This window comes from Miscanthus floridulus, chromosome 17 (assembly GCF_019320115.1).
Source record: "Miscanthus floridulus cultivar M001 chromosome 17, ASM1932011v1, whole genome shotgun sequence".
Classification (NCBI taxonomy): Eukaryota; Viridiplantae; Streptophyta; class Magnoliopsida; order Poales; family Poaceae; genus Miscanthus; species Miscanthus floridulus.
In genome coordinates, this window is record NC_089596.1 from 13759924 (window position 1) to 13832012 (window position 72089).

At 46.4% G+C, this 72089-nt stretch overlaps 1 protein-coding gene, 1 long non-coding RNA gene and 1 pseudogene across 9 annotated transcripts; 1 reads left to right on the forward strand and 2 right to left on the reverse strand.

Annotated features, from left to right (window-relative positions):
• Positions 1-4845: 4845 nt before the first annotated feature.
• LOC136518517 (peroxidase 5-like) lies at positions 4846-6428 on the reverse strand. The gene is made up of 2 exons (XM_066512181.1): positions 6076-6428; positions 4846-5981 (listed from the first exon to the last, which is right to left on the reverse strand). The coding sequence occupies exons 1-2, from the start codon at positions 6313-6315 to the stop codon at positions 5214-5216; spliced, it is 1008 nt and encodes a 335-aa protein (XP_066368278.1). The 5' UTR covers positions 6316-6428; the 3' UTR covers positions 4846-5213.
• Positions 6429-27423: 20995 nt separating this feature from the next.
• Positions 27424-29487, reverse strand: LOC136516744 (uncharacterized). 8 transcript variants are annotated; one of them, XR_010774118.1, is made up of 5 exons: positions 29072-29487; positions 28873-29005; positions 28705-28768; positions 27934-28599; positions 27424-27860 (listed from the first exon to the last, which is right to left on the reverse strand). It is a non-coding gene; the product is annotated as an uncharacterized lncRNA (long non-coding RNA). The 8 variants fall into 8 exon arrangements; XR_010774120.1 differs by having other exon boundaries at positions 28675-28768; XR_010774119.1 differs by having other exon boundaries at positions 27934-28473; positions 28584-28768.
• A 570-nt stretch (positions 29488-30057) lies between these two features.
• LOC136515272 (peroxidase 5-like) lies at positions 30058-34460 on the forward strand (annotated as a pseudogene).
• Positions 34461-72089: the final 37629 nt, after the last annotated feature.

Here is a 72089-nt window from a genome sequence, read left to right on the forward strand (position 1 = left end):
GTTGAAATGGCTTGAAATTTTTTTGGCAATCATTTACACCCAAAATATGGCCCCACACAAGATCTTAGATTTTTCTGATAATTATTTTTATTATTACATTTTTCTTTGTGCCGCATGAGACGAAATACGGCGAATTACATATTCAAAACAATATAATTTTGCATCAACCTCCACAAATATTTGTCTCCTAGGGCACAAGAGACCATTTGGAAAAGTTTGGCACCATTCCAGATCATTTAGGGGGTGGACCCAGTTCAACGTATAATTAATTGGTGAATTCGCGCGGAAATTCAATTAAAGTGCAAAAAGCACCAAACCAGCTCAGAAAAATCTCGAACTTGGTGGTGGCTATACATAAGGCATTTGACGTCTTGAGAAAAAGTTTCAGCCCAATCCGACACTAGAAAGCACATGGACCTTAGAATCCCAGAGAACCTAGGTGTATAGATAGGGTTCAACAAAAGGTTCTATATACCTCTGTGAAGTACGTTGACTCCGCCTATGTCAAAATGGCTTGAAATTTTTTTGGCAGTCATTTACACCCAAAATATGGCCCCACACAAGATCTTAGATTTTTCTGATAATTATTTTTATTATTACATTTTTCTTTGTGCCGCGTGAGACGAAATACGGCGAATTACATATTCAAAACAATATAATTTTGCATCAACCTCCACAAATATTTGTCTCCTAGGGCACAAGAGACCATTTGGCAAAGTTTGGCACCATTCCGGATCATTTACGGGGTGGACCCAGTTCAACGTATAATTAATTGGTGAATTCGCGTGGAAATTCAATTAAAGTGCAAAAAGCACCAAACCAGCTCAGAAAAATCTTGAACTTGGTGGTGGCTATACAAAAGGCATTTGAAGTCTTGAGAAAAAGTTTCAGCCCAATCCGGCATTAGAAAGCACATGGACCTCAGAATCCCAGAGAACCTAGGTGTATAGATAGGGTTCGACGAAAGGTTCTATATACCTCTGTGAAGCACGTCGACTCCGCCTATGTCGAAATGGCTTGAAATTTTTTTGGCAGTCATTTACACCCAAAATATGGCCCCACACAAGATCTTAGGTTTTTCTGATAATTATTTTTTATTATTACATTTTTCTTTGTGCCGCGTGAGACGAAATACGACGAATTACATATTCAAAACAATATAATTTTGCATAAACCTCCACAAACATTTGTCTCCTAGGGCACAAGAGACCATTTGGCAAAGTTTGGCACTATTCTGGATCATTTAGGGGGTGGACTCAGTTCAACGTATAATTAATCAATGAATTCGCGCGGAAATTCAATTAAAGTGCAAAAAGCACCAAACCAGCTCAGAAAAATCTCGAACTTGGTGGTGGCTTCACATAGGGCATTTGCAGTCTTGAGAAAAAGTTTGAGACCAATCCGGCACTAGAAAGCACATGGACCTCAGAATCCCAGAGAACTTAGATGTATAGATAGGGTTCGACGAAATGTTCTATATATCTCTGTGAAGCACGTCGACTCCGCCTATGTCGAAATGGCTTGAAATTTTTTTGGCAGTCATTTATCCTCAAAATATGGGCCCACACAAGATGTTAGGTTTTTCTGATAATTATTTTTATTATTACATTTTTCTTTGTGCCGCGTGAGACGAAATACGGTGAATTATAGATTGAAAACACTAGAATTTTGCGTCGAAATACGGTAAAATAAAACTTAAAAACTTATGTGTGAAAATTATATTTTTCCCCTAAAATCTAAAACTATTTTTTCAACAAAAGACTCTAAAAATCAAAGTATACTTAAGAAAAGAATATAAATGAAACTAATAAACTAAAACTATTTGTTTTTTTAATGACTACTGGCGGAAGCTTTATTCCCGGTTAGAGGTTATAACCAGGAACAAAGAGCAATATTTATTCCCGTCTAAAGCCTCCAGCCGGGACTAAACATTTTGTCCCGGTTAGTGGCTCTAGCCGGGACTAAATGCCGATCTTTAGTCCCGGTTATAGTCTCTAACCGGGACTAAAGGTTTGCCTATCGAGCCAGCAGTATTGGGTAGCGACCTTTACTCCCGGCTCGAGGGTATAGCCGGGATTAAATCTCCTTCACTCCCGGGTTCAAAAAATACCGGGAGTAACTCCGAAAATGGTGCCGAGACAAAAGGTCTGTTTTCTAGTAGTGATATAGAGCCGTCCCTATAAAGAAAGGGAGGCGTTGCCACAAATCGTTTTTATAGTAGTGCTTGTAGCCTAGCGACAGATCGTCTTCAACCTTGGACGGTTGGACCCTTCAGCCTCCTGCTCACCGCTCAGGTCTCGAGAAGCCAGGAGGTCACTGGCCACGGGTACGGTAGGATAGATGGTACTCGCGGAGGGGAGGTTGGTCGGCCGCTCTACCTCGTCCTATAGGTGGGTACACCTCTTTCATGAGACTGATATACCATGTCCAACAACTAGTACTTTTGCAATGCCATGACTTTACCAGGATCTATCTATAAATATACACCACCAATAACGAGAACAGTGATCTCAAAGCCATGTTTGGAAAAGAGTGCCATTATCCAAAAATGTCAAGTCCCAATACAAGCAACAGTGGGTGAATTATTTTGGCCACTGAAGGTTGTATATAATCATAACCATCCATCTGAAGAAGTATGCATGTACTCCAAAGCTAGAGAGATATGATTACTCAGTGGGGGAAAGAAGAAGAATAAGAAGAAAAGAAAAGAGAAAGGGAAGCATCTGTGTAGTAGTACAGTTAGTAGCAAGTGCATGATTGTGTCAATCATGTGTGCGTGCCATGTCGGGCCACAAGGATCCAAAATGCACCGCATTATTCTCGGTCCAGAAAGAAGGCCACACCACGAGGCTCAGAAGGCCACAAGGATCCAAGAAGAGCACTGCGCCTCTGACGGAGCAGAAGATTCGTGTGCCCATCCGGCCAGCCCAGGCCACCTTTTCTAGCCTCCCTGGTCCCTTCTGCCCGTGGTGAATTTGGAACGGCTGCGTGCCATTGCCACTTTGCCACAGGAGAGAAAGTTAACCTTCGCCCCATGTCCGTGCGGCCTCTTCTTGCAGATTCTATATCAGTTTAATTAATCAACTAAGAACGTGGATCAAGTGACGACTGACGATGATTAAAGATACATATACACAGAGATGAGAGATCTGTCAACGTGGAGCCAAAATAAAAAAGATTGCAGTTGCAGTAGAGAAATGTATGCAGGGCTGGTTGGTAGGTAGGTCGTGGAAGTATTCTGTCCAACAAGTCAACCGCTGGCGCAGTGAGCATTAGTGCTGAATAGTGACTGACTGACAGTTTTACTCCATTCCCCCGGCGCCGATCCCGAGGCCGGCTAACCACCTCACTTTCAGTCTTGTCATTGGTGCCATGTAGTACTATGGCAATAGTAAACGCAGCACAGGGGAAGCTTCTCGCCGTTCAAAGGTAGCCACTTGAGTTAAACCCGGCTTGATCCGTTTATTTTTTTATTCGGAACAGTATTTTTCTCTCACAAATTCATCCAGCGTTCCTCCAAACCATCCAGATTCCTCCAGAATTCAGACAAGCGAACAGGCCCATACTGTTTTCAACAAGGAACCCATATGGACATCCAACCCTAAAATTGGTAGCAAGAAATCCAAAATCAGCCTCCAACAGAGTAGCTATACGGGAGACCTATTTTGGGTTGCCTGAGAGGCACAACCCAAATATGGACATCCTCTTTGCTGAAAACTCATTTGCAGAAAGAATTCTCTTTTGAGTCTTGTTGTTGGAGAAGATACCGAATAAGTATTGAACATTTTGCCTGTAGTGCTATCCAGAGAACGAATGGGTCTTGTATTTTGGACGTTGTTGTTAGACATAGCCTTAAAGGGCCAGCCAATAATCTGCAGGGGGCAGTCAGGGATCAGGGTCGTCTCGATCGATCGTTTCCAAGCTGTAGCCCTGTAGGTAGTTCATGCCGAACAGGCAGGTAGAAGGTGTAGCCATGGCGGTCCCTCCGTGTAAATGTACTTGATAATAATTGACGCCATGCATAAGTAGAGGCCAAACAGGACAGAAGAGCAGGTGCTGACACTCTCTCTGACTGCAGATCAGCATCATATCGAGGCCCATATGACCTGCACATGCACGCACGTTCGGGTTCGTTCCTTCCTGGCCGGCTCCTGATGTGTAAAGACCATCAGCCTCTTCGCTTGCTCGTATACAATCATAGATTATAAATTGGAATAGTATTTTACTCTCACACCAAATCAGCCAACAGTAAATAATCTACGATCATTTACTACATGTAGCTGCTAGAGAGGCAAAAGAGTGTGGGGGACCGCGAGAGGTGCACTGCAGCGACAAGCGAGACAATTAGACAAGCAACATGCATGCGTGCTACACGCCGGTTAGGTGCTTGCCAGGAGAATGCATGCTCTTTGCAGCCAAATTGCATTGTTGCTCTCCCTCTCCCTCATGTGCATGTGCTTGTATCTCCAGCCGAGCTGAGAGCGATTCTGCTTGCTTGCTACCTACTCCCCGTCCCAGAATATCTGTCGTTCTCGCTTTCCGAAAAACAACTTTAACAAAATATATATTAAAAATATTATTATTTATGATACATAATTAGCATCATTGGAAAGATCTTTGAATCTAGTTTTTTAACATAATTTATTTGTATAAATTGAGTCAAAGTCGTGGCACGGACACCGAAAACGACAGATAAATTAGGACGGAGGGAGTAGCTAGCTTTCACACACGCAATGCAATGCAAGTGGGATGTGGATCTCAGTGCTTGATGATGCATGATTGGACCGATCGTAGTTAAGCGAATGTAAATGAAGCTTGGATAAATTATTAATTGTGAATGCTAATATATTAATGTAACCGACAGATACATGCATGCATGGCCATGAATTGTATATTCAACAACATTTCTGAACTTCATCCTTAGTTTGTACTATGCCGAATAGTGTAATTCTAACATCTCTGTCGTCTGTCTCGTATGTTACAGTTTACAGTCATTCGCGCATGATATGCAATTGGTAAGTAGAGTAACGTGATCATGTACAATTAAGTACACACATGGAATGAATAATGCAGAGCAGACTGATGGATGATGCTGCCTCTGGCTAACTTGAGCTGTCCTGAAAATTGATCGAGCGAGTCCTCCTGATCGAGCGAGTCCTCTGACGCGACGCGCGATTCCCTCTGCATGCTAGCTGATACTGAATCCGATCTGATCAGTTGACCTTGTTGCACTTGAGCCTGACCTCGCCGGGCGGCCCGGTGAGCACCTCGATGCTGCCCATCTTCACCATGGCCGCCGCGAACCTCTGCGACCAGAGGGTGCGGTTAGCGGCGTAGAGCGCGACGAGCGAGGCGGTGTCGTTACGGTCTCCGAGCGCCTGGTCCGACCCGAACACCACCTCGTGCGTCACCACGTTGCGGTAGTACTGGTTGTCCAGCTGCAGCGGCGTCTTGAAATCGAGGTCGACGACGCGGTCCTTCCCGCCGGCAGCGGCGGGGCACTTGGCGCGCAGCCGCGACCCCAGCGTGGCGTTCAGCGTCGGGTCCAGCTGCGGGTACAGGCGGTTGGACGCGAAGGAGGAGCAGTGGGAGCGGCCGATGGAGTGGGCACCCGACAGCGTGACGAGGTCATCGGCGGTGAGGTTCTTGGACGCGAAGCGCGCCAGGAGCTGCGTCAGGTTGAACGACGGCGGGGGAAGGTTCGCCGTCGCCTCGGAGGCGTTGGAGACGCGGCCGTCGAGGCGGCCCGACGGCATCGCGAAGCGGATCCCGCCCATGATCCGCGCCGCGTCGCGCGCCGCGAAGGCCACGATGTCGGCGCAGGAGACCGTTCCCGGGCACCGGCGCTCCACCACGCGCTTCGCGCGGTTGATGACGCTGAACCCGCGTAGGCTCGGGAAGTTGGGCGGGGACGTCTTCTCCACCGTCCTGTTGCCTGGAGTGCCCGTCGGGTCGTCCAGCAGCACCGACGCGTCGCATCCCTGAAATGGAGTGCGTGCATGCTGCATTTGTTTAGTTTGTTTGCCTTTCCGGCAATGGCAATGGCATTGGCAGCACAGAAGCAGAATTGCGTACCCTGACGAAGCAGTCGTGGAAGAAGAGGCGGATGAGGCCGGGCCCGTTGCCAGCGTACTTGCGGACGGCGGCGTGGACGATGGTCTCGATGAGGCTCTCGGCGGCCGGGCAGGTGGCGTTGTAGTACCCCACCTGCAGCTGCGCCTCCGAGGAGTAGAAGCATGTCACCATCACGGCGACAGCCACTACGACGAGCTGCCGTACATGGACGACGACCTCAGCTCTGGTGCTGGGGCTCATCCTCCCTGCTACCACTGCACTGTCTACGCTGCGGATAGAGGCGAGAGCACCGGCGGCCCACAGCTAGCTCAGCTGGGTAGCTTGTGAGCGGACTACTACACTGTATACTGACAGATGGAAGCAGTAGCTAGCTAGGTGGAGTAGCAAGGAAGTAGATCGAGAACCTTTTATATATACAAGATCGATGGAACGAACGATTGTGTATTCATGTGCAGAGATACTATACACACTCAGTCAGTGGTGAGGTGAAGAACGTAGCTAGGACTAGGTACTGTCTATACGTAGCTAGGGAGGAGAGGAATAACATGGCCACCAGCCACACCAGCCACGCGCAGCCAGTGTGTCATCTGGAACATGGCAATTAATCCAAGCGGCGAGGCCTGTAGTTTTGACCAACTAATTAAACGAGCGGACGACGATGAGAATCTTGTCTTGTCTAATTACAACCCTGCAGAGCACACGCAGTGTCCTGCAGATCTGAGTGCCGTGCTTCGCGCCTTCGCCTTCGCGCGCTTCCGATCCATCGGCAGTAGTAAGCGGCGGGCGGGTTGTGGGCAAAGGAAATTAAAAGAAACACACATGGTGGCAGAGTTACATCAGAACTGAGACACGACCAGAAGAGGACGGCGACGTCCGTCAGGCAATTTGGCGCCAAGAATGGAGAGGCCGGGAAGGCGGCCGGGAAGGTGCTGCTGCGGTAGCGCCGTAGTGCTGTCTGCGCCTGATAGATCAAAGCCTGGATCCTTGGATTCAGGGCGTAAATTCATTAATCCATCCATTCCAGCGTCATGTTCAGTTCGTCAGTAGTAGCTGCGTTTGGCTTCGATCAGATCCAAATCCAACGACCCTATAGCTGCCGTAAGAGTACAGACTGAAAAAACCATGCGTATGATCGAGCGCCCGCGGAGCTTATTGCTCTGGTCTGGTTGGTGGCTTTCCCCCGTGGGTCCCGCGCTGCATGTCGACTTTTCCGCGCTGGAGCACCCGTGCATGCAAGACTCACGGCTCCGCTCCGTCGGCTCCGTTTAGTCTGGCTCCTCAGCCTCCACTAGGCTCGTTTCGTCTGGCTCATATTTCATCCTATCCTCTCTGTCAAGGGCTGTTCCTCTCTGTCTCTCCGTGAGCTCCTCTCCTTCGCTGCTCCCCTCTCTCTGACGCTGATCCTCTCTCTCCGGCACTGATGCTGCGTGTGCTCCTTTCCCCGCCCCTCCCCCTCCTTCCTCTGTCTCCATGGGAAGTGCCACATTCTTTGCCGGGGATTTCATATCTAGGTTTTCAGATCCGGGATTTGTTCTTCATGAAGGTACCTTTTTTGATTCATTGATTTGCTCTCTCCTATTCCACTTTTTCTCTCTCCGATTCCACCCTCTCGGCTTCTCCTCTCACCATGATTTAATTTCTCTTTCTCCATTCACGACCTCTGAAGATTCAATCCCCTGCTGCCGCTTCCCCTTCATCTCCATGATTCTCTCTCTCTATACATCCACGAGCTAACACTGCTCTGCTCCCTATGTTTTTGGTTCTTCTTCTTGAATCCGACAGATATGCAAACTCGATGGTTCTCTGATTTTTTGCTCCATTCTTTCTCTCTCTATTCTCTCTCTTTCTCCATCCACGAGCTCTGAAAGATTAGGTCAAGTACACACTGCTGCCGTTTCCTTGTCTCCCCTCGATTTGATCCTCTCGATCCTCATCTCCAGATGATTTTAGCTTTTATTTGTCAAAGATTTCAGATTCGTTCTGTACTCTATCGCTGTTCTTCACTGCAATATATTTTGCTCTCTCGGATCTTACCTATTTCTTTCTTTTACGGTGACAGATCCTTTCATTTTTGGCTTTTATTTGCCAAAAATTTCAGATCCGTTCTGTACTATATGGTTGTTCCTCACTGCGTTTTTGCTTGGTCCATCAGATTAGACGGTTTCTTTCTTTTAAGGCGACAGATCTGTGCTTTCATCCAATTGCTCATTTTGTTCACCTAGTATTTTTTTGGTGTCTTTAAATATATATTTGTTGATAATTTAGCTTTTACTTGTCAAAAATTTCAGATTCGCTCTGTACTATATCGCTGTTCTTCAATGCGTTTAATTTTGCTCCCTCAGATTTTAACTGTTTCTTTCTTTTAGGCTGACAGATCCCTGCTTTTATCCAATTGCTCAATTCGACCAGTTTGATTTCTAGCACTACACAAGATTAGATCAGTTCTCTCCTCTGTTCAATTCGACTAGCTTGATTTTTAGTTTGACGTCTAGGAGTACTCAACTTTGGTTTCCATATTTAACTAGCGGTTAGCAGCTACACTTCTAATTATTCATTCCTAATAATTTCTTCGGTGCTTCGTAATTTTTAATTTTACCTACAGCATAGTTATTTCTGGTGTGCTCATATATCTAGATTTTAATTTTAAATTTTACCTACAGCATAGTTTGTGAACTTGTACTTGTAGTCATTCTTATGAAGAGTAGCTGATAGTTTGCACCTCATTCTGGATTGCTTGTATATTTTGATTCTTGCATCTGTGGCACATGAGTGACTGCTTTGTCCACGGTTAAACATACATGTACTGTTGTACACATAACAAAGATTTCAAACATAGAAGAATTTATATTTACAGTGGTAAAAGAATTTATCACACAACATTTTATTTGTTAAATGCCTAGCACAGTGTTGCTGAGTATTTATTTACTTTCAATAAAAAATCTTTTGTACCAAACAAGAACAGATTCAGGTGGTGGTACAATTGTTATCATGTTTTAGTAATATACTTCTTCTAGACTATTTGCCTAATACTTGTATTTATTTACTTGTTCAATGGATGTACCTCTCCCTGACAATTCTTTGACTACACCATGAACATCAACTAGCAGATTTGGTACAAATTGTTATCATGTTTTAGTAATATACCTCTTCTCAACTAATGGCCTATTACTTGTATTTATGTACTTGTTCAATGGATGTACCTCTTCTCAACAATTCTCTGACTACACTGTGAACATCAACTAGGAGCTTTGGTACAATTGTTATCATGTTTTAGTAATGCACCTCTTCTAGACTATTGGCCTATTACTTGTATTTATGTGCTCAATGGATGTAACTCTTCTCGACAATTCTTTGACTACACCATGAGCATCAACTAGCAGCTTTCCAAAAAATCTCTTTTTAGTTTGGTGGATTTATTAATATGTTCTTTGCTGATGAATTTATTTGCTCTATCAACTGTAATGTACCCCCTTTAAAATCATTAAGTCAAGCTGGTACTAGTGTACTACTATTTAGCCCCAATGCCATTTGTTTAGCACTGGTGCCAAGAACTAACGGGAAATAAAAGACTAAAAAGGTCTTATTCAGCTTCCATGCTTTTTTATTATTTTAGAAATATTCACCAGGCAGATTGCATATTTTTCGTGGGTGGTAGGATTTTTTAAAACAATATAATCTGGCCGACATAGGTGTTGAAATGTTGGCTCAGCATATTTTCTGACAGCCAGCTAAAGAAAAATACTAGAGTGATTTGCCACCATAATGTATCTCTAGTTTGAATGTAAATTTTGCTATGTTTTTAGCAGTGCTTGTGAAAACAGTCATGGGTATGTTGCTTCAGTAGTATTGGTTGTACATGGAGTGAGGACTATTCCACAATAGGTCACTGTTTTTTGTTAGGACAGCCTTACTTTAGAGTCCTATTAGGATTCCATGTGGTATCAGGTTCGTTTGACTATCAAACAGTGCCTTGTGGGTAGCCCTCTAATTCTCTATTCGTTTCATAGTTAGAAATTGGTTGCTTTCCTTAACGAGCATGAGGCAATGTGGTTTGGAGACATTGTAGCTCTACAGGCCTCTCATACAATCATGTCATCTTGCACGCACTAACAAATTAACAAGAAAATGGAAACATGTAAAGTTTTTGTATATATAAGAAAATCATATAGGAGTTTGTCCTTGCAGAATTGTATATATAATAAATTGGGCTCTTGCCTATTTGATCCATTTTAGGCTTACTTGATATGCTATTCAGCCATATAGGCCATTTAATGTTTATCTCTTTTTTCTATTTTCTTAGATTTGTGTGACATCATAAGGATTCGTGTGGATGTCTTTTATGATCATCCAGATAAAGAGGGAAATAAAGATACTTCAGAACTTATATGGATGGCCTAATATTGTTTAACTACTGGATGGTGTCAGAGAATATGAATCAAAGACGCCTACTATGGTCTTTCAATATGTCAACAACATGACTTCAAAGTGCTATACCCTGTGTTATCTAGTTATGATTTCAGATATTATATTTTTGAATTATTAAAGGCAAGAATCTAAACCTTAAAAAGTGCCCATATCTGTTGCTTCCTGTTGTCTTGTTCATGGTTCAGCTATTTCATTTTTACTTCTTTTTCATGATATATATACCTGTTTGATTATGGGAACCTTTGCAAACAATGTAAAATTAAATGTCCATTTTTTATTGCACATCACTGACCTTAGAGCCTTAGAAGTTTTAAGAGTTGCATTAGTTTGATAAGTGTGCTCTGATTCATCTTATTTTACTACTTGGTTTGGTGGTTCCACCTGCTGGAACAATTTAATTTCAAAAATGATTTCAGTCACTCATGCGGTACCTTGTATGAATTTCTTTGGAAAGTTATCTAGAATTATTTTTCACTTTACATATTCTGTATGTTTCGATTCACTTTGCATCCTCTCTAGGATTTGATTCGGTTCCTCTGTATGTACCTTTTAAGAATTGTTTTGGCCCTCTGATGTTTTCATCTATTCTAACCATTTAGCTGTTAATGGCTAATTTAGTTCACTGCCCAATGGATAGTGGCGTCCAAACCTTCACTGTCTAGTGGTTGGGGGCTGGAGGCTGGATTTGATCTTTCTGTTTGAAAATTATGTTTCTTCATCAGTCAGGTAATATGGGACCAGTGATGAAAAGTTCCCAATTTAGTGATGAAAAACTGATCTTGTTCTTGTGAGGGACTGGGTACTTCCTGTTTTCTGGTGTTGTTCTTCTTGCTACCAAACAGACCCTAATGTTTTCTTGTTACCAAACAAACCCTAATGTTTTCTTGTGTTGTTCTTCTTTTTCACCTTGATGCCTTTTCATGCTATTGCAGTTTCTGTCTATGGCCCTAAAGCTCCAAGAACAAGATCATATGAACATGGAGGACTAGTTCTGAGGCCACTATTTGTCACAATTATTAGCGTGTGTAGGATCTAAGAAACTTCCATTGTGCTTAACTTTGCTAAATAATGATGTGCATGTAGTACACATGCTCTCTGTACTATAATAGGCCCATTTAAAATATCAAACGCCATTGTTTGTGCAGCTACTAATTCTTTAAGTCACTATACTTCCATTTTTTGTGTTTCTTTTTTTTGGCTAATCCATATTGTAGATCTGTGCATTGCTTCAGTTCTTCCAGTTTGTTTGCTTATAAATCTGGACTATCTAGCTGTACCCTAACATAGCAGTACCGTAACATAGGTTGTTGATTAATTGCATATTCAGCTCATGTAATATAGAGATAAATAGATAAACTTGGTGCTGCATTTAGATATGAGTAGTAACAGAAGTTCTTGACTATGGTACCTTATTTGTTGTTTCCTTGATCTGTTAACTAGTAACGATATGTGATCTGTACAATTGGTGCGACATTTTGCTTAAAGCATTTTTACTTATGTTGAGGTGAAATTTCTTCACATAACTTTTATGCTTTGTCCACACAGTAATTGTGCTTGTCATCACAGTTACATTGTTTTTGCACTTACTAGGAAAGTAGGTATAACATTGGGGATGCTATATTTGAAATACTAGCAGACATACTTGATTGTGTCCTATGTTGTTCTTGGGTCCTCTTGTTACTGCTGGTACAGTTCACTACTCCTATTTCTTTATCTTTTTGTTAAACCTCTTGGTGTCGTTTGATGGGATTATAATATAATTTCTATCAATCAACATATGGAGTAGAAATAATTATTTTTAAGATTATGAATAATGTACTTGTAATTTTAGAGGGAAACTCTGCATGTAGTGTGTGATGTGTATCTTTTTGTTCTTACATGATTTTTTATTGCTGTTTTGATCTGTCTAGAATTGAGGTACCATGCACAGATGTATATGCACTTTCTAGAGTCTAGACTGCATCTGAATTTGACCTTTTAAATTGAGGTACCATGCACAGATGTATATTGATGTTCCTATTAATTAGAGGGAAACTCTGCCTTGAAGATAAATATCTTAAGGAATTATAAGAAATTAGTCCATATTAGTTCCCAGTAAGAAACAAAAAGAGTGCACACCTTATATTAGTATGAGGCATGATATTTATGAGTTTCTCTTTTTAGTTTATAGGCCCATTTTTTCCAAGAAAGGATGTATATATACATTGATACATTCTCATCCAACTGTTCCAGTAGAAATAAACTTTGATGCAACTTATGATCTCGGTGTCCATTTTATGATCTCTGTGTCCAGTAGTACCTATGCTTATGAAATTCGAACTCACTATCTGTATTTTATTTATTGCTATGGTCTGTGTTGCTATGTTGACTATGATATCTTTTTTGTCACTCTTAACCAATATTTCTTCCTTTAATCAAACCTGAAGTACAGATGTTCTTTGGCTATGTTTCTCTCCTTAAAACAGTTGTGTTTGATTTTATTATCATGTGGTTCACCTGTGCCTGCCTGCGTACCTCCTGTTTCTTTTTTTTTTGTCATGTGTTCTTTGGCTATGTTTCTTTGGCTATGTTTCTCTCCTTAAAACATTCTTTGCTTGATGGAAATATTTTTTCAGGTAATTCTCTTGGGCATCTCGTGCTTGCTATCATGAGCGAAGGTTAGGGGGTGTTTGGATCCTATGACTAAAGTTTAGGAGGTGTCACACAGAGATGTCGTATAGGGTGTTCGGATACTAATAAAAAAATAAATTACAGAATCCATCAGTAATCCACAAGACGAATTTATTAAGCCTAATTAATCCGGCATTAGCACATATTTACTGTAGCACAACATTGTCAAATCATGGGCTAATTAGGCTTAAAAATTCATCTCGCAAAACAGTCCCAATCTATGTATTTAGTTTCATAAATAATATATATTTAATATTTCATGCATATGTAAACATCTAATAGAAATGTGACTAAAATTTAGGAGGCGAAACCATGCGCCCCTTTTTGAACATCTTTGTCTACTCGTAAGAGAGAGAGCAATTATACTGAATTCAAACGGGAGTACCAGTCTGTGGTTGGAGTCATGACTTGTGGAACACGATGTGACAACAGCTGACACAATTGCAGGGGTCGTGCTTTGGTGGTGTGTGCTTGTAGTACTCCCCCATCGGTCAAACTAGCTTACTGAGAAACGTATCCACCATTTGAGATTAATTGATAAACCAAAAAAGAGATTTCCATTGATTTTCCAGAGAGAGGTTTCCATCTCATCTCTGCAATGGGAGGTTCAATGCAGGAGCGTGTCTCTATACAGTTCACCTTGAGCTGTGGAGGATGTCCATAGTACATGCTCCGTACTCCGTAGTGCAAAATGTGGTGTCGGCTCATGCCCATAGGCCATAGTCCCTGCACAGTTAGCTTTTCAGTCATGTCGAACACAGGGGAGCACGCCTTGGCCTGCCTTCTGGTGTGTTTGCTCCACCTGCCACTCTCTGTCGAGTCAGGTATATACCTAATACTCCCTCAGGTATATACCTAATACTCCCTCCGTTCACTAAGAATGTAATTATGATATCCGTACCGGTCAATCTAACTCAAATTTAACTAAATTTATAGTAAATAATATTAACATTTATATCTCTAAATTAATTTATTATAAAAATATATTTTATAACTAATCTAATGATAGTTATTTTATATCATAAATGTTTATACTTTTTTATATAAATTTAGTCAAAGTTTAGCTTATTTAACTCTTGAAAATCCGAGAATTGCATTCTTTTGTAGACATAGGTACGTTTTTTTAGACATAGGTAGTACGTACGGAGTACCGTCCAACATCCAGCACCAACAAAGCATATATCGGTATATACTTAATACAGTCAGGTATGTATATATGTATATATTTATGTATGTATATGTTCACAACTATCGTTATTATATCAAATAATAATATATTATGAAAAAAAACTTCGCTCCTCAATAACAAGTATTCCCTCCGTCCCAAATTATAAGACGTTTTGACATTTCTAGATACATAGATTTTATTATGTATCTAGACATAACTTATATCTAGATACGTAGCAAAAGTTATGAATCTAGAAAACCAAAACGTCTTATAATTTAGAACGGATAGAGTACATCTTAGGCACGTTAGTGTACCACTTCTCTAAAAGGTAAAAAAACATATATACAATGGTTTCTTTTACAATCTATAAATCTAGTTACACTCCAACCACCTGCAACGTTAGGAGATAGAACTTTTTGAACTCAAATTTACATGACATTTTCTGTACTTAAATGAGCACACCTTCAAACTTTTCATTATGTCAAACATAATAGGTACATCAGGTAGTATTAAGTAACTTTGATGCGTTGGTGTGTTTGTAAGCGTTCTCACCCCTTTTCTTCTTAATGAAAAAGAAGCACAGGCTCTCCTGCATTTTTGAGGGAGTAACTTTGATGCAACGAAAAAAGTCTGATGGTCAGAAAACAAATTAATTGAGAACCAGATAAGTAGCCAAGTAGTGTACGCATTGAGCAATAAAATAAAGATGAGCCGAAAACAATTTGGAACATTTACACCGGATAAGCTGTAGCTCTATATAACATGTATAAATCTTAATTCAACAAATCAGCAAATCACTAGTTTTAATGTGATAAATTTCTTGAGCAGTTCAATTACAAAATCTGAAGCATGCCCAAGCAAAAAAAATCTGGTAAAACAACGGTTATCAAAATTTTAAGCATAGCATGTGACATAACTACTCACAAATAATTAAAAGGCTCATCTGACATTCTCATACACAAACAAATATTAAAAAACATGTAGCCTGATTTCCAGAATTGCTATCATTACACTGTATGTTATGTGCATGCATACAAAAGAACACAACTGAATAACATAGGGTGGACTGGTAACATATCCAAGTGCAATAATGGCAGACCAAAGGCAAAGCATTCAAATTCAGGGACCAGTGAATATAATGAGTGCAACCTTAGCTCCCCATCACCCTTAAGCTCTAAAATACTTGTGCATCACCCTTAAGCTCTAAAATACTTGTGCAGATCACTGGACATGCAAGGCTTCCAAAGAAGACAAGATATGCTGCAATGTAGAAAAAAGAGCCTTGATCCTCTACAGAAGTATTTATTAAAAAAATTGACTAACAGAACTGAAAGGCCCAATAATGAGAAAAATGTTAATATTTCAGTATAATGAAAATTAGTGCATCACAGTAGTGAATTTTTAATGCTACAGACTGGACTTGCATAACATCCTACCCCTTGCTACCTTTGACAGAGATAAATCTAACAATCATGATTGCTTTTAAGATAAGAAGATTATATCACCAACTTTCTATAAGAGCTGGTTGTAGTAGGAAAATTATCTTCATTATCTGCTACATGACTTTTTGAGGCATAAACCAGAGTTATGAATGAAATATTAATACTAATACTAACCCAGAGTTATCTGCTACATAGTATTAGTCTATTAGATGTCTGGATATCATACTTCTAGTTTATAGCTTTCTTTATACTATCAGCTTCATCTAACAGAACTACACCAGAATAAATTGTTCATAGTTTCTGCTCTGAAATTAAATTAAATTGGATCAAATACTTTCTTGAACATGCATGTCTGCAATTAGCTAGACCAAATACAGACAAGTTGAAGGTAGCAGTCAATTCAGTTTGCAAATAGCGAGACCAAATACAGAAAGTTAAATGTAGCAGTCAATTCAACCTCCATATTCAAAACAGCAAGACCAAATACACATGCAAATACCACTAACAGCTACTGAACCAAGCCGTGCAGGACATTGCTTCATAGTACAAGTAATCAATCCTAGGCTTAATTTGGTTAAAAAAAAAAAGGAGGGTAAATCACATAAAAAGTATGAATCCATCCCTGACTTAATTTGCTAGTGCGTATAAGATATCCTGGAACATGTCTCTTTTATTTGTGTTCAACGATGTAACACAACAATGTAACCCAAAGGCCTCATGTTTGTTGTCAAGCACTGCACACATGTTACAAAAAAAGCAAGCACACTGAGAGAATATGGTTTTCATCAGGTACTTCAACTTTGCGAGTTTACAAGCAAGTGCAATAGATGTCTTTTCTTATTCTTAAACATGGGTACATGGCATGAAGGCAAAGGAATCTCCAACTGAGTTTACAAGCAGTACATGGGGGAAAACGAATCAATCACATGAATCTTACTAATTGAGTTGAGGCTGGGCATATGGGCTACAAATAAGGAGACGGGACTGGGCATATGGGCTATCTGTTAGGTACAAAGAAGCAAACTCTTGAGGAGTTCGAGCCATTGAGGTCCACATTTCAGGCAAGAACTTGGTACTATAGTGTGAAAAGTACCGGCACCAAAACTTGACAAATCTAGATCTAGAAATCCAATGAAAAGGAACAGATGAGAATAAGGACTTAAAATACGATTGCCTTTCGATTCTAGCCAGAGAGGAAGAAGCAAACCACTAGTACCTGGGTGAGAGCGGATAAGCATGTTTGCTCCATCGATCGAGCTTGCTTCTACTGCCGGCGTTGGGGCGGAGCGCCTGCCATGGTTGTCGCCAAAAAATGGCTGCGCACGGAGGTGGTACGGCACCCGTTGTGTAGAGCTGCAAGAAGAAGGATATATAAGCACGAAGAACAAGGTTTGGGGATCTAGGGTTTGGGGGCAAAGCACCAAGCACTGCTTTGAGAGCTCAGTGGCCTGTGGACGGTGAGCATCAGGGTAGCACAAGGAGTTCAAAACACCAAGGGAGAGGAGCACACGCAGCAGCAGTGCCGGAGCAGCGCCGGAGAGGAGCAGCGTCAGAGAGAGGGGAGCAGCGCCGGAGAGGAGCTCACGGAGAGACAGAGAGGAACAGCGCGAGCCAAGTCGAGTCTGGGGAGCCAGACGAAACGGAGCCGAGGGAGCGGAGCCGTGAGTCTTGCATGCACGGGGTGCTCAAGTGCGGAAAAGTGACATGCAGCGCGGGACCCACGGGGAAAAGCAACCAACCAGAGGTCGTCAATAAGCTCCGCGGGCGCTCATACACAAGGTATTGCATTTCAGGTAAGCGTACTATATCTACGACTAGACTGAGCCTCATGCACGCTAGCTGCTGTTACTACTGCTCCCATATGCATATATACCGATACCGCTATGTGACTTGAACAAGATGGCTGGACTTCATAGTTCATACACATCGACTCATTGAGTCAGCCCAAGAACGGTTTGCGCTGTTAAGAAGAGAATCATGATGTCACTCTTTTGAATACACATTACACTTCTCAAAGTTGCTATACAAGGGCCAATTACTAGAGTTTGAATCCGACAATTAAATCTCCGGGTGAGCTCATTCCATATCAAGTTCAGGACCACCTAGGACTCTAAGGAGCAACCCACACTAAAGTCATCTCCAGGTCGCATACGAACCCGTTTACGATAATCTACATATGCATATAGAGCTAAGGAAATAAGCTTTCTAATAGCACCGGTTCCATGTCAAAATTCATTACTAGTGAGCATAATTCGTCGAAATAAGTAGATGTATAGAATCTGTCAGGATAATGTATCATCGTGTTTTGGACCTTTGGGCCGTATATTGTGTCTAGTCCATTAGGACATGTCTAGGGGGTCCTTGGTGCCTCCTAACCCTTTATATTTCATAGCCATCAACCAAATCAGAGTTTGTGTTTTATTTATATTAATATATCATTGAATAGGTCCGTCATTCATCGGTTTGTGAGACTACAACTTGTGAGCTTAATCTTATTTGCAATATGTTAGATTTCATTCATTCATATCTTTGCTTGTGTTCTTTGATTTGCATGCACAAATTATCCTTCATGGCAAGGTCATCCCGATAGTGTACGGTTGATAACCAGAGGAGATATTGTGCTACAATTACAGGTTCGTGTCTTTGAAATCAGAAATCGAATCGTGTGTGTCAATATTATTGAAAATTGATAGTTACCTCCATTTGATAGAAGATCGGATATTCGTTCCATCAATGTATGTATATTCCTTGCCGGTTTCATTTCAGACGTCAGGCCATGCCACCCATATTTATTATAATCTACTTGGAGGCGAGACAGATGAGGAGAGGAGAGGTTTTACAGCAAGGGAGGCTGGGGCAGTCTTCTGGTGTCATATCTGCATTCACATCTTCTTCTTCTGCTTTTGTTACGATTTGTTCTTTCCTTTCGTTCATCCAAAAAGATTATAGCCCCTAAAATCTTCGGGTTGGCACGCATTCATGACGAAATGGACCCGTCACAGTCCGAGTGGCAATCGAAATCACAAGAGGAGAGGAGGGACTCTCTGGCCTTGCGAAAGGAATTTCCCACCAAGGCAATTGCATTGAGATCTTCTCACATTACTGCACACCGTGGCATGGTCACTGACATGAGGGCATATGTCAGTGGCCACTTCACAGGACTTAAGTCGAAGGAACAAGTCGCGCTATGCACGCCCTAGGAATGCATAACTGTATATTGATCTCTCCACATGACCTTAACACGTTTGTCATACACTCAGTTTTCACTTCTTTTTTTCTATCCCTAATACTAAAGAGGTAAAATTTCTCTCACTAGTAATTTTTCGTCCAACTTAAGACTAAAGTGACTCGGTTTCGATCATCAGCCCTGAAAAACCGTGTCCGTTTTTCCTCCGTGAACCACCGTTGTTTCCAATGTTCCTGTCCACGTGTCCTCGTATTTCTTTTCCTTTTCCTCCGCCACTCAATTCTGTACGTGACTTTTTTTTCAATGTTTCTCCCTTATTTTTCCAACAGGAAATCAGACGGAACACTGGCAGAAAGAAAAGGAAATCGATGTAGGGTTCCAATCCAAACGTAGAGTAGAATAGAAGGGGAATAAATATCCAAAATCAATGGTAAACAAACATGGATTCAACATTCCAATAAAAAAGCAACACAGATCATGTCTCGCAAACCTTTTTCAAATCGAGTCTAACACGGACCTATCAAAGTGAGGTAAACAACGAGAAAATCTAGAATAAATCGAGACGACTACAAATAAAATCGCATGACATAAACCTATCGTCACCTTGGTGCTATGCACAACTGCAGACGCCCTCTTTGCCGAGTGCTGGGGGCACTCGGCAAAGCCAGCCAAGCACTCGGCAAAGGCTTTGCCGAGTGCCGCACTCGGCAAAGGTCTCTCGGCAAAGATTTTATCGGCAAAAATTTCTTTGCCGAGTGCCAAAAATTGACACTCGGCAAAGCCTTTGAAGTTGAAACCGAAAAAAACCCGAAAAAATGGGAATTTTTACCCAAAAAAAAATGGAAAATTTGTTTTAATTGGTGGAGGCCCCCACCGGTCAGCGCCCATCCATCTCCGGCTTTTTTCGCGTCAATTTCACGGCTACGCGGCCAACGGGATTCGAACCCGAGACCTCCCGCTGCGCACAAACCTCCTCTACCACTACACCACACTGTCACTTGTGTCTGGATTCCGTTTTAGTTCCTAATATATTATACTAAACCGAGTGTAAATTGTTTGTTTGAGGCCCTAAACGAATTCAAATAAAAAAGTTGTGAACTACACAGTTTCATAACTTTTCGAGATCTACACTTTTAGTTTAGGAAGTTTTTCCATTCGAGGTCGTTTACAAAATTTGGAAATTCAAACGCAGTTTTGCATGACAAGATGTTTTCAAATCAAAAAGTTGCCAACTACAATGTTTCATAACTTTTGGAGATCTACAATTTTTATTTAGGAAGTTTTTCCATCCGAGGTCTTTTGAAAAATTCAAATTTTAAAATTTTCAAATTCAAACGTCGTTTTTGCATGATAAAATGATTTCAAATCAAAATGTTGCCAACTACAAAATTTCATAACTTCTCAAGATCTACAAAGTTTATTTTGGTCATTTGTTCATCCGACATAGTGGTAGTAACATTGTTCACAAATCATATATATCTCTCTTCTACTTTCATAAAACTAATATGAGACATATATTTTATGAACAACGTTATTGTCGCTTTGTCAAATGAAGAAATGACCAAAATAAACTTTGTAGATCTTAAGAAGTTATACAACTTTGTAGTTGAAAAGTTTTTCATTAGAATTCATTTAGGGCCTCAAAAATTGATTCGAAAAAACTGATTTGCTGAGGGCCAAAAAAATGCACACGGCAAAATACCTCTTTGCCGAGTGCCAAAACATAAGCACTCGGCAAAATACGGCTTTGCCGAGTGCCAGAAAAAAGGCACTCGGTAAACTTGGAGTAAATTGCTTGTTGAGGCCCTAAACGAATTCAAATCAAAAAGTGGTCAACTACAAAGTTTCATAACTTTTTGAGATCTACAATTTTCATTTACTAAGTTTTTCCATCCGAGGTCGTTTGAAAATTTTAAATTTTAGAGATTCAAACGTAGTTTTGCATGATAAGATGATTTCAAATCAAAAAGTTGTCAACTACATAGTTTCATAACTTTTGGAGATCTACAATTTTCATTTAGGAAGTTTTTCCATCCGAGGTCGTTTGAAAAATTCAAAATTTAAAATTTTCAAATTCAAACGTCGTTTTTGCATGACAAGATGATTTCAAATCAAAATGTTTCCAACTACAAAATTTCATAACTTATCAAGATCTACAAAGTTTATTTTGGTCATTTGTTCATCCGACATAGTGGTAGTAACATTGTTCACAAATCTTATATATCTGTCTTCTACTTTCATGAAACTAATATGAGAGATGTAGATTTTATGAACAACGTTATTGTCGCTTTGTCAAATGAAGAAATGACCAAAATAAACTTTGTAGATCTTGAGAAGTTATACAACTTTGTAGTTGAAAAGTTTTTCATTTGAATTCATTTAGGGCCTCAAAAATTGCTTCGAAAAACTGATTTGCCGAGGGCCAAAAAAAAATGCACACGGCAAAAAGCCTGTTTGTCGAGTGCCAAAACAAAGGCACTCGGCAAAATACATCTTTGCCGAGTGCCAGAAAAAAACACTCGGCAAAGACGTATTTTGCCATGTGCCAAAAAATAGCACTCGGCAAAATACATCTTTGCCGAGTGCCAGAAAAAAAACACTCGGCAAAGACGTATTTTGCCGTGTGTTTTTGTTTGCCGAGTGTATTTTATTTGGCACTCGGCAAACACGGTCTTTGCCGAGTGCCCGATAAAATACACTCGGCAAAGACTCCGGCACTCGGCAAATCGCCGGTTTCCCGTAGTGATGTCCTGGCATCGAGGTCGCTAGGGCTGGGTCCGCCGCAACATCCGCCCGAGCTATTGGCCTGCCACACTGCCCGCATGGTTGAGCCGCTATGGCCAAGCCGCCGCCCTGTCGCACCGCTCGTCCACCGCGCTATGCACCGCGGACCTCATGGTGGCCATGGTAGGTGGCCGCTTCAAATGGCCTAGCACATAGTAACAAAGCCGTCGTCGCCTCAAGCCTATCGCACTGCAGTCGACACCTTGACGCCAGGGCCCACCATCCTTGCACTCTGGGCGGCCGGAGATCCCTCTAACCCACAATGTTGGGACCCGCTCGTGTTGAAAGGGGCTCCACCATGACCCGCTTCGTTGAGCTTGAGGATTAACGCCACGCCGTGGTGCTCCAGCAGGAACTTCTCTCAAAGCTCACAGGTTAGCGTTGTTGCAAGGGGCGCTTGAGGAGCTCGCACTGAGCTCTGCTTCGTGAGCATGTTTGCCTCTCCCAACTAGAAAGATGAGACAAAATAGAGAGACAAGAAGTGATTTCCCACGTGTTAGTGTGCTCAAGTGCTCATGGACACTGAAATGCTCCAGAAATGTACGGTAAGTTAACCCTTATAATTCATTGACTAATAGTAATTGTGTCATGAGATAAGATGCTTTTATTTTATTCCGTGAAGGTATAGAAAAGACAACGAATTAAATCATAATAATCATTATCCATTACGTTTTAAGACTCGTTTTTCTCTTGTTGCAAGGCAGGGCATATTTGCTAGTATGCTACTAATGTAGGAGTAATTATAGTACCACTTTGACTTTCATGGAAAAAATCCTAATTTCTAAAGATTTTAAACTAAGTGAGAAGGTTTCTAGTGTGACGAGCTATGGCACTCACCCTACCACGATAGAGGTGCAGTGCGGATAGCATGGACAGAGCCAGAAGATTTAAATAACTAGAGAGGTGTAGAATCGGATTTTTTTAGCAAATTATATGGTATACAATTTTATATATATTACAGTATATAATAACAGGAGTACAAAAGCATCAACCAGCCCATCAAGTGTGCTCTGCTGTCTTCAGCGATTGCTCACGCTGCCGCCGAAGCCCCTTGGGCCGCGACACAAATCGCTGCTGCCAGCCGGACGTCCAATCCAAATCGCAGGAGCCTGAAACACCGATACACAAACGAGAATGATATGCCTCCGTCCTGACGCGCACTCAAAAAAAAAACCCTACATGTGGTCGTCCACTCTGCCCTGCTCCCCACGGCGCCTCCATCGGCTCCTTCTTCCCGTCCCCCGCCCGGCCAGAGCTCGCCGGCAGCCGCATGCGCCTGCGGCAGCCCCCTTCCTCCTGGCCAGAGTTGACCTGCGACGGCGGCAGCCCGCAGCACGGCCAAAGCTCACTGGCGGCCTGTCCCTGCCGCCCCCTCCGCTCGCCTCTACAAGGGGCCATGATGGCGCTGCCCTCCGCCTGCTCATTCAGATGTACGGAAGAAGGGTGAAAAACGCATGTTACAAGTGTATGTTTCAGACATTTTAGATGTATGTTGCAAGTGTTTCATGTGAATATTGCAAAAGTAGATCAGGATGTTGCAATGGGTGTACATGTATGTTGCAAGCTTCTTTTCCCAAGGTTTTATCTGTTTTTGCCAGACGTATGTTGCAAGTGCGTTTATTTGGATATTGTATATGTTTCACACGTATATGTTGCAACTGTTTTATCTAGATGTCACGTATGTTTTACAATGGTTTTCAAGTGTTTTTCATGTGTTTTTTCGAGTGTTTCAGATGCATGTTTTAAATGTCTTATCTGTCTTCAGACTTATGTTACAAGTGTTGTATCTGGATGTTTCAAAAGTATAACAGGTGTTGCATCTCCCTTCTAGCTTTCTGTTGCCTCGCCTCGGTGTCTCCTCCTCCTCGCGGCGCTGGCTGGGCATTTGCCGGCCCCTCCCCCTCCTCTCGATGCTCGTGACGTTCGGGGCGGCGTAGACCTCACGTGGACTTAGGAAACGGCTACAGGCGTGGACTTCCGGACGCATCGTCCGTCCAAACTTCCGGGCGCTAGCAAACCTGATACACAAAGGCGGAAAGGCCCCCTCTCATCTTTTCGCTGGCAGGGACCCGTAGGACTCGTATATTCATATGCCGTGTTGGCACAGGGGAGAAAAAAGCATAAGCCAAAACCGGTGAAATCAAGGGGTATTACTTGAATGCCACCGAAGAAATGATTGAGCTTTATTTGCAAGTATTGCTCTGCTCCGGTTCCCTCTGCTTACACCTGGTCAAATCGCTTCGCATCTGGCGTGACTCCTGGATTCCTTGGAATCGGTGCCAAAGAACTTCACGGGAAAGAAGGCCGTGCCAGATCAGGACCCAAGTGACTGGCGTCTGGCGTGAGCAGTTACTGGAGCGATACTTCAGGCCGGGTGACGTTCACGAGATCCTTCGAATCCGGCAATCATCACATCCAGGGCCGTGCACAGTTGCGTCATTGCGTGCGGCCCGTGCCAGGGAACGGGCCGTTTTAGGGGCCCAAAACTATAACTCTTCATACAATCAGTATTAATACTCTTACATTCTAAATTATAAGATGTTTTAACTTTTCTTGATACATTAATTTTACAATGTTTCTTCTCGCAAAAAAATTTACTATATTTCTAAACATAGTGCATATCTAAATGTATAGCAAAAGCTACGAATTTACAAAAGTCAAAACATCTTATAATTTATAACGGAGGGAGTACACTTGCCGTGCTTGAATCACAAAGCTTGACTCTCAAATTATATAAACTAAGCTCCCCTAAGTGTATGTATTATGGTGGAAGGCAAAGCATGCATATACAAAACTAGGCATTTAAGACAAATAGGGAGTTTATTCCATAGAAAGCGTATACAAATATAATATTTGATTAGTTGTATTATGTATTTGTGTTTACTAAACTATCCATAAATCTGAGTTTATCTTAGGGCATAAAAAGGATAAATATTAAGAAACCCTAAGTGAATTACAATTTAGCATGAGAGCGTAACATTAGTCTATGTTGCCATATATAGAAAAGCAAATAATTCCCGGTCATCCCATCCGATTGATGGTGTCAATATTAGTCCCATAACTTTTACTTCATCTTTGTATTTCCACAAACAACCTTCAGGAATCATTTTCTCAAACAACTCCGCTAATAAAATGATTAAGATATTAGCCAAAGTCTGGGCAGCATTGGGTAGATGGAGATTGATGGCACATTCATCTCTCTATTATATTTACTAGTAATTCTTCTGCCCATGCACACCTATACATTCATTTACAGGTTTAAGTTTTCTCCATGTCATAACTTAAGTTTTCTCCATGTCATAACTTGTCAAATAGCCATACTAAGTTCCACTAACGCAGCATGGCTGTTCTGTGGATGGGAAGATGGCTATCTAGCTAAATAGATGTTTATTATGCCATTATTGTAGTAATTAAGATACGAGTTTAGGAGCTACGATCTATTTTTAATAAAACATAAATGCAAATTTTTGAACAAAGATATATTAAGTACTAAAGTATGAACTTATCATGTGGATTAAAAAAAGTTACAACAACTAATAATATCAAAGTCCGAAGTCAAAATATAGTTTCGTAATGTCACAAAAAATGTAACAAGAGTAGGTATAACTTAAACTAACATTTCAACTAAATACATATTAGACCCCCATAGAGGTGGAATGCAATGCAAAGAATGAAAATACATATCAATTAAGTAATCAGTAAACCTGTTGCAACAGGATGGAGATTATATAGACTGTCTAAATTGGTATTATGTTAGAAAATGAATATAAAGAGAGTAAATAAATATGATCAGTTTTCATTAGTTGCATTGTGTACTAAATATATCTATGAAACTTTTTAATACTTGTATAAGATAATAAGACTTTAGGGTTGGAGCATAGGTTGATGGACTAGTTTAAAGCAGCCAAACATGTACTCACTCTGTTCTAAATTGTAGGGCATTCTGTCTTTCTTAGATACATAAGTTGTAGTATTTATCTAAACATAATGCATATCTAGATACATAGCAAAATCTATGTATCTAGAAAAGGCATAACGACTTACAATTTGAAATAGAGGCCGACTAACATCTACTAGTATATATGCCAACGAGTGACTTAAGTGCTAAAAAGATAAGTTTGATGACACTTTGTAGTTTGCGTAACCATAATCAAATATGACTATGTACAACATTCAAACATTAGTGTTATGCCTAGGTGAAAAGGTATGCTTAGAGACAAAATCAAACACGATTGAAGACAAAAGTATATAAAACATTATGTGTGGTTTTCTATGCTTAGAGACTAATATTAAGATTATGTAACCATGCATGAGCTTGATCTTTGCAAGGGGCTCAATTTAACCAGGATCAGAGCAGAGTAGCAACATTAATGTCATGCCTAGGGGAAAAGGCAACAGTCATCTACGTTGCCATAGCGTATTATCCCCGGTCATCCCATCCGATTGACCGTGTCAATATAAATTCCCATAACGTTTACTTCGTCTTTGAATTTCCACAAGCAACCTTGATGCATCATTTTCTCCAAACAACTCTGCTAACAAATGGTTATGATATATACTAGCCAAAGTCTCTGGGCAGCATTTGGTAGATGGTGACTGATGGCACATTTCCCTCTCTTATATATTCACCACTAGCAGTTCTTCTGGCTTCTCCATGCATGCACACCTATCCCTTTATTTACAAGTTTAAGTTTTCTCCACTCCATATCATAACTTGTGTGCACCCTGTTCGCTTGATCGTATCAGCCATGATACAGTATTTTTCTGTCACAACGAAACAGCATCAGCCGATTTATAAGCCACATAAACGATCAAGCGAACATGGTGTAGTCATGCATATATACTAAGTCCACTGACGCGATACGCCTCTGAATTTCGTGAGATTATATTAATTTGAACAAGGTAATTAAAGCAGTTCTCACTACTACAAAAAGCATTTGTAGAGACGGCTGGAGATCATTTGTAGAGATGGCTCAACCAGCCGCCTCTACCATACCGTCTCTACAAATCATGTATTTGTAGAGGCGGTTCCCAGACCGCCCTTAAAAATCGATTTGTAGGGGCGGCTGGTACTGTAGCCGCCCCTACAAATCGATTTGTAGAGGCGGCTGATATTACCAGCCGCTCCTATAAATCGATTTGTAGGGACGACTGGTACTGTAGCCGCCCCTACAAATCGATTTGTAGGGACGGCTGGTAATATCAGCCGCCCCTACAAATCGATTTGTAGGGGCGGCTACAGTACCAGCCGCCCCTACAGTATATTTTCCCGTAAAAAAAAATTCAAATTTATCCTGAACATGCATATATATATATATATATATATATATATATATATATATATATATATATATATATATATATATATATATATATATATATATATGGAGAGTATATTCAGTAGCCAGCTACAAAATAAGTTATTCTGTAGCCACCTCCATTTATGATAATTTTATATACTAATTTACGATAATGTCAATACATATTTACGACAGTTGGGTTACTATAACACATGGCGATATTTACCGTAACGTTATAGTAAACCACCTAGTAAGGAGTTACTATAATCTCGTAAATTAACATAGTAATTATCGTAACTCAAAGTGGCTACAGAATAAGTTATTCTATAGCCAGCTGCAGAGTAGTAGTTCTATATATATATATTTCAAATATGACCACAAGCACAAGAGCATTATATAAACTATCATTATAAGTCCAATTCATCGGAAATCATAGAATTGGCAGCCAATTACTAATCTCCAATTAGTAGACGCTGGGAGTGCATGCCAAATTAACACTAAGATAGAGATAGGACGCTAGCTAGGACTGCATGCCAAATTAACACTACTAAGATAAAGATAGGACTGCATATGCCAAAGCTAGAATCGTCGATCCTCCTCAGTTCCTCCTTCCATGCGCAGCCCTTAGAAGTTCAGTCAATACCAAGGGGCAGCTCGCCACCAGATGATTGTAGCCCTTGGTCGCTAGGACCGCATCAAGAGTTTCAGGCGACCTGGCAATGAAATCAACACACTTGGCCTTAAGCAGCGAGCACTTGTGCTGCTCAGCTAGAGCCAACGTCGTTAGCTTAAGCCTGTCAAGCCCGTACCTGCGAAAATACTGATTAGTTGCATCCATAATAATGAAATTTGGATTGATTCGTTCAGCAAAAATAGACATACCTGTCAGCAGCTGCGAGTAAGTGCTGAGCCATAGCCATCGCCATTTCAGACACTGTTTCTTGAATGCTCACCTTAGCTTGCCAATGTAGGTACCTTTTGATGTATTCTTTGCATCAAGCGAGATCAGGTATTCAGTGCCTGCGGGCCTATGACTTCTGCGTGCAGCAAGTAGAAATTTCCCATCATCAGCTAACGCTGCAGATGGGGAGAGGGAGGGGAAGAGAAGAGACATTAACTATTCCACCATTTTAGATAACCATATTTAGCATCTTCTAATTAGCTAGGACAGGAAATGTAAGTGATAGAGTAAGTGGACATGTGCACAAGATCTTTAAGGCATTCAGATATATACAGATACAATGTGTGGCAGTACTAAACAACAAAACATATCTCATAAATGGTTTAAGTAGGGAGAAACATGAATGTGTGGATGAATACAATAAAAGTTTGTAACTTGTAAGCATAAACAGACAGTTTCATTACCTTTTTCTAAAGGAAAAGAATATTTTCATTGCTGATTGACATCCAGAGATCAGAGATCTGGACTAGCAGATACGAGAAATAAAGAGCCACCATTCAGAGCATACACAATGAAATGAGGAAAGAGTATTTTATACCGAGTACATTTGAGCCTGAAGCTTTGTTCTTACCCCAACGTCAGAATGTCTGAACAGAATCAAACATAAAAAACAAGTAAATTCATCGGAAATTAATCTGATAGATTGAAACAATACTCACTACCATTTTGCTGGGCATGTGTACACGCACAACCTGTGGCCAGCAATCAGGGCTAGATACGTCATCAGAGTACACGATATACACTCTCCTCCCTCTACTGCTACATGTAAAAACAAACAAATCGACAGAGATATTAGCGTGCCAACACCGACGACCATATATCAGGAACAGAAGGGGAAGGGGAATGGAGGAGTGGGATACCTGGCAGATGGGACCGTCATCGTCCAGACCAGCTTGCGAGGACACCTGTCGGATAGGGACGCCGAGCAGCGGTCCTCGGAGACCCGCGCCTCAAGCCCGTAGGAGATCCGTCGCCTCCGCTGGTGTCCCAAACCTAGGAGAATGAGTGAACGAGGGCGAACATAGAAGAGAGGAAGGAGAGAAGGGATGAGGAGCTCACCATCCCCCGCAAGCCGGATCCATCGCGGATCTAATGGATCAACCCCGGCTACGCCAAGATGGCCACCGCGGAGGTCTGCCCGCGCCGCCGCCCTGCCCGCGTCGGGGGAGATGGGGAGAGAGGGAGGGGAAGAGAAGAGACTGCCTGGACTCACTCGTGCGGAGCGGATCTGGGAGCGGAGTGGATCTGGGAGTGGAGCCGGGAGCTGCGAACGCGTGGTGGTCTTGTCTCGTCTCACGCCCGCACGGCCGCGTGGTCAGTCACTACGTGAATGGAAACCAGCGCGGGCTGAGGTGGGAGTCGCGTCAGCTAGGGGAGGGACAACGGAGCCGAAGAAGAGGGAGTGAGGAGAGCGAAGACAAGAGAGAGAGGGAGCCACCACCGAGAGAGGATGTGGATGCGCGAGAGGGAGTTAGGGTTGGATTTTTTTCTTGGGTCGGAGGTGGCTGCTATATATACCATGTGAATTTATAGGGGCGGCTGGTGATTCAACCGCCCCTACAAATACCAATAGCGGGGCGGCTGGTGAGCGAGTCGTCTCTACAAATCAGACTTATTTGTAGGGGTGGTTTGTATCACCAGCCGCCCTTGCTATTCCATTTGTAGAGGCGGCTGGTCTTTGGGCTTCCGAACACGTCACTGTAGGGGTGGCTCCATCACCAGCCGCCCCTACAAAATATTTGCTCCGTTGCTGCAAACCGTTTTTCACGTAGTGTCTATGCATGGAAGAAGGATTGGGTCTTAACATATGTTGACTGGGTACACGAACACAATGCGTCCATGCACACGCTATCCCCCAACCGCTACACATAATGCAGCACTCTTCTAGAGCTAGCCATGCCATGCACCCTTGTATGTATAAATAAATACACATCCATCAGCCGCACAAATCTTCATCTCCTCAACAGACAACAACCTCTACTCTCAATCAACATCTCGGTCGAGAACAAAGTTGGTTCACCAACAATCCATTGTTGGAGACGAGGATGAGGTCGACGTGGCTAGCTATTGCATATGGGCGGCCCTCATCGCCGTGGCAGTGTCCACGACGGCGCACGCCTCGCACCACGCGTCGCTGGAGGTCGGGTTCTACAGGCACTCGTGCGCACAGGCCAAGGAGATCGTGCGCAACGCCGTCCACCGTGGTGTCGGCCCCGGTGTCGACGCGGGGCTCATCCAGACGCACTTCCATGACTGCTTTGTCCGGGGCTGCGACGGCTCCATCCTCATCAACTCCACGCCGGGGAACAAGGCCGAGAAGGACTCGGTGGCCAACAACCCCAGCACGCGCGGCTTCAACGTCGTCGTCGACGCCAAGGCCATCCTCGAGGCGCACTGTCTCCTACGCCGACGGGGTCTACCTCGCCGGTGGCATTCACTACCAAGTTCCCTCGGGGCGCCGTGACGGCCGCGTGTCCAGAGAGCACGAGGTGCTTGACGACAATGTCCCCACCCCGACTGACGATGTCGCCGAGCTCTCTGAGAGCTTCAAGCGCAAGGGCCTCGACGCCGACGGCATGGTCACGCTCTGCGGCGCGCACACCATCGACCGCTCCCACTGCTCCTCCTTCACGCAACGGCTCTACAACTTCAGCGGGTAGCTGGGGCGGACGGACCCGTCCCTCGACCCCGCCTACGCCGAGCACCTCAAGATGCGGTGCACGTCGCCGTCCAGCGATGCCCAGATGGATCCCACCGTGGTGCCGCAAGACCCTGTCACACCGTCCACCTTCGACAACCAGTACTTCAAGAACGTGCTGGCGCACAAGGGCCTGTTCATCTCCGACAAGACGCTGCTCGACAGCCCCTAGACGGCCAGGATCGTCCACTTTACGAGCGCTCCAGCAGGTGGGTCCCATTACAAAATGTGCAACACCCGATCTATTTTTGCAACATTAAGATAAAACACTTGTAACATACGTCCAAAACAACTGAAACACTTGCAACATACATCTAAAACACCAGAGAAAACACGTGTGTAACCATTGCAAAATATATGCAACATCCAGATGAAACACTCGAAACATACGTCTGAAGCAACTGAAAGCACTTGAAACATACGCTTACAACATCATGTATATGCAACATTCAGATCTACTTTTGCAATTGTCACACCCAATTTTAAGGATAAAATAGAGTGCAAAGTCTTATGTGCGCCCAAAGAACAGTCACACACATAAGCCGATAATTTATAAATAGTATCATCACAAGTGTTTATTACATCACGAATAAGACTGAGTTATCACATAAATATAGCGGGAATAATAAAAGATCTCTCGTGGAAGCTCCATTTCACAGGGACGTCGACTGGTTGACCACAAGTCTAGAAGTCTTTAGGAAAATCATCATACCCAAAGTCATCTGTTACCCATCCGGAATTTTTATCCAAATAATGAAAATAAACAAGCGTAAGTACATGTCGTACTCAACAAGTGTAACACGGGGTTCATAAGGCTCAAAAGGCTTGACACAGGTTTAATAGCGTTCAGTTTTTAGTTGTCACAATTTTAGCTTAAGAGTAGCAACAAGTTGTTTCAATTCCCAATGCAAAACACATGATCAATTGTAAACATGAATAATGAAAAGCATAAATAGGTAAAGCTTAGTGTTCATCTATTCTATAAGGGTTCCAAGGCCGCTCATGACCGTGAGCATGGTTGATATACTAGTTTTATACTCTGTAGAGGTTGTACACTTTTACTATGAGTCATGATACCCATATGCCTGAGTTAATTACTCCCAAAACACTTCCAAGGTGAACAGGCAGGGGTCACTATGAAGCCTTTCAAAGGTTCGTCTAGCAAGTTAGGGCCATTAGATTCACTCGGCAAACAGTTATAGGAACCCCCTGTCAAATGGCACAATTCCTTCACGGCTATACACATAAGAGTAGAGGCTGTCCTATACCCGATTCGGCAAGCCATTCTTACGCCAATAAAGGTAACCACTAACAAGCTAGAAAAGATCCTCATACTGAGCTAAAGCTAGAGCCATGTAGCCCTCACAGCTATACTGTAAGTCCCGGATGATCACTTACAGATAAGTCCTTAGGGAGAAAAATCTGAGGCATTTAGAAAGTAGCTAAACACTTCAGCCCCCTGATTCTATGTTGCTAAAAAGTCATATTTTAATGTTTATTGCATATACCATAAATCAAGTTACAAGATCTTGGTTTAATTGAGCACTAGCAAAGTTACCCAATACATAACCCGTAGGTAACAAGGTAAAAGTTCAATTCTAGAAAATTCCTAGCAAGGTGACACATGCAACATGAATTTAATGAGTTAAGGTGAATAGGAGACAAGGATGATCCCATGCTATACTTGCCTTGAGCAAAGTACTCCTGTCGGTCCTGCTTGTCAAAGTTGTACCCTTGATCTCCCACAAATTGCTCACTGTCTATATTCGATAACACAGCAACATACAAGCATCCAGGAGCAATCATGCAAAGCAAACAAAGCTATAGATTAAAACAGTACACCAATGCATAGAATCAAGATAAAAAGTTTAGAAAACAAATCTACGTCTCGCCACGAACACACAGACGCGAAGATCACAAAAATCGGAGCTAAGACGGAAAAGTTATGAATTAAACAAGTTTTTCTTTAGTAAAATAATAGATTAAATATAATCTCAAATTCTAAAAGTTGAAAACCTACTTTATAGTAGCATAAACATGTAGATCACTTAATTATGAACCTAACGCAACTTAAATGGATCAAATCGGAGTTAAAACAGAGATTTTATGGCTAAAACAGTTGAGTGGCAAAACTGTAAATACCCGAAAACGTATTTTCAATCTAAATAAACCAAACTACGCTTTTGAAAATAGAAAACAGAACCTAGAAAGGCGCTAGGGACGGTGGGTTAAGTCACATATAATTTGTGGGGTGTAAGACCCCGGATACCCACGGCAGACCACATGGGCTGCGCCCCTAGGGGTGGCCCAGCCCACAAGAAGAAGCCTTGCGAGGCACGACTCTGCTCGACGCCTTCCGCAAGACATCGGGAAGATATCCTAAAGATACTACGAGATATGTTAGGATATGTATGATCCCAAGATTCCTGTAATCAGTTATTACTTTTCGGTTATCTCTCAGATCTAACCGACTTGTAACCCTACCTCCCGGACTATATAAGGCGGGCAGGGACCCCCTCTAAAATCACGGCATATCATACAATAGCTAATACAAACCGACAGACCACATGAGTAAGGTATTACGTCGCACGAATGGCCAGAACCTGTATAACTCGTGTGTCTCTGTTGCCTTCTTGTTCTTGATCACGTGCTCCTCTACCGATCAATCTACCTTCGTGGGATACCCCTCGGAGGACTGCCGACGATATTCTGTCGACAGTTGGCGCGCCAGGTAGGGGTGTGCATGCTGTTTCCTTGTCGAACAAGATGGCTTTTTTCCACAAGCTCTTCATCCCTCCCACAGCCTGGCCAGATCTTCACGGCCGGATCCATCTCGTGGGTCATCAATGCTAACGGAGTCAGAGAGCTCCTCAAGCCGGCATAGATCCGTTCTGCGCCGACCACCCCTACACCCGTGGCTGCAGATCCAATCTTGGAACCGCTTCCGGGGACGCCTTCATCGACAACTCACCGCCTGCTTTCTCGTTACTAGAGGAGGCAGATCAACAACGACGATCTGATCGTATCCATCGATCGGGTTGGTCTGAAGCTCGCTGATTGCCTCTCCATCGCCGAATCGGCTCTAGACACTATGGTTCAGCGCCGACCACCCTGTCATATGCGTCTATCGGAAGCCGCTCGGCAGGCTCCGAGGGTTACGACCCTGCCCTACGAGCAAGACAATGCCACCGCTACATACCAACATGCCCTGAGGGGCAAATTCACCGACCAGGTGGGGGATACCCATCCTCTTGCCGACCAGATCGCCGACCAGCTCCCGCCAACAGTCAACATGCTGCATGTAGGCCGAGGCCCCGGAGCATCCCTCCAAACCATCCTAGAGGAGAATCCGGACTCCGAGTCCCAGGGCTCCACCGAGACCCTCGCCGAAACCTTCACCGAGCAACCTCCTCTCCCACCTTTCCGGGGTGGCATGATTTTCAACGTTAGCATCGACAGCCCCCCCGGAATGGCGAAACCGATGAAGAACGCGCCGCTCGTGAAAACAGGAACATCAACCGCGCGCAGCGCTGCAAAAATGAGCGCGCCCTTGCGATGGCTGAGGCTGCTCACGACAACCAATTCGACTCACAAGGAAGGCCACTCTATCGCAACCTCGACGAAGATTTTCTCCGCATTGACGGTCATGACATCTTCAAGACTCCAAGCGCCCGCCTCCCACAGACGCCCGAGCTCACCAAGGTCGCCGCTATGCTTAAAGCGGCACACTATCAAGTCAATGAGATCTGAGAGGATCAAAGGCCTTCGTGCTCCACCAGCACCATTCACCAATCAGCTGTGCCTAGATCTAATCGCCACCCCAGTCAAAGCCATTTTGCTGACCAGTCACTACCTCCCCAAGTGGGAGCCAAGGGCCACCAAGCAGAGCATCATCGCCAGCACGACCAGGGCCCTGCGAACACTCCAGTGGCCCCATGGTTTTAAAATCATCAGGGTCGAGCCCTATGAGGGAAGGATGAACCCAACTCAGTGGCTGAAGGCTTATGCCACTGCTATCCACGCCGCCGGAGGAGACACCAACGTCATGGCTAATTATCTCCCTATCATGCTCACGCCAGCCGCCATGACCTGGTTTACAAGCCTTGCCCCGGATTCCATCGGATCTTGGGAAGAGCTGAAAAAAGTCTTCACTGATAATTACATGGCTACATGTATGCGGCCGGGCACCAAGCATGATCTCAACCGCATCAATCAAAAGCTGTCCGAGCTCCTCCGCAGCTACATCAGATGCTTTTCTGAGATGAGGAATTCTATCCCCAACATCACGGAAGCCGAGGTCATCACCGCCTTTGTCCAAGGACTTCATCACCGCGAGCTCCGTTCCAAGTTCAACCGCAAGCCACCTACAGGCATCGGCGAGATGATCACAACAGCCAACCAGTACGCTGACGCGGAGGAAGCTGAAGTACGTTTCAATGAAGATGCGGGCACCAATCGCCCGCCTCCCCGCTACGATGATCGCCCTGACAACTGGTGCCACAATGACCGTCGCTATGACGAATGAAGTTTCCACCAGGACATCGGCCGTGATCAGCCAGAAGGATCCAAGCCAAGTCAGAATCGCCGCCGCTGGCCAGACCACTTTGTCGGCAATGTCAATGAGCCGCGCGCCAAGCGCAACTATGACGAGCAGTACAGGAAGATCCTCGATGGCTCGTGCCCCCTCCACAAGAATGTCAAACACAAGATGAAGGACTACCTCGGTTTAGCCAAGGAATTGCAAGACAAAAAGCTGGACGATGACACCAACGGCGGGAACAGAGGCCGCCGACCACCGGGGAACAACAAGAATGCCTTTTAGGACCACGATAAGGTGGTCACCACCATCTTCGGGGGCTTCGCCTCCACTGAGAGTAGAAGGGAATGGAAGCTCGCCGCCCGACGAGTGCTCGCTGTCGCTTTAGAAGAAACTACAGCCAACCCTAGCTATCACCCATGGTCCGAGGTCCCCATCACCTTCAGCAAGGCCAACCAGTGGGCAGACATACCCTACACAGGGCATTTCTCCCTCGTCCTCGACGCAACCATCCAGAAGGTGCTCTTTAGAAAAGTCTTTGTCGACGGTGGTAGTGCTTTGAACCTACTCTTCGTTGGGGCCCTAAGGGAGTTGGGCCTCGCAATATCAGATCTCACACCCTCGGACTCCTCCTTCTGGGGTGTGGGACCTGGAAGGGCATCCAGACCACTTGGAGAGATGACCCTACTAGTACAGTTTGGCACGGCAAGCAACTACCGCATCGAGCATATCAACTTCTACGTCACCGACTTCGACACCGCCTACCATGCCATACTTGGCCGGCCAGCTCTGGCCAAATTCATGGCCGTACCACACTACGCGTATCTGGTGTTGAAGATGCCTTTGCCTGTAGGAGTCCTAGCTCTATGGACCAACCTCTCTGTTGCCTATGCCTGTGAGACAGAGAGTCTCGCTCTCGCCAAAGCCATCGACCTCTCCATCCAGATGGCTAGCGTGGTCGCCGAAGCCAAGACAGCACCCGTCGATGACATGGAGATTCTAGAGCTAGAGCTTCCCTGCGCCTCTGCCAAGTCCAAGGAAATCAAGGAGGTCAGCCTCGGCCTCGATGATGCCTCCAAGACCATGAAGATTGGGGATCGCTTTGACCCCAAATAGGAAAGCGCACTCGTCTCCTTCCTACGTGCCAACGCCGACGTGTTTGCTTGGAAACCTTCAGACATGCCGGGGGTACCACGGGAGAAGATCGAGCACTCATTGAATGTCTCGCCGACCGCCAAACCGATTATGCAGAAACTCCGCCGATTCACGCCAGACAAGAAGGAGGCTATTAGGGTAGAAATAAAATGACTCTTAGTTGCCGGGTTTATAAAAGAAGTGTATCATCCAGATTGGTTAGCAAATCCTATTCTCGTTCAAAAAAAGAATAAATAATGGAGAATGTGCGTTGATTATACTGATCTTAACAAACACTGCCCTAAGGACCCCTTCGGCTTGCCTCGGATAGATGAGATTGTAGACTCTACCGCCAGCTGCGAACTACTCTCCTTCCTTGACTGTTACTCTGGCTATCATCAGATCTCTCTTAAGGAAGAAGACCAGATAAAAACATCGTTCATTACACCTTTCGGTGCATACTGCTACAAAACTATGTCCTTCGGACTCAAGAACGCCAGGGCCACCTATCAAAGGGCCATCCAGATGTGCCTCAACCAACAGATTGGCTGCAATGTCAAAGCCTACATCGATGATGTGGTCGTCAAGACCAAGACAGCCGACAACGTTATCGCCAACCTCGAAGAAACCTTCGCCAACTTGAACAAGTACCGATGGAAGCTGAACCCTTCAAAGTGCATCTTTGGAGTTCCATCCGGTATACTGTTGGGCTACATTGTCAGTGCTCGAGGCATCGAGCCTAATCCTGACAAGGTCTCCGCCATCACCAATATGAAACGGCCAACATGTGTCAAGGATGTACAGAAGCTTACAGGTTGCATGGCGGCTTTAAGCCGCTTCATATCATGCCTCGGCGAGAGAGGGCTACCTTTCTTCAAACTCCTGAAGGCTTCCGAGCATTTTTCTTGGTCAGAAGAGGCGGACACAGCTTTCGAGCAGCTTAAGTTGTTGTTAACAAGGCCTTCGATCATGACTGCGCCACGACTGGATGAAACTCTTCTGATCTACATCACCGCTACTTCTTGCATCGTCAGCACTGCTATTGTCGTCGAACACGAGGAAGCTGGACACGCTTACAAGGTGCAACGTCTGGTCTACTTGATCAGCGAAGTGCTTAATGAGCCAAAAACTCGTTATCCTCAGGTACAAAAGCTGTTATATGCAATTCTGATTACGTCGCGCAAGCTCCGACACTACTTTGAATACTACAAGATCATCATGGTCACCGAGTTCCCTCTAGGGGACATTCTTCGCAACAAAGAGGCCAACGGCCGTATCATAAAGTGGGCTGTTGAGCTTGGAACTTACTCCATCGAATTCAGAAGCAGACCTACCATTTCATCGCTGAGTGGACCGAGATCCAAGAACCCATTGCCGCCACTTGCCCTGAGCACTGGTTGATGTACTTTGATGGCGCCCTTAACATCAACGGCGCTAGTGCGGGCATTTTGTTCATTACGTCGACCAAAGATAAGCTCCGCTATGTCCTTTGGATACACTTTCTGGCCTCCAACAACGCCATGGAATATGAAGCATGTCTCCATGGTCTTCGTATAGCAGTTGAGCTTGGCGTCAAGCGCCTCATGGTGTACGGGGATTTTGCGCTGGTTATCAACTAGCTCAACAAAGACTGGTCCTGTTCCAGTGAGAAGATGGACGCATACTGCGTCAAAATAAGGAGGTTTGAAGGGAAGTTCTATGGTATCGAATACCACCACGTGGTATGAGATCAAAATCAGATTGCCGACCAGCTTTCAAAAATAGGTTCTTCTCGCGCCGCAGTTCCGCCGAGGATCTTCGTTCAAGATCTCTTGGTGCCATCCATTAAAGAAGAAAAGGAAGTTGTAGAGGTTCCCCCTACCAAGCAATTGGTACTTGCCTTACCTTCGCCGGTCACCGATTGGAGGGAGCAGTTCGTCAAGTACCTCATTAGCGCCGAAGTACCCGCCGACATGACCAAAACTAAGCATTTAATTTGCCGAAGCAAGCATTACGTGTAGGTAGACGACAACTTGATGAGGAAAAGTGCCAAGGAAGGGATACTATAGAAATGCATCACCCAAGGTGAAGGGGTCAAGCTACTTCTCAAAATTCACTCTGGTTCCTGTGGCAAACCACGCGGCCTCGAGAAACCTAGTCAGCAAGGCATTCCAAGCTGGTTTTTATTGGCCCACAACCATCACCGATGCAGAAGATCTCGTCCGACGTTGTGAAGGATGCCAATTCTTCGCTAAGCAAATATACGTACCAGCACAAGAGCTGCAGACCATCCTAGCCTCCTGGCCCTTTGCGTGCTGGGGACTAGACATGATCGAGCCTTTCAAGCCAGCACCAGGTGGTTTTCGGTACGTATATGTCGCCATTGACAAGTTCTCCAAGTGGATTGAATATAAACCGCTCATCTCGGCCACTACAAAGAAGGCAGTTGAGCTCTTTGAAGATATCATCCATAGATTTGGTCTACCAAACAACATCATCACCGATCTTGGAACTACATTTACTGGCCATCACTTCTGGGACTTCTGCGAAGACCGTTGCATCTCCGTCAACTATGTCTCCGTTGCTCATCCACGAGCCAACGGTCAGGTCGAATGGGCAAATGGTATGATCATTGATGCCCTAAAAAAGCGATGATATCAGAAAGAAGAAAAGCACCCGGGCAGATGGCTCAAAGAGCTTCCAGCTGTTGTCTGGGGACTGCGTACTCAAGCTAGTCGTAGCACCGGCGTGACTCCATACTTTTTGGTCTACGGCTCAGAAGCCATACTACCGGCAGACGTTACTTTCCGAGCGCCTAGGGTGGAAAATTATGATGAAGAGTAGGCCGCAGCTGTCCGGACAGAGGACATCGACAGGACCAAGGAAGAACGCTTGATTACCTGCGTCCGCATAGCCAAATATCTAGAAGGCTTGCAGAGATATTATAACTGCAAAGTTAAAGGTCGTTCATTCACCATCGGCGACCTCGTTCTTCGTAGAAAACAAAAGACTGAAGGGTTGCACAAGCTCTCCTCCCCTTGGGAAGGGCCTTACGTTGTCAAAGAGGTCACTAGACTAGGCTCTTATCGCCTATGTGACTTGGATGGAATTGATGTTCCCAATTCGTGGCACATCGAGCACCTTATACGTTTCTACCCTTGAAACGTTCCGTATATGTACTCTCCAATTTGTGATGAACAAAGTTTTGATCTCTGTAATTTGGTTATATTCCTTTTCCCCTTTTGTTTTAATCTCCACGTATGGTCGCCGAGCATCACAATACTCCATAATGATCTCCAATATGAAAACACCGAACACGATTTCTCCAAATCGCCGAACATGATTTCTCCAAATTGTCGAACACGATTTCTCCAAATCACCGAACATGATTTCTCCAAATCGCCGAACGCGATTTCTCCAAATCGCCGAACGCGATTTCTCCAAATCGCCGAACACGATTTCTCCAAATCGCCGGGCATGTTTTCCTCAAATCGCCAAAACATTCTTTGATCGGAGAGCAACATCCTTTCTTTTCTGTTCCTTTCGGAGATGACCCAGTCTCTGATTTCTCCCTACACGTGCTACGGGCTCTGTGCTCTGCGTTATGGGTGGTCGGCTACGGTCCCTTGGTCACACCTATTTTTCCTACATGTCTACGGGCTCCACGCTCGACGTTGTGGAATATGGGTCAGCCAAGGCCGAGAGTTCAACATAGAACTAGTTGCTCGGACTCCGCTTATACGATCTATATCTCCAAGTTATTTCGATAACCGCCTAGCAGCACACGTCCCGCTTTTTTCTCTCTATGGAGAAGACCCAGTCTCTGATCTCTCCCTACACATGCTACGGGCTCCGCGCTCTGCGTTATGGGTGGTCGGCTATGGTTCCTTGGTCACTCCTGTTCTTCCTACACGTGCACGGGCTCCATGCTCGACGTCATGGACTATGGGCTAGCTGAGGCCATGGGGGTCAGTAGCGAACTAACTGCTCGGACTCTACTTATACCTCGTATAAATACCTTATGGTCGTAATTACAAAGATTTTTTCACCGAAATACAATCTGACTGCATACACATGCACTTTATAACAATTATCATCTGTATAAGTATTTTCCATGCTTTCGCGCATTCTAACTATACTGTCCAAAAATTACAGATGTTATCTACCAAGGAGATCATTGTGCTTCGCCACTGCCATCAGTCTCTCCGAACAGGTCTATATCGCTGGCCAACTTTTTCGCCGCGTCTTCCACCTCATCCTCTAGCCGCTGGGTCTCCGCTTCGCTCAGCCCCTCGGCGTACCCACCCCCTATCGCCTCAAGGTCAGTGGCTGGATAGTGGGACCGAACAATAGCAAGGGCGTGGGTAGCGGCGGTAACAACGACATCATGGTTGAAGCTCTTGAAGCTTTCCCATGCCGTCTTGCATCTTTTGATGATGATGTCCGGGCGCGACGGGCTGCCGTCAGGCTGAGGAGCAGTTTCTGGTTCAACGCAGTCGAGCACTAGGTTGATTCTAGCAACTACGACGTCAAATTTGTTCCTCTGGGTCTGGGCGTCTTGCTCTAGCACATCGAACTGTGCCTTGACCCTACGACGGTAGTCTGCATGCATTTTGAAGTTCCATCAAGCAAGACAATTACTTCAACAGAAAACCCAACCAGGGGGTACTCACCATTCAGCTCCTCGGTCAGTTTGTTCGCTCGCCCTATCTCCTTTGCTTTCTCCTCTCGGAGTTGCTCGAGGGCCTGGCGTAGTTGGCCGAGCTCCATGTCTTGTTCTACAAGTACATCATTTATCACCAAAAGTAATCATATCCAACTATGCAAGGCATTTTTGTGGATCATACATACCTTTCTTCTCCTCAGAGATTTTCTGCAGTTTTTCCAACTGCTCGGAAGCATCTTTAAGTTGTGTAGAGGCAGTGGTCAGCTGCTCGGACTTGCTCCGCAGTTGTTCTTTCGCAGTCGCTAGGTGCTCAGACAGGACCCCCTTCTGGTATTCTAGGTCCCGCGCATTGGACTCAGCAAGGTCTCGCTCGCGCTGGGCCCTTTGAATGTTTTTTCTCCGAACGGTTCATCACCTGCTTGAGTTTTTTGTTCTCCTCGGCGAGGGGCTCCATCCTCTTAATTAGCTGGTAATAGTGCTCGGCAGTTGGAGTTATCCCCTGGAAATGCACAATGACAATAATAGAAGGACACCACCAATGTCAATGAAGAATATTCGGGATTTAGTATTAACCTTGATTTGTTTTACTACTCCGCCGAGGGTGGATTTCAGCCTCCTCATTTCTCTAGGGGTGTCCTCTTCCTCGACAACTACCACTTTGTCACCGCGCTTATGAAGGATTCAAACAAATTGGGTTTGAGGCTCATCACGAATGATATCCTCCACCTCGTCCTCCTCTTCCGCAGCAGTAGGGGTCACCGTAGGGGGGGCTCTATGGCCGGACAGTGGGTCCGAGCATGACCTGTGACCCCTTAGGGGGCACCGTTAGCTCCTCGGGCACCCCTGGTCTCGTCGACCCAGACTCTGTTGCTTTGCTGGCAACTCCAGTTTCAGCTCCCAAGGGTCCGACGCTACCCGACGTTGTTTTGGGCATTGTCGCCGAGCCGGCCTCTGCTGATGCTGGTCTCTCGCCGTCTCCAGCTCCACCCGCAGCAGTTGTTGGTTTTTCCACCGGTTGCCGAGCACTGGGGGACCCTGACATAGGGGCGGCAGGCGTTACCTCCGCCTCGGGGTCAGCTCGAGGCTGCTCGTCAGTCTGGGCGGGTGATTTCGGATCCTCCATGTGCCTTGCACTGCATCAGAACATTTGGTCAATCGCCCAAAAAGCTACGATCAAATAGCAAAACAACACCAACGTGAGGATACTTACCGTTTGGTCTGCTGATGTACTTTTTTGAATCGACGAGGCCTGTTCGAGCCCCCAGGTGCGGCTGTGGGGTCGACCCCCGTACTCACAGGTGGAGGTCTGTCCTCCTCTACAGTCGGCCTCTGCTCTGCCTATTGTTCCGGTGTTTCCTCCACCTGTAACACCGGGTTTACCTCCGCCTGTTGCTTGGGGACTCCCATCACTTGCTCCGTGGGAATTGTTGTTGTCTGCTGCTCGGGGACTTTATCGCTTCCCTTTGGTTGCTCCTCCATGTGCGTACTGCGTGAAGTTGTTTGCACGCTCGGGGGAGGGGGAACTGTATCTTCATCGTCATCAGACCACTCGATTACCACGGCCCTTCGTGGACGAGTGGTCTGGTCGCCACCCAGTGATATACCGCCCGGTTTGCGGGGAGCGGCAGTCGCCATTTTCCTCTTCTTCTGGGCCGGCTCGTCTGCTGCTGCCCGTTTCCCCTGGGATTTCTCCGACAATGGGGGGACGCACCGTGTGATCAACATCCGAATCTCTGGATTCTGATGAGATACCGATGGAACTTTCTTCAGGGTTTTCTGTTGGTCAGACGTCCACCGCCGGCAGCCATTCAACTCTCGGCACGTCAGAAAAACATATTGCCCTGTCCTGCAAATGGGTCTTTGCATAAGTAAGTCAGTTCCCTACTCGGCAATCGACATTTGAACAATGTAGGTTACGATGATTACCTGAGGAGGCGGATTCATATAGTGGAAGGCCTTTGTTTCTTTCGGCCAGCTAAATGAGGCGCTGGAGGTGAATAGTTTTGTGGCGTGGCTTATTACTTCTTTCCTTGACAGCCGTTCAGGTCTCTCTCGGGTACCGTCGTCGTCGCCCTTGTAGTCCAAAGCAGAGTAGACCCTCTCCTTGCAAGGCTGGACACGGCGTACTATGAAGCTTGCTGCCACAAGTTCACCTCTCAACTCCACACCTTGAATCAAGTCAAGGAGCTCCTTCACTTGCTCCATGTCGATACTTCTTGGTCTCTCCGACCAGCTTCTTTGGTTCTCCGGGATATGGTGGACGTCGCAGCGGATGGCTGGGTGGTTCTATTTCATGTAGAACCACTTGGAATTCCACCCTTTCAAGGAAGTGTTCAGTGGTACGCTGATATAATCGCTGACCATTCCGTCCCGGAGCTAAAGATATACGCCACCGACCACCTTGGAGCCGCCGCCGCCTTTCTTCTTTAACCAAAACAAGTGTCTAAAAAGGTTGAAGTGCGGCAGAATCCCAAGAAACGCCTCACAGAAGTGAATAAAGATCGAGATGTGCAGTATAGTGTTGGGGTGGAGATTGCACAGACTAATCGACCAAAATACCAACAGATCTCGTAGAAAATGATGAACAGGGAACCCCAATCCACGCCAGAAATAATCTTCAAAGACTACAACTTCATCGGTGTTAGGCATTAGAATGGGCTCACCACTGGCTGGCCGCCATCCGGTGGTGACGCGGTCAGGAAGCACGCCTGCCGTCACCATTCTTTCGAGCTCCGCTTCTCTAGTGCGCGACGGCGTCCACTATTCGTCGTGACTGGCTCCGCTTCCTGTCTTCTTTGGGCTTGTTTTCTTCGGGTTCACGGCTCTCCTCTTCGGTGCCATCACTTAGATCTAGATGTGGTCTGGCGTCGGCAACGTGTGTGGCTGCAAATCTGGAGGTGTGGTGGCTGAGGTGGAAGATGAAATGGTGAAGTGGCAAGGGTGGAAGAATGGGGGGCAGTGGTACTGTTATAAAGCACTTTCCCCACTTTTTCGACTCAAGGGTTTTTGGGAAACCGTTCCCGTGATCTGCGCCGCTCTGAATTCTCCGATGCGACTTAATGGGCCGTTACGAGGATTTTCGCGCAACCTCAGCCCACGTTGCTTGTTTGTTGCTACCGTTAGTTGCTCCTCGCTGAAATATCGCCGACTACTCCGCCATTTATTAAGTCTAAGTAACTGACACTGTACAGCCGTTACTTCAGTTTTTTCTCCAAGATTCGATTTCTCTGATAACTCCGCCTACAGCTCGGGGACTGGCGGTCTGCTCCGTTGGGATGTGATTGACTTTCTGTTTCTGGCCCTAGCACCACGTGACTGCGTCACCTACTGTCAGGCTCGGGGACTAAGTGGGCACACTTCACCTTGCGGCGAATGTGCTTTGTTTTCTTTTTAGGCAACGCCCGGGAACTGGCTGCCTGCTCGGCTGGTTTTCTACTATTCTTTAATTTTCTGACCCTGGCACCACATGATTACATCATCTGTTGTTAGGCTCGGGGACTAAGTGGGCACACTTCACCTTGCGGTGAATGTGCGGGATTTTTTCTAGAAGATTACGTGCCTAAAGAGGAGGATTGATTCCTACAACTTTGTTCGGACTCTAAGTGGGCACACTTGGTCCACTACAGAGAAATTTTCATTTTTAAACTTGAGCTCCTTACACCCTTATGGCAAGCCGTACTTGGGTCACTCTGGTCGGCAATGGTTCACGGTGCTCGGCGATAGGTCACGCTGCTCAGCGACAAGTTATGCTGCTCGGTAACGGTTCACACTGCTAGGCGACGATTCACACAGCTCGGCAGTTTAGCATGGTGGTGGAACCATGAGCTTGACTGCTCGGTGTTATTCGCACCTGCTTGGACAAGCTCAAGACGACATTGCACAACGGGTACAAGGCACTTGAGGACTAGCTGTGGGGTGTACGACCCCGGATACCCACGGCAGACCACATGGGCTGCGCCCCTAGGTGTGGCCTAGCCCACAAGAAGAAGCCTTGCGAGGCACGACTCTGCTCGGCGCCTTCCGCAAGACATCGGGAAGATATCCTAAAGATACTACGAGATCTGTTAGGATATGTATGATCCCAAGATTCCTGTAATCAGTTATTACTTTCCGGTTATCTCTCAGATCTAACCGACTTGTAACCCTGCCTCCCGGACTATATAAGTTGGGTAGGGACCCCCTCTAAAATCACGACATATCATACGATAGCTAATACAAACCGACAGACCACAGGAGTAAGGTATTATGTCGCACCGACGGCCTGAACCTGTATAACTCGTGTGTCTCTGTTGCCTTCTTGTTCTTGATCACACGCTCCTCTACTGATCAATCTACCTTCGTGGGATACCCCTCGGAGGACTGCCGACGATATTCTGTCGACATAATTGTAAGGGACTTTTTGTAAATGTAACAGCAAAAGGGTATCTTGGATCTGGAACCGTCGGATTAGAGATGGACGGCCGAGATTTGATCCGGCGGGTGAAGAAAAATCCTACCGACCGGAACAGGACCGGCGGCGGGCTTGACCACGGCGGCGCCATGGGTGGCTCGCCGGAGCTTCGGTTTTCGACCAAAACCGCTCGGTTCAACAAAAAAAAACACCAGGAGATGGAGGGAGCAACGGTGGACTCACCGGATCCAAAAACACTGAGCGGGAAACAGCAGAGACGGCGCGGTGCTCGGTGGATGGCGGCTGTCGCGGCGGCGCTAGGGCGAAGCACGGCTGCGGCTTGCTTGGGCGAAAAACCTTGCGGCAGATGAGATAGGGAGGCGGCGGAGGCAGCTATTTATGGAGGCAGGATTACTTGAGAGGCACGGCGCGGCTCGTGGCGGAGGCGGACATGGCGTCGGTGTGGGATGGAGTCCGAGCCGGCCACGGCGAGAGGAAGGAGAAGGCCTGACGCCTGGGCCCGGGCGGTCAGCGGGAAGAGGGAAGGCGCGCGGGTCTGCGGGCGAGAGGAGCTGGGCCGGCGCGGCGCGGGAGAAGAGCCGACTTGGGCTTCGGCCCGAGCGGAAAGAAAGGTAGAGCAGCGGCCTGGGAAAGGAAAGAAACGGGCCGCGAGCAAGAGCAGGCCTACGGGCCGAAACAGAGGAAGGAGAAGGATTTTTTTTCTTTTTCTAATTTTTCCAAAGCAAGTTCAAAATGAAATTTTGACTCAATTTGAAAACCTGACTTCAACCAAGCAATATAAAAGATTATGCAACAGCATGAATGCATATACATGATTGTTAACCTATATTTGTTTTTAATTTAATAAAACTTATTATTTTCCTAGGTTCAAGTTCCCACAAAATGCTTTATTAACCATTTTCTCCTATTTCAGATATATGCAAAATTTAGGGTGTTACAGCAACATCCAAATGAAACACTTGCAACATACAGCTGAAATAGATGAAACAGTTGGAACACACACTTGAAATATACGTGTATATCCATTGCAACATGTGCAACATCCCGATCTACTTTTGCAACACCAACATAAAACACTTGCAACATACCTCTAAAACATCTTAAACACGTGAAACATACGTTTGCAGCATGCGCTTTCAGCGCAATATCTCATTGCTTTTTGGGAATGGAGGCTCGTTGGCGCGTGGAGTTCACCAGTGTAGAGCTCACCGGTGGCGCAAAGCTCTCCGCTCTGGTGTAAACCGTCGCGGAGGGAGCACGCGGTGCGGCAGCCGTGGAGAGGGAGAGGCGAAGGTAGCAGCTACTGGCGCGAGCTACCACCGAAAATGGGTGAAACCTGGCTGGCAACCGGTCGCTAGGTTTGGGGTAGGCCGGGTGCGCGATGGAGCGATCGCGGTGGCTGGATGCCGTGGTGCAAGCGGGCCGCGCGGTGGAGGTAGAGTGCGGAAGGCGGGCGGTGCTATGGAGCGGCCGTGGCGATCGGATGACGGTGGAGTTGGCCGCACGAGCAGGATGCGCCTGTGGAGCGGCCACGCGGGCAGGATGCGGTGATGGAGCGGCCGTGCGGGCAGATGCGATGGTGGAGCGGACATGTGGCCAGGATGCACGATAGTGGAGTTAGCCGCGATGGTCGGGTGAGGAAACGATGATTGCTTTTTTTTTAGTTACGGGAAGTGGAGATGAGTGGCTGGTTGCCTAGGCCGGTCCACAGGCCCAGCAATTGAGGGTCCGGCCGGACGGAGACGGATGGATGCCCTGTCCGTAGCGTTATCGTTAGTAGATATATAGTAATAACAAAACCTAAATATTCAAAAAAACCAAAACAATTTATAATTTAGAACAACGAGTGTGTTTCTTTATCAGCATTTTTGTTGCATACACGGAGTATACTACATACTACTACTATTAAATAAAGAACAGTGTCTTGTGTTTCATTACAATCTTACAATTACTAACACAATTAAAAGTGCAATTCACAAGAGATAATTTATAAAAAAAAATTAGCCAAACAATGACAAAATTATATGAGAAGTGATAAAGTATAGTACGACAAACGCATATTTCCAACGAGTTAAGCTATACGTCACACTAGACTGAAACCTAAGCTCTTCTAGGCCGATGACGAGACAAAGCATTTCATTTGCATCCATCAGCCTAGCTGCCATCATGTTTTCTTCTTCCGTTTTAGCTCCTCGCGGTGCTTCTTCCACGTTCATCTCTTTCTTGTCTCAAAGTGCCATATGCGGTATATATCACGCTAATAACCTCGCAATTTTTTTACACTACACCGTTAATTAGTGCCTGTCCTCCGACACCCACACATAGTAATAAAACTAGCATATGTCGTATCTGCAATAGCCACGTATAACGGTAGCGATCCTGTACCACTACTTCTACATGGCAACTGACAGAAGATACCAAGTTGAAATTTAGCACTCACTATTATACTTAGCGTTTGTTATTGTTATGGGCAGTCACTACCACCCATGTTAAAAATTAGCAGTCATTATTATACTTAGCGTTTGTTATTATTATATGGGCCGTCACTACTATAAAAAACCATTTCTATAGGCGCCACTTTTTTTATGTAGAAGTGGCTCTATAAAAATCTACCTGAAAATGGTTTCTGAGCCGGCCTACCTGTACAAATCGTATTTACAAATTGATTTTTAAAGGCGGCTGAGGGTTTGCTATTATTACGGTCCATCATTACTATAGAAATCATTTTTGGAGGCGCCTCTTTTTTGGGAAGAGGCGGCTCTATCAAAATTTGCCTCTAAAATGGTTTCTAAGCCGGTCTGCCTTTAGAAATTATTTTTTAGATGCGACTGTACTTTTCATCCGCCTCTAGAAATGTCCACTATTTTAGAGGCGGCTAGCATGCCAAACTGCCTCTAAAAATGCCATTTTTAGAGGTGGCTAGGCTTTTCAACCGCCTCTAGAAATGAATGCGTTTCTAGAGGCAACTAGCAATTTGGCGCATCAAAACAGCACAACACAAATTATAACTTTTACAAATCAAGTGAGATGAAGACAATTTTTATATCAAAGTTGTAGTACTCAAAGATATCCACAACTTTATAACATATGACTCTCTGTTTGAAATCATTTACATCCCGAAAATTGTGTTTAAAGTTTCATAATTTGGAACTCAATATTTTAAAATTTTCAAATGACCTCAGACCGAGAAACGACCTACTACACAGTTGTAGTACTCAAAGAGATCTACAACTTTGTACTTGACCAGTTTTCCATTTGAAATAATTTAGTGTCTACAAATTCTATTTTAAGTTTTTAAATTCTGAAAAAATATATTTTTAGAATTTTTCAAAGTACCTCAAATGGAAAAACGACCTAGCTAAAGTTATAGAACTCGAAGAGATATGCAACTTTGTTGTTGACAACTTTTTTCATTTCAAATCATTTGGGCCTTATTCGTTTATTCTCAAGATCAAAGGGATTGAAGGAGATTGGGGGGACTGAGGAAGATTTTGACTTGTAGGGAATTTAATCCCCCTCAATCTTTCCCAATCATCTTGATTTTAGGATCAAACGAGCCGGCCCTAATGGGTCCAAAAGCTTTGTTTTAAGATTGTTAATTTTGAATTACTCTAAATATAGCTATTACATTTGAATTCGTTTAGGGTCTTGAATATGATTACCATATTCACTATCATGAGTAGAAAAGGAATGTATTAGTCAATTTAGTCACTTTGATATGTAGTGGTGAGGAAGCAACACGCGAGGCTAGGTCCTGAATTCAATCCTCTATGGTTGCATGGCCGAAAAATCCTGCGACTTGCAGCCTCGTGGTTTTACTGCTGGGCCTCTTCCAGATTAAAAAAAATGCTGGGTTGATAAATGCTGGTGGCCGGGATTTGGCCCACCTCTTGAAATAAAAATCTATAGAGGCAGCAGGGTTTCGGCCAAATAGTCACCTCTGCTGTCTTAAAAAACATTCCTATAGGATTCTCAAAAAAAAAATTCCTATAGTGCGTCATTACTATTAATTGTTAGGCTATTATTTGCTATGCGGATGGTCAAGTAAAAATCCAGATGATACCCATGGCAAAAAGAATGTGCTACCCATTAGTAGTTAGCTTCCGTTGTGCTACCCATTATTAGCTTTGACTCACTACAAGTGGTGTTTCTTCTATCTCATATCTCCGACTACCGTCCGCTGCCTATTAGAGCACCCGCAATATCTTGCTTAGGTCATTCCTAGTGCTAGATTTCATTGCACTATTTTTAAAATGAATTTGTAGGTCATGAATGAAATAAATTAAAAGCCATAATGAATGAAATTCCGAGGCCTACGACAACAAGTTGTTGTGTAAACGATAGTTCATCCAACAGGTTATCTTTAGACACATTTTCTAATATTCTATTCTAGCTTCTCCTTCTTCAACCTTCTCTCGTTGCTTGCTCCCCTTAACAAAGATGGAAATATTTGACTTTGGAAAAAACTAATACGACATGTAAAAAAACGGATCGGAGGGAGTACTCACAAACACATGCCATGAGCATATACGGAAAGATAAGCTAGAGAAACATGATAATTGATCGATTTCCAAAGAAGATAGAAGATGGAACTGGATTCAAGAGGATTTGGGCGTCGGAGCCCCATTTGTGAGGATCTTGTTGTTAGATTTTTATTTTTAAAGTAGATTACACAATGAGGAACAAAGAGAACAGCCCTTGGTCGATATCAGTAACTCAGTGAATAAGAGACCAGAGCGGCTATGCGAATGGTTGATGTGTGCCCATTTGTGAGTGATGAGTGATTGTCAAAGAGATAATCAGAGCTTTGGTTAAGTGTGTGGGACTAACCTAGATGCGAGTTGTGTGTGTGAAATATGTCTCTTGGCTTATTGATGTGCATGTGTTGAGTGTGAGATAGTCGACAGCAATGGAGAATGTCAAGCAAGAGACTGTGCACAATGGACTGGGTGCGGTAAAGGGCATAAGTGAAGACTTAGACCAAGGGATTGATGGATGGAGGATGGACTATGGAAGGCTAGCACTTGGGCACAACAACAAGCAAGAATATATGCAAGACGGAGACAAAGACGACGTGATCGGAGTCTAACCTGAGGTTGGACCAAGTCAAGGCAAGGCGTTGCAAACCGTTGGTAGACCGTTGGGCTGAGAACATGGAGGACACATATCAACAATATTGGAGGCTTTGCGTAATGCCTACGTGGCCTATAGGGGTTGGTGATTTTGGCGTCAAAACCGCTGACGAAGTGAGGATCTCGTGGTGGCACGTAGTGTTTTCGTAGAGCTTGCATTGAGGCAAAGCGACTTCATGAAGGGCATGCGACCATTTGGTGCAAGGAAAACAAATCAAACCATTTTGTCCCCCTGTTGCTAAGTAGTTCAAGTCTAAACCTAGGAGCATTTTTGGAAATATGTAATAGGCCTATAAATAAGAGAAGTGACTGCCCAAGACAGCCATCTCTTCCACTCTATGTTCTTTTCTTTAGGATTAGCCAAGGGCTTCAATGTTTTAGAGAGAATAGGCTAGAGGCGTGATTTCCACTTAATTAGTTTCTCAACCGAAGTGGGAGGATGTTTGGGAGGAGGTTGATCTGATGTACAGATGAATTCATGGTTAATTGATTGAAAGTTTGCTGAAATTCCTTTTCTAAAAGGGAGGTATATTTTGAAAAGTGTTGTAGTGGCTCATGAAATAGTTTATAGTCTTCATAAATAGGGAGAGAGAGGGGTGATCTTGAAGCTTGATTATGAAAAGGCTTATGATAGGGTTAGTTGGGAATTTTATTTGAAGTTCTACAATATAGAGGTTTTCCAATAAATGGATTCAATGGATTAAACAGTTAGTTGTTGCGGGGTCTATAGGGGTCATTGTGAATGGTGAGGATAGCTCCTATTTTAACACGGGGGGCTTGGTGCCGACGGTGCCCTAGATGGAAGCGGTGGTGAGCGGTGCCCAGATCCATGCCAACCCATACAGTGTGCACCAAGCTGCATGTTGGGCTTGAACAGCCCCTTGCTGTCGGCTGCCTGGATCCCGAACCGATACCACGTGGGCGCCGGCGCGTGCCACACGCGACCACCGCTGCCAACAGAGCCAGCGAGCAAGTAGCTGAGCAACGAGCAGTTGTTTTCTAGAATGTTAGATAGAGCTACTAGTGCTGGTGTTCTTCAAGATTTTAGGGTAGCAGGAATTATATCCTTACAGTATGCAGACCACACAATTTTATTTTCTAGTGTTGAGTTACCTTATCTATTGAATATAAAGCATGCTATTATGTGGTTTGAACAAATCTCAGGAATGAGGGTTAATTTTCATAAAAGTGAACTGATCACCATGAATGTAGAGGAGGATGTAGTTCATCAAGCTGCTCATATTTATAACTATCCAGTAGATAAATATTTAGGTGTCCCCCTCCACCACTCTAAGCTTTCTAGAGAGGATTGTTGGTGTTTTGGTCCCGGGGGGTCCTCAACCGACTAGTGAAAGTGTATTGCGTGCCCCTAATCCCGGATGGTGATGCAAAGAGACACAAGGTTTATACTGGTTCAGGCAATAGGTGCCCTACGTCCAGTCTGAGAGAGCGATCTTGTATTCCTTGCACCGAAGTGCTTGTAGTAAGGGTTTACAAGCGGGGTGAGAGAGGGAGCTAATCCCAAGTCTCTGCGTAGTGGCGTGAGTTGCTTGAGATGTTGATCTCTTGTAGTGAGGAAGAGTGTGTGTTACAGAGCGTTGCGCATTGCTGGCGCGTGTGTGTGTCCGTGAGTGTGAGTCTCTTGTGCGTGTCCCCGTCTAGAAGCGGCCCCGGTCACTCCCTTTTATAGTCGAAGGGAGGCACGGGGGTGGTACATGGGTTTGCTACGTGGCGTTTTGTGAGCAGAGGCGGCATGTCCGAGCCCTATAGCTCGTCACTGTGGCGGCATGGTCGGTGGAGCTGCCTTGTCCTCGGTGCACTGGAGCGACGCGCCGGTCATGCCTGATCCTGTGCGACGTGGGAGCTCCTGTGGCTTGACGCAGGGTATGGTGCATACTGCGGATGACGCGTCGGTCGCTGTATGTTGACAACGTAGAGAGCCGAGGCCTAGTCGGTGCAGAGGCTGAACCATTGTGGGGGGCTCGGCGGGCGCGAGTCCCGAGGCTACCGAGACCCCAAAGCGGATAGCCGAGGCTCGGAGGGAGCAGTTGGTCTTTGTACGTTGATTCCAAGGCTACAGGGACCCGGACATGACTCTCCACGCTGCGCTGTCCTCGGAGCAGGGGTTAGGTAGTACAGTGTAGCACGGGTGTCAGTCATGGGCACAGTGCCGAGCACAGCGGCCGGTAACCCCTGCCCCGTCCTATCCCGGACAGCGTGGCATCGATGTGACTCACGTCTCGTCGGCCACTCCACTGTATCGAGCCATCGTTCTGCTGATGTTGCGGGAGTGGTTGAACGTGTTGGTTGGACGTGACGTCCTGTCAAAGAAGTCGGTCAAGGCGGAGGCGACGGGGTTGTTGTCGAGCCGGCCTCGAGCGAGGCGGAGAATCGGTACCTCGTCCGAGGCCTTACGGGCAGGGCCTCGGGCGAGTCAGAGAATCAGTACCTCGTCCGAGGCCTTACGTGCGGGGCCTCGGGCGAGGCGGAGAATCGGTACCTCATCCGAGGCCTTACGGGCGGGGCCTCGATCAAGGCGGAGAATCAGTACCTCGTCCGAGGCCTTACGTGCGGGGCCTCGAGTGAGGCGGAGAATCGGTACCTCGTCCGAGGCCTTACGTGCGGGGCCTCGGGCGAGGCGGAGAATCGGTACCTCATCCGAGGCCTTACGGGCGGGGCCTCGAGCGAGTCGGAGAATCGGTACCTCGTCCGAGGCCTCACGGTTTTATTTTGGGCCGAGCCCGCTTCGGGTGAGTTGGGATACTGTCCGAGGTGGGCCGGGTGATCCAGCCGGGCCTCGAATAAGGTGGGGGTTTGCCGATGGTTGTCTCTGGGCTTTGATATTTACAAGGTCTAAGCAATTTTTTCAGTCCTTGCTTAGGGGACCCCTTTTTATGGTACCCGACAGTAGCCCCCGAGCCTCGGGGAGAGTGTGGGCGCTCTTCCTGAGGTTTTGACGAGACTTGGCTCGCGGCAGCTCCTGGCGGGATGGTATTTCGTACTCGAGGCCTCGGTGGGTGCGTGCGAGCGCACCCGCCGGGTGTAGCCCCCGAGGCCCTGGAGGATTGTATTTATTCCTCCAGGGGCTTTTCTCATGTTGAGCGAGGGGTTTTATCGCGTTTGCTGAGCCCACGAGTGCGAGTTCGGGTCACTGGGCCTCGGCTTGGTTGTAGGAAGAGCCCCCGAGCCTCTGCTCGGAAGGAGGGGTGGAGTATGCCAGGCTACCCTCGGTGGGCGCGAGCAGTGACACCTCCGGTGAGCTGTTACCGGGTAAGTCCAAGTGGAGGCCCGTGCCCCATTTGATAGGGGTCGGCTAGCGGTCCAAAGACGCTCTCCAAAAGTACTAGAGGGCTTCTCTAGTCGGTCCCAGGGCCGTTCGATTGGCCCCAGGGGCTCGGTGCCTCCCTATGGTGGGATCCCATTCAGAGACCTCCCTGCCGGTCTCGGACATGACTTAGGGCATCCCAAGCAATTGCTTTCTTGGGCCTCGGACATGTACGGGCTCGCCCATAGTCATCCCTAACTCTGTTTGTCCTGGGGCGGCTGTCGAGACCCTCGGGGGCCCAGCCTTTGAACCCCTGGACCGTAACGGGCTCGGTGCCCAGTTCCTTGGTATGAAAGGAATCGGGTGGGGGATATTCCCCTCCCATCGGCAGACAACGGCGGGTGCGCCTTTTGAGGTGATTCCTCAGGGAGACAGAATGGCGCCTACCGTCGCTGTGGTCGGATGCGACGCGACGTCTGTGGATGGGACGTTATTATATGCGCGCGGTTAATAAGGAAAAGGTGGACGCGTGGGCGGTTTAGTTGGATCCGGATTTAACTGTGCTAGATCAGAGGGAAACTTCCCCGGTCTCATCGCCCGTCCATTTTGTCCCCTTCCCTCCCTCATAAATATGTGATGAGCCTCGCCCCGCCCCTCCTTACCTTGCATGCCTGCGTTCACCCTTTCTACCCTCGAGCGGTTGCTAAGAACAGAGAGCACCGGGGAGAAGAAGGGAGAAGGGGGAGGAAAGGAGAGAGAGAGAGAGGGACAGCGAGAGCACGCCTTACCGCCGTAGCCACATTCTCCACCGCACTCATGGCCGGCGGTGCTATTGTCCTCCAGGCGGTGCTCAACCTCGAGGCCGTCAGCGACGGTTACGTCATGGCTGAGGATGACAAGAAGGCCGAGGATGAGGTCATGAAGCTGGTGGAGGCGGCTGAGACCTCTGGCACGACACTGGCCAGGTTGTTCGAAGAGGAGGTGGTTCCTCCTACACCGACCGCCGACGCTGGCGACCCTGAGCTTTGACCTGGGCTAAAGGGGCCATGTAAATAGATTAGGACTTACATTATCGTACCATAACGCTTGTGGCCGTCGAGGCCTTTTTAAAATACTTATGCATATACGCTTTTTAATCGTTTTTTATTGTATTTCCGAGCCTCTGCCCTCTGTCTCGTCTTTGAACATATCTCTTGCAAAAAACTTCCTCGGAGCCTAAGCTGTCCTTCGGGCAAAAGGTGGTGAGGGAGTTGCCGTAGCCCAGAGGCATAGGCCATCTCACGGCTCGGCCAACCTTTTGGCCCTGAGACAGACTTTCGGTCCTTAGGTTTTTTACAATCAATTTGTCAGAGTATGAGAGAGAGTTTGGCGTAGAATTTTTTTCAAAAAATGACTAAAAATGGTGTTTGGGACTTAGGGGGGGTCCCCCTTCTAGCCCCCGAGGGAGGCTCGGTTCTGTAGAGGCAGAGCCGAGTCTTATTCGAGCCCCATGGTGGGCACCTCTGTAGAGGTAGAGCCGAGTCTCCCTTATAGTGTTATCGTAACGCCAATCCCCCATGGGGGGTTTCTCGAAAAATTAAAACAACTAAAGAATGCCCCTTTATTGTATTTCGAGAAACAATGTATATAATGCTTGGGAATTTAAGGGTAGAAGCGACGTAGTTGTTCTATGTTCCAAGCGTTGGTGAGGATTTCGCCCTTCTCGTTGGCCAGCTTGTAGGTCCCAGGCTTTAGCACTTGGGCGACGATGTACGGCCCTTCCCATGGCGGGGTCGGCTTGTGGCGGCCCTTATTGCTCTGCCTCAGTCTCAACACCAGGTCGCCCACTTTTAGGTCTCGGCTTTGAATGCGCCAGGCTTGATAGCGTCGTTGGGGAGCCCGGGCTTGGCATAGTAACGCCGGAGCATGGTGCACTCTTCGATGGTGTGCTTCACCGGGCCCTGGTGGTAAGGGTAGGGCTTCTTAAGCATGTCGTCAAAGAGCCTAGGGCCTCTGGCGGGGCCTCGGGGATCCTTGCGATCTGTGGCCATGACTAGATCGGCCTCGAGGACCTCCTGCTTCCCCTGATGACCCTTTTTCTTTTTCTTGGGGAGGTGGGGGTCGAGGCCCCGGGGGCCTCATCCCTCTGCTTCCCCTTGGCGTCGTTGCCAGGGAAGATGGCCCCGACAGCCTCTTTGCCCGAGGCAAAGTTGGTGGCGATGTCGAGGAGCGCTGCCGCCGTGGCCGGTATGTTCTGACCTAACTCTTGGATCAGGTCTCGGCAGGAGGTGCCGGAGAGGAATGCCTGGACAATTTCCGAGTTGCCAACGCTGGGCAACTCGGTGCATTGCTTGGAGAAGCATTGGATGAAGTCTCGGAGAGACTCGTCTAGCCTCTGGTGACAACTCTTGAGGTTCTAGGAGTTTCCAGGGCGCATGTATGTGCCCTAGAAATTCCCGACGAAGACCTTTACCAAGTCGCACCAGTTGTTGATCTGCAAGGGAGGGAGGTGTTCGAGCCAGGCTCGCGCTGAGTCTAACAGGAACAAGGGGAGGTTGTCAACTAGGCGGTAATCGGCCAACCACAGCTCGGGGTTGGTCTTGCCGCTGTAATTTGAGAGGTTGATCGGTTGCCGAAACCAGGCCAGGAAGTGGGCGCCGTGGATGGCCTTGCTGAAGACTCGAGGGCCAGGTGGCCTAGGAGAAGGATTATGGTCCTCCCCACTATCGTAGCGACCGCCTCGGTGCGGGTGGTAGCCTTGGGCGGGCCCATCATTGTCGTCGCGCTGTCACCTGCTGAACACATCGTGGTCGCCTTGCGCCTCGCATCGATCACCGAGGCGGTTGTGCACCGAGGGGGCCTTGTTGGTTGTCGTGCCCGAGCAGGCTCAGGACAAACCGAGGCCTCTCTATCCTGCCGAGGCGATGCCGCGGGTAGTTCCGAGGCGCCCCCACACCGTCGAGAGGCAGAACTTTCGGCCTGCTGCACCGTGGCGGTCTCGAGGAGGTCTCGGAGCTCACTATGGACCCGTCGCCCCTCTGAGGTAGAGGGCTCGGGCATTGTCCAGAGTAGCATTGTTGCTGCCATGACATTCTGGCTAGCGCGATTGAAGATAGGGGGTTGCTCGCCCCCTTCGTTGTTGTTGATGCGGTGGTTGATGTCGCGGGCCCTCCGTCGGGCTGCTCCGCCATCACCGCGACCCCGCTGCTCTTGCTCGAGAGTGTCTTGGAGCTACTGTAGAAGGAGTCGGTCTTGTTTGACCTTGGCCTGAAGCTCGCGGAGCTGCTCCAGGTCTAGGCGTCGAAGTTCCTCGGGGGCGGGGTTCCTGTCCACGCTGCTAGGGGCTCGACGCGTGGAGGTGTGGCATCGCCTGCCCCCTCATGGGGTGGGGAGCGATTGCCTACCCCTTCGTCCTCATCGCTCGCCCTCGGCATCCCGAACTTGACGTTGAAGCACTCACGAGTGGGATCGTAAGTGCCTTCATCATCGGAGTCGGAGTAGCCGAAGCAGTAGTCGCTCGCGGCCATGAAGCGGCGCATGGCTTCAGGGTCGTGAAGCCTGAAGAAGTCTGCTCCGGCCCACGCCTCGTCCTCCTCTGAGGAGTCAGCGTGGGTGTGGGTCGGAGTTGTGGTGATGAGGTCGAGAGCAAAACATTGGTAGGTGGCGGCAGCATTGCCCAACCCGAAGGGGTATGGGGATGGTGCCGTCGCCGGGCTCCGCTCCGCCAGAGTCGACTCCTCATGAGGTGGCGGGGCAGAGCTTGATGACAGGGCATCGCCGCGCGCCACCGGCGTCTTTCCCTTGCCTAGGCTTAATCTAGACAGGTCCCCAGCTAGGGACTCTGTACCAACAGCCAGGTGTGGGATACTAGTAGAGCACGGTGTGTCGCCCTGAGCTCACGTGGTGTCGGGGTGGTCCCGCCCGCATCATGCCTAGCGAGCGCGATGAGAGCGGCGGCCCAGGCGCCGCCTGCGCCCAGGCTGCTGGTGCGTGATGTTATCGTTGGTCGATGGGACTCTAGGTGAGAGGAGTACCATATCATACTCATGTCCTAGAGACATGAACTCTAGGCTCCCGAACCAGATCACCGTGCCAAGACGCAGTGGTCGCATGGGTCTACCATTCGGAACTTGTTGGGATGACTAAGCTGACACGCAGTAATCCCCCTACCTGGCGCGCCAACTGTCGGTGTTTTGGTCCTGGGGGTCCTCAACCAACTAGTGAAAGTGTACTACATGCCCCTAATCCTAGATGGTGGTGCAAAGAGACACAAGGTTTATACTGGTTCAGACAATAGGTGCCCTACGTCCAGTCTGAGAGAGCGATCTTGTATTCCTTGCACCGAAGTGCTTGTAGTAGGGGTTTACAAGCGGGGCGAGAGAGGGAGCTAATCCTAGGTCTCTGCGTAGTGGCGTGAGTTACTTGAGATGTTGATCTCTTGCAGTGAGGAAGAGTGTGTGTTACAGAGTGTTGCGCGTTGCTGGCACGTGTGTGTGTCCGTGAGTGTGAGTCTCTTGTGCGTGTCCCCATCTAGAAGCGGCCCCGGTCACTCCCTTTTATAGTCGAAGGGAGGCACGGAGGTGGTACATGGGTTTGCTATGTGGCATTTTGTGAGCAGAGGCGGCATGTCCGAGCCCTGTAGCTCATCACTGTGGCGGCATGGTCGGTGGAGCTGCCTTGTCCTCGGTGCACTAGAGCGACGCGCCGGTCACGCCTAATCCTGTGCGACGTGGGAGCTCCTACGGCTTGACGCAGGGTATGGTGCGTACTGCGAACGACGTGCCGGTCGCTGTATGTTGACAACGTAGAGAGCCGAGGCCTAGTCAGTGCAGAGGCTAAACCATTGTGGGGGGCTCGGCGGGCGTGAGTCCCGAGGCTACCGAGACCCCGAAGCAGATAGCCGAGGCTCAGAGGGAGCAGTTGGTTTTTGTACGTCGATTTCGAGGCTATAGGGACCCGGACATGACTCTCCACGCCGTGCTGTCCTCGAAGCAGGGGTTAGGCAGCATGGGTGTTAATCGTGGGCACAGTGCCGAGCACAGCGGCCAGTAACCCCTGCCCCATCCTATCCCGGACGGCGTGGCGTCGATGTGACTCACGTCTTGTCGGCCACTCCACTGTATCGAACCGTCGTTTGGCTGATGTCGCAGGAGTGGTTGAACGCATTGGTTGGACATGACGTCCTATCAGAGAAGTCGGTCAAGGCGGAAGCGATGGGGTTGTTGCCGAGCCGGCCTCGAGCGAGGCGGAGAATCAGTACCTCATCCGAGGCCTTATGGGTGGGGCCTCAGGCGAGTCAGAGAATCGGTACCTCATCTAAGGCCTTACGTGTGGGGCCTCAGGCGAGACAGAGAATCGGTACCTCATTTGAGGCCTTACGGGCGGGGCCTCAAGCGAGGCGGAGAATCAGTACCTCGTCCGAGGCCTTACGTGCGGGGCCTCGAGCGAGGCGAAGAATCGGTACCTCGTCTGAGGCCTTACGTGCGGGGCCTCGGGCGAGGCAGAGAATCGGTACCTCGTCCGAGGCCTTACGGGCGGGGCCTCGAGCGAGTCGGAGAATCGGTACCTCGTCCGAGGCCTCACGGTTTATTTTGGGCCGAGCCCGCTTCGGGTGAGTCGGGATACTATCCGAGGTGGGCCGGGTGATCCAGCCGGGCCTCGAATAAGGTGGGGGTTTGCCGATGGTTGTCTCTTGGCTTCGATATTTACAAGGTCTAAGCGATTTTTTCGGTCCTTGCTTAGGGGACCCCTTTTATGGTACCCGACAAGGATATTCAACTATTAGTAGATAAGATCTTAAAAGAATTGCTGGGTGGAGAGGGAAGTTGTTGTCTTTAGCAGCTAGAGATCTTTTAATCAAAACTTGTTTAGCTAGTATCCCTGTTTACTTGTTGTCCTTCATTAAATTCCCTAAATGGGCTATTAAGATCCTTAATACTCAGATGAGTAACTGAATCTGAAATTATATGGATGATGCTCACAGATACCATTTGGCTAATTAGGATTCAGTAGCAATGAGTAAAGAATTTGGGGGCCTAGGATTCCTGAATCTTAGAGACTTAAATTTTTGTTTGTTAGCCTCCTGGTTAAAGAGATATAACAGTGATAAAGATAAGTTATAGAAAGAGGTAGTGAACTTCAAGTAAGTACTAATAATATCAATGTCTTTCAATCAACTAGTGTAGGTGCTTCTTCTTTCTTTCAAGGTTTTATGTGGTCTATTCAAGCTACTAAGATGGGTTATAGATGGGTCTACTACTAGAAATATCCACTTCTACGACGATCAGCTTTCATCACTGAAGGAGCCAAATTCATCATAATTTTAGTTTTATGACAAATTTATGACAAAAAACGGTTTGTTATAGAAGTCGTGTCATTCTTGCAATTCTATGACGATTCTAGAAAAAATCATCATAGAATTGGATAGATCTATGATGAAAACTGATCATCATAGAACTGCTTTGGCATGCGTGGCAGGGGGCAGCCACATTGGCGGTTGCTTCCGTTGGAGATGCTTTCCACGTGTACATGTTATAGCCTGTTGCATTGGAGATGGTTCGGGTACGTGTCACCTTCTTATTTCACAACGTGGTCATCTTTGGTTCTTGCACGTTTCAGGTTCTTACTAGACCACGTGTTGGGACCCTATTGTTCCATATATCAGTTTTCTATTGGCACACGTATCGTGTTGCGGTTGGGTCATGTGTCACTTCTTCATTGGACCAAGTGTCGTATTTTTATTGGTCCACGTGGCATGACCACAATACCCCGCGTGCCTTTCTTTTACCTGACCATGGTCTCGATGTTGTACGTCTGCGTGTCAGTATTTTATTGGGCCACGTGTCGCACCCTAAGCTACCCACGTTTCTTTTTCTGATTCAACCACGTGGTAGGATGGATTTGTACCACGTATTTTGTTTGTATTGTCCCACGTGCGATGTCGTGGCTGTTACACGTGTCATTCACTGGTTTGTCCACATGTCATATTCTTATTTAACAACATGCATGTGTCGAATCTACCACGTACACACCAATCATTACATCAGAGAAAATGATTTCAAATCTACACTACTGCACAAAATGACTACATGCATAATTATATTGAACCAGAATCAAATAATAGCAGATCAGATCAGCAGCAAACCACCGACAGAGTTCACATATCAAGCCGCTAAAATTTAACATCAAAACAACAAACAAACCACATGTTCACTACATCAACAAGACTGAGAGTTACCAGCGCTTAAGAGCATGTTATGCTCACGGAGCTTATTATACTCCTGCTGTTGTTGTTTCTTGAACTTCTCAAACTCCCTATCCATGTTTTCTGCCTTCCTCTTCAGTTGATCCACTTGTTCGGCGAGGATAGCTGAACATTCTTGATGAGCAGCAAGCCATTCCCGAAGTCTAGGATCAGCTTGTCCTGATACCAGCATTCTTCAAAGAAAATGGTGTTGCAGCTGGCCTAGGAGAGGACCTTGGAAACAACATCAGCAACAGGTTTCTGCTCGTATAGTTTCCATAGCTTTCTACGAAAACCAAGGAGTAAACATTAGGAAGAGGACTTAAATTGCAGAACCAAGAGATTATTTCAGTATAAGTAATGCATAGCTCTTCCTCAGCCTACTGCTAATAAAGATTCATAAGCACAATGCATAGGTAATATATTAACTGTTGTAATATTACAACTTCAAAATGATGGTGCCACTTTAAGCTCCTCCAACTTTTCCTTCTTTTATGCCAATGGCTTCAGCAGATTTCAAGTAAAGCAAATGAAGGTACTTACCACTGCTTCTCTTGCAGCATCACTCAGTCTCATGTTGCTACTGGTATGGAAGTTGTTGAAGATTCCTACTGCATCAACATCTTCATGAGGTCGATCATGTTCTTCAACGAGCACTTCTTGATCATGTCCTACGTCCTTCCTATTTTTGTCATTCTGTTAAAATTGCACATGCCTTTCTATTGACACAAAAGGCACTGTGCCATTTGATATAAAAAGAGTAACACAACTATCACTTACATATGCTTGCAGGTGGGCAATATAGGAGCGAGATCCTGTAACCTGGTGGCACTTGACTTTTGCACGGTTTTGCTTGTTCTACTCCGCGACTGCCTATAACCACAATTGTGTTAGACTATAGCACAAGTAGACCACATAAAGACTAGACAAAAAATAAATGAGTTCACACCCCCCTTGTTCTCGGAACTTAACCACATGTGGACAAGTGCACACCACTGTGTGTCATTCATGCAAGACACAGGAGAGGTCTTTTTTATTTCATCAACTGGGGACACCATTGAAGTAAGATCACTTGAACCTGTACCATGTCTGTCGTACAACAGACTATAATACACTCGTGCATGCTTCTTTTGTTGCTTCATCATTGTCATCAATGACCAGCCTCAACTGCAGAAGTGTGAATGTAAATTAAATCCATTACTAAGTTGCTCAAGGTAGAGTTGAATGTCAACAGAGGATATACATACTTACAGATAGCTTGGCCACAAATCCATTAAGAAGTTCGATCCATTGCTTGTAATGTTTCTATTGCGGGAAAATTGGTACTTGAGACCTGACTACTACACCTGTCTCTGAGGCAAACTTAGCAGCTTGCAATGGATCATGTGGACTTCTGTTCCCCTTGACAACCGAGATGGGCATCCTTGTTCCCATTGATTGGGTGGTTTTGTGAAGCCCAACCTCCTTAGTTGCTTGCCTCAACTTCCTCGCTCTTCTCTGCAATGGTACTACATAGTTTTCATACATTCAGATTGTTAGAAAAGTAACATGGATATCAAATAGCGTGACTTGATTTATAGACATGTCTAAGGTAGTACCAACCTTCTCAAGTTTGGTCATTCTACTGGTGGGGAGGTGGAGTCTTGTCTTCAGCATGGCTAAGATCATCTTCACGTGACCAGTCCCTCATAGGGCTTTGTTCGCCTTGTGCGTGCTGACTTTTGGACCTAGTTAGAACTACAAGATGCTACAACTCGGCTGGACTAGTTGACTTCACTCTCTTGGATTGCCATCCCCTAGGACCCATATCGGTGATGCCTTTTGACCTATTGGTAGGGACTTCTCTACGACTTGTTCAACCCACAGCCTGAAATTGGAGAAACAAACTTAAGCGGCAAGCATGTAAAAATTGCATTGCTATCCACACAGCAAACAATTAAATTGCACTGCTACCTAAACCAACCCCCCTCCCATCCCAACATGACAAGATAGAACAAGCACCTTGATTGCAAGGGGTACTCGTTCTTCTAAATCTGTATCTGTATTACTATATCCCTAAACACGCTCCCCTGCTTCAGGGAGATATTTCATATGTCAACATGTAGAGCCCAAAGGCATTTATTGAGTTAACCTTGTACCAAATGTCAATAAAATAGAGCAGGAGCGTGCAAATTAGGTGCCTAAACTATAGCTTATATGGAAGTCATTACTTGAATAAAGCACATGTGAACTACAGCTTATACGAAAGCTATTATACTTGAATAAAGCACATATGAACTACATCTCAACTAAGAAACATGTAACCCCATCACTATATATCTACATGTCCTAGGTTCAACCACTAGAGTATAGCATGCATCATAAAAGGAGTTTGGGTACCTCTTCCTATTCCTGGCTACGCTGCATCGTTGGCACCGCCCTCTTGTCATCCTAGTCGCGGAAGTGGTGCGGTCGACGTCGACAAAGGGGTAGCAGATCCAGTGCGGCAGTCGTAAACAATGATGCTAGGGCTCAGTCATGACAGGTGCCAGCGTATGGGGTCTAGATCCGGCATCTACCCCTACTGACGGCGGTCCTTCTACCGTTAGTGGACCTGCTATCGACGAAGGGATCAGATCTAGTTCCTAGCTCTAGCTAGGGTTCGGAAAAGTATGAGAAAGGGTGTGGGCTAGGAGAGTGGAGAGGGAGTCAAGCTACTATGCCAATGCACCTAGCTAGGGTTCAGACTAGGGTGGTAGAGGGGGCTAGGCTTTGGAGCGAGAGGAGAGACGGTGCGGCTGGTCCTGGCTGGAGAATGAAGATGGAGGGTAGATGATCACGACTCCTTGTGCTTTTATGTGGCCATCACAATACCGCAAATACCCTTATCTAAAATCGATGGCTGTGGTAAACCAATTTTCCACGAGGAGGGCAAAAGAGAGAGAGATCTAATTTTTGGTTCGTGTTGGCGGCACTGCTAGGTGCAGGGATTTTATTTTCGCCCAAAATAAAATTTTCACGCGGGCAGATCACCGCCCTATCTTGCGTCTTGTGAGCAGAGACCAAATTTTATATGACTGAATGGTGATGATATATACGGAGTAATACACTAATGTGTATTAACCAGTCGGATCACCTATATTAATCCCCCTAAGTTTCGGTGGACCCCCAGGTTTTGGTGGACGGCGACTCTTTACAGCGTTTATGTGTTAGTGATGCAATTACGTGGCACGTGGGACAGTCCGCTACTAAAGGCATTCTCTGATCAGTATCCATCTTTTTCTCTTTTGCGCGCTGTTTCCATCGCCGTTCGCCCTGTCCGGCGCCACCCACACTGCACCGCCTCCCCATCCCCCTCCACCCACCCCTCTCCCTCCCGCACACCGAAACCTCTTGCCCAAATCCTTCCACACCACAGCGATCTACCACGCCGCCGTCTGTTAGCGCGCTACTCCTCCAGCGAGCAAGCCGATCGAGATCGCCTTCTCTCCTCGGCACGGAGAGGCCGTCTGTGATCTCCTCTTTTTTCTTCATGAATTTATGGTGTTTGATGAAACACATGTGTATTTTTTTCTAATTGTTGCAGATGGCACGAGTTAAATCAAAGCAGGTAGAACTACCATGTCGCAGAAAGAGCCAGAGGCAGAACCATTCTCTGAAAAGCAGAGGAATAGGCACTACCATAGCCTAGAAAGAGCTAGAGGAAGGCTCATAGTGTCCCAGAAGCATAGGAACAAGTACCACCATAGCCTAGGAAGAGGTAGAGGAAGGCGGATAGTATCCGAGAAGTAGAGGAAGAAGCAACCAAAGCTATGCTAGCCCTAAAGTCCGAGAATTTTCACAGGCAAACTCGAATGGCCCGCCAACAGCAGCAGCGTGAGGAGAGTGCTAAAATTTAACTCAGGGAGGAGGAGCTCACTGAGGAACAACTACAGCAAATGACCGAGTTCCACTCCAAAAACCAGACCAGTCGCTTTGCACCTTCCTGGATCAAATCTGTAGCTACTCATGGGGGCGCACGCACTCGCACTCATGGAGGTTTGATGTGTGCCACAATTGGTGGTACAAGGAGTAGTCGAGGAGGTAATTTGATGTGTTCCACAATTGGTGGTATGAGGAGCAGTCGAGGAGGTAATTTGATGTCTGCCAATGGTGGTACGAGGAGTAGTCAAGGAGGTTTGATGTCTGCCAATGGTGCTCTGAGGAGGAGTAATATTGAGAGAAAGAAAGAGGTGGTTCAGTTCTATGACTTTTGGTATTACAGCTCAAAAAAGATACAGAGCATTAGGTTCTATGATATTGAGTTCTGGTTTCCACTACTCAAGGAGCCTTGTAGAAAATCACAGTTCTGGACTATGACTTAGGAGAGTTTCTTCAGAAGCTACCGTGCTAGAGGGATGGCACTAGTAGACCAAACGATACTTGGTTGGGATGAGCTTGAGAGAGCAGCTAGTATACCCATCTGACCCCTCTTTGAGCGGTTCCTGGGCTTTGTTCACCTTTTTAGTGAGGTTGATCGAATTATGATAAGCTAGGTGTGTCAGTTCTATGCAACAGTGTGGATTCATCTAGAGCATGACTTCATTAGTTTTATGCCCGATGGTTGGCCAGAGCGATTGTACTATAACTGCCTGCAACAACTCCTCAAGGTTGACACTTTAGATAGGAAGCTCCACTAGATAGTCTACGGAGATGCTCTTCCTCCACGTCATACCTGGGCTAGAGGTACTTTTCCTATAGACCAGGAGATTCGGCCGCTCTTCATGGAGCCCTTCAACGATGGCTCCTTGCGTACACTGGACAGACTGCATCCAGAGGCTTACGTTCTACACATGGCTCTGAGGAAGACAGTCCTGCCTTGTGGCAACAACAGGGGGTCATTGACCAGCTTACAGTAGTGGCTACTGCTATCAATATGGAGAGGTATTGGTATTTATTAACTTGTCACTTGTTTTAGTAGCCACCTATTGCTTACCTACATCTCCTAACATTACTTTACTAGGTTGTCATCCCTAGTGATGATGCCAGAGATGCTTGTTGGTATTACCTAGCATTACTACAAGAGTGATACTAAGTAGTTCTTCACTATTTTATGTGACTAGAAAGAATATATTGATATGAATGAAAAGGGATCTGCAAGTGCACAGATAATATACCATTGTAGCACTTCACCCGAGAGTATTCTAGGTATCGTTATTTATATTTTTACCATAGGGAAGGTCTAGCATGGACATGTATTGATAACTTATACTATTGATGGAGAAGTAAACCATAACCAATATTCTACTTATAATAGGGGTAAGTCATAGGATAAGATATATACATGATAAGGATTGATCAATGATAATGATAAATCACTCAGAGTACTCCTTTCTATGGCATTAGCATGGTCAGGTAGAATATTAGAGGAATAATTCCTAAGTCATTCTTAATTACAAGTCAAAGCATACATTGATTAGTGCAATTATACCTAGTAGTCATTGCTAAGATCATCTTCATATCTACACATAAGGGATATTACTAAGGAAGATTAAGAATAGAGCTTGTCTTTCGTCGTAACCGCATCCTACTTGCAAGCCTATATTCGGGGAGTGGACTACAAAGGACTCAATGGGAGTGTCACATCCGTGATCTACCATATGACCTAGAATATAGGGTGTATCCACACGTAAACAACATATAAGCACCATGCTTACACAATGTCGACCACTCACCCATGGTACCTTAGAGTGAGCGCTATACGAACTTATGCATGAACATGATGATAATCCAACTATACTAAGCATATAATCAAAGTAGACCATGAACATTATAACGAAGAACATGAATAAGATGAATACTAATATTGTCATAATAATTGTAGCTAGCATATAAAAGTAATGGAGATACAAAAGAGAGGGGGAACAAAGATTATACCAAACCACGCTCTTGACATGATCGGGAATCCAAGCACAGCCTGCTTGCCTCCCTCTAGACCTAGCCTAACTAGCTATGCCCTAGAGTTGATGGAGCTCTGAGGATGATAGGGTTTCTGTCTTCTCAAATGACTTATCAATGCCTCCGAGGGTGGTAGGGGTTGATATATATAGGCCAGAGCATCCAACATGAGCCCTTGGATCAATCCGACTTAAAAGGATGGCGTAGATGCAACCTAGGAGACGGTGGAGAACCGACATTGTGACACGAAGGCTAATAGGTGGGCCTAGGGGCCAGGCGGCCTATAGGTGGGGCTGCCTGGCCCTACCTGGTAGCCTATACCCCTCTGCCTCAGCATGGTGTCCTCTCGAGTCTTCTAGTGTCCATTTCGCTACAGATAAGCATAATTAATTCTGACATATAGGTCCACCTTGACAGTTTTTTGGATAAACCCTGTAGAAATCACAGATTCACCAAAACTCATGGAATTTATTCATTTAAACCCCTAGACCTTTGTTGGTGATTACTTTCATGCCCTTATTCATGTTTTATTGATGGTTTATAATGGTTGTTAACTACCGTCAACAAGAGGTGAGCAATTTGACTTCTTACACTTTTTCTGTCTGAGATCGAGGATGTGATAGCTGACACTATCAATACTGGACAACAGCACGTGTACCCTCACATCATCAGCTATCTGCTATGCACAATTGACTCTGAAAAGAATCGGCCGATGTACAATGAGTCGACCTATGAGGTTATGACCTACATGCCAGCAAGTTCGGACGATCATCATCATGGACAGTGTGCCCTTAGGTCTGTTTAAGAGTTGTTACCCATACAGAATAGAGAAAGACACAAAACAGTGGATGCAGCCCTAGAGTAAGAAGAGCACCAGCCTAGGATTGGAGGAATCTTGAATGTACAAATGCAAGATTCAGACTCCGACGACAGTGACTATCATGACCCTATGTCAGACAAACACGACGAGGGAGGGTCATCCTTGGGTGGTGTGGGGGTATTAACCCCTATACCCTTACAGCTAGGCTTGGGCCGGTCTGGATCAGTGGGTTCGATCCACCAAAAGATGACGCGTGGCTCGGCCAACCTGATCGGAGTCCCGCGCAAGGAGTCAAGGCAGATTTGGCGATCAAGCAAGATCCTGGTCGGTTAGAATAGGAATCCTTATTCGGCCACATATGGCAATTGTAACTGGCTAGGATTAGTTTCTAGATCTGTAACCCTGCCCCCGGACTATATAAGGCGGGCAGGGGACCCCTCTAAAAATCATCTCTCATTGACATACAGCAATACAAATCAGACGCAGGACATAGGTATTACGCCTTCTTGGCGACCGAACCTGGATAAAACCTCGTGTCTGTCTTGCGTCACTGTCTTGTTTGTGGCTTGCGCATCTGTCTGCCGATAATCTACTACCTTGGGCATACCCCTAGGTAGACTGCCGACCATATTTCATTGACAGTGGGGCGCTAGGTAGGGGGTGTGCGTACTGCTCTCCAAGCAAACAAGATGGTCATCATCTCCGGCTCCATGGCTACGCCACACGGCTTCACATTCACCGTTGGCCAGATCACCTAGACCACCGGCTCCGACGACTTCATCGCCATGACCCCGGAGGAGGCGTGGATTCAGTCTACGCCGACCACTACTTCACCTGTATTGGCTACGGCTCCGACCACGGCAGATACGGCTCTAACCACGATGGATACGGCTCCGACCACGATGGATCTGGCTCCGACCATGGTACATCTAGCTCTGACCACACCTGCATCATCTTCAGCCACGCCGACAACCCGTCATCCGCTTCCCCGCTACAAAGGGAAGCAGATCGACAACACCGACCTGCTCGACTCCATCGATCGGGTCGGCACCAAACTCGCTGAAACCCTAGCTCTAGTAAGTACGATTCAAAGTCAACCTAATGAGCAGGTAACCACTCCACATAATAGATCTACCCGACCAGCTCGGACTAGTCGTCCTGCACGACTTGGTACAGATCTCATGGTCATATCTACTCCTGAAGGGCGCTCCGCTCGTCGCCAGCCAGCCTTCACGATGGGTCTCTGGCTCTCCGAGTATGAAGCCTCGATGGAGAACCACTAGGTCCAGCCCTATGACCTGCGAAACGCTGCCTCCAGCTACGCGTATAACCTACAACGCCGCTTAGATCTGTGTTTTACGCACCAACCTCGGCCGAAGCCACACAACTTCATCAACATGATCCGGATTGAAGATTATCAAGAAGGATCCATCCACACAGTCCAAGAGGGCGACTCCAGCTCCTCGTCGGGCATCGCATCTAATGCATCTGTCCACACTGAGCTTCAACATCACGAAGATGAAGGCATCAAATACGATCTGGATATCCCAGACCACGCTCTGGGGTTCTCACAATTCCCGTCTTTCCCGCCAAGACGAGGGGATTTGATCCATGTTGTTAGCAATGACGAACCGCCAGCAGTTGACAAAACAGAACAAGAAAGGACTGCACGCGAAGCACGCAATATTGATCGGTTTAATCGCTGACAAATCGAAGCCGAAGCAGACCAGGAGGCACGACGCATAAGGGTCCAGCCACGTGACCTCAACGATGCTTTCGACAGGGTGGGGACAAACAGGTCTTTAGGACTCCAAGCGCCAACGTAGCCATCGCCATGGCGACAATGCAACGGCTGCCCAACACCCCGAAAACCCAAGCAGTTCGCGATGAAATACAAGCCTATCTAACGGCTGCTATGGCCCAGACCGCAGAGATTGTAAATCAAGCCCGGGCTCCATCCGTCTCGGTCGAGTCAAGCCACAGCTGCCAGAACCCAAGTCGCTCACAGCCACTCAACCAACATGGATCACGCAACAACGACCCATCAGACCACCGTCAAGGCAGAAACGGTGGATATGATGGTGGCCAGGATGACAACCGCTGTCAGGAGGACAACCGCCACGATGTCCGGGACGATAACCACCGAGACAACCGTGACAATCGCCATGATAACCACGGTCGCAGGGCTAATCCAGATGGCAATCGAGATCGCCGTGATGGCAATAACGATCTCTGCCATTACCTTGGTAGACGCAATCTGCGCGCTCGCATCAACCAGAGAGCCGATGATCGAGCATCCCACGAAAGTTATCGCCGTATGGAATATGACACTGCCCACGGCCCGCCGGGTTTGAAGCAGTTTACTCCACACCTTCGCCAAGTCATATGGCCCAAGAATTTCAAGCTCGAGAAACTTCAGAAGTACGACGGCAAGGAAAACCCTGAATTATGGGTCATGCTCTACGAAACTGCGTGCAGATCAGCCATGGCTGACGAGCATGTCATGTCTAACTATTTCCCAGTCGCTATTGGCCATGCAGGTCACCAATGGCTGGTCAGCTTGCCGACGAACTACTTTGATTCTTGGTAGGAGCTCAAGCAAGCCTTCATCGACAACTTCATTGCTACTTGTGAACAACCATGCAACAAATATGATCTGCAACGGATTTGAGATCGAAAAGATGAGCCACTGCGCGAGTACGTCTGGAGTTTCTCGGAGATGCGCATCAAGGTCCCATCAATCTCCGACAACGAGGCAATCGAGGCTTTCATCACTGGCCTCCGCTTCCATGACGCCCTAAGGGACAAGCTCCTCCGCAAGAGACCTGAATCGGTCACAGCGCTCCTGGCCACCGCTAAGAAATATGCGGACGCCGATGACGCTAAAAAGATAATTATTGAAGAAGCAGCAAGGGTTCCACGCTCCGACCACCCCCCACACCGCGACGACTACCGCGGCAACCGTGGTCGGAACGACAATTTTGACTGCCGCAACCAGCACAACGACTCCCGCGACCACCACGACCAACGTAATCAGCGGCGTAACCGCCATGATGATTACAGGGGCAAGCATGCTTGGGAAGATGACGGCGAGGTCAACACCATCAAAAAGGGTGGTGGACATCATAACTACGAAGACGACTACGCCAAAGCATTGAAAGGGCCCTGCCAGCTCCATCCCAAGTCAAACCATACCATGGAGAATTGCCGCGTTCTCAAGTCTGTCTACACGCGTCAATAGGCTCTGGATACATCCGACAAGCCTAACGACGCAGGGGAACAGCACAACGAGGACAACGACGACGAAGACGCAGATCCTCGTCACAAGTACGTCAAGCCAACTGATCGCGTGCACACCATCATCGGCGGCAAAGTGTCCATCGAGACCAAATGAGAACACAAGCTGCTCGCCCACGCTTGCTTGAACGTGGCCAACACCGACAACCTCCGCACTCATCCGCGGCTCCCTCCGTGGTCTCACCGCGAAATTTCCTTCAGCAGAAAGGACCAATGGGCCGCAATACCTGAGCCAGGACGTTTTCCCCTGGTCCTCGATCCTTGTATCAACAAGGTTCAGTTCGATAGAGTACTGATCGACAGCGGCAGCTCCATCGATATACTATTCAAGAACAGTTTACCCGCCCTGAAAATAGCCCAGGCGGACCTCAAGCCATACGAGGCATAGTTCTGGGGTGTTCTCCCCGGACAGAGCTCTACACCTCTCGGGCAGATCACGTTACCTGTGCAATTTGGGACTCCAGACCACTTCCGCACTGACTACGTCAACTTTGTGGTCGCTGACTTCGATGGCACCTACCATGCTATTCTTGGTCAACCATTGCTCACCAAGTTCATGGCCATACCTCATTACAGGTATCTGGTGCTCAAGATGCCTACTGAGAAAGGAGTTCTGACCCTTAAGGGCAACGTATACGCAGCTTATACCTGCGAGGACGACAGCTTCAAAATAGCAGAGGCCCATGACCTCTCTATTCGCATGGCCGAGACCATGCTCGACGCTAAGAAGACCTCAGCCGACCACCTAGAGATCCCAGAGCTCGAGGCTCCACGCAAGAACATCAAGTCCAAGGAGCACAAGGTGATCTAGCTGGTCGACGGTGATCCCAGCAAAACGGCCCTTATCGGGGCCAACCTGGATCCCAAATAGGAAGACGCGCTCGTTAGGTTCTTGAGGAGCAACGTGGATGTGTTCGCATGGAAACCTGCCGACATGCCCGGTGTACCTCGGAACTTGATCGAGCACTCCTTGAATGCCAATAGCAAGGCCAAACCTATC

Coding starts and splice junctions, on each gene's coding strand:
- LOC136518517 (XM_066512181.1), bottom strand. CDS start 6,315: ATGAGCCCCAGCACCAGAGCTGAGGTCGTCGTCCATGTACGGCAGCTC. Junction 5,982..6,075: donor TCCACGACTGCTTCGTCAGG/GTACGCAATTCT, acceptor ACTCCATTTCAG/GGATGCGACGCGTCGGTGCT.